This window comes from Thalia democratica, chromosome 1 (assembly GCF_965202585.1).
Source record: "Thalia democratica chromosome 1, ktThaDemo2.hap1.1, whole genome shotgun sequence".
In the NCBI taxonomy this organism is placed as follows: Eukaryota; Metazoa; Chordata; class Thaliacea; order Salpida; family Salpidae; genus Thalia; species Thalia democratica.
Window position 1 is genome coordinate 48,312,745 of NC_139165.1, and position 67,448 is coordinate 48,380,192.

The 67,448-nt window shown below is 25.9% G+C and overlaps 1 protein-coding gene and 1 non-coding gene across 4 annotated transcripts; both read left to right on the forward strand.

The window, feature by feature from the left end:
• The first annotated feature begins 28,313 nt into the window (after positions 1-28,313).
• Positions 28,314-53,596, forward strand: LOC145840575 (uncharacterized). 3 transcript variants are annotated; one of them, XM_082947917.1, is made up of 21 exons: positions 28,314-28,371; positions 29,917-30,047; positions 30,864-30,952; positions 31,485-31,684; positions 33,277-33,432; positions 35,831-35,990; positions 39,550-39,767; positions 40,399-40,474; positions 41,635-41,817; positions 42,185-42,360; positions 42,866-43,426; positions 43,668-43,773; positions 44,440-44,486; positions 45,145-45,228; positions 46,557-46,694; positions 48,371-48,450; positions 48,530-48,701; positions 49,424-49,594; positions 51,923-52,027; positions 52,405-52,470; positions 52,590-53,596. In XM_082947917.1, exons 1-21 carry the CDS (start codon positions 28,327-28,329, stop codon positions 52,674-52,676), a joined length of 3,051 nt encoding a protein of 1,016 aa, XP_082804043.1. In that variant the 5' UTR covers positions 28,314-28,326; the 3' UTR covers positions 52,677-53,596. The 3 variants fall into 3 exon arrangements, with proteins under 3 accessions (XP_082804043.1, XP_082804119.1, XP_082804191.1); XM_082947993.1 differs by having other exon boundaries at positions 46,557-46,682; XM_082948065.1 differs by lacking the exons at positions 48,371-48,450; positions 48,530-48,701; positions 49,424-49,594; ... (1 more) ...; positions 52,405-52,470; positions 52,590-53,596 and adding an exon at positions 47,208-47,365 and having other exon boundaries at positions 46,557-46,682.
• Positions 44,168-44,253, forward strand: Trnay-gua (transfer RNA tyrosine (anticodon GUA)). Its single transcript is given in 2 exon segments — positions 44,168-44,204; positions 44,218-44,253. It is a non-coding gene; the product is annotated as a tRNA-Tyr (tRNA).
• Positions 53,597-67,448: the final 13,852 nt, after the last annotated feature.

Sequence of the window (67,448 nt, forward strand, 5' to 3'; positions counted from 1 at the left end):
AACTTAGCTTTTATACAACTCTATCAGTAGGTACTTTACACCTACAATCAAGTAAATAAAATCTAAAACATAACATTGAGTTAAAGTTACGTTTAAGTGGAGTTGTCTGACTCTACATAATTAAAGTTTAAAACATATGACATGCAATTTCATGCAGCTTTTCATCACATCAATTTAAATTGCCACTTTATAAATTTAATTCTTTAAGTGTTTGCATCATTAAAGTATCCTTAGAAATTAGTTTAAGTTAAATGCTAAAAGAAACAAAACTTTTAATTGTTACTATATTGATGTTTGTTCTAGTAGTTGAAATGACATAGTCAGTTTTTGTTAAACATAAGAACAGGGTTGCCACTTTACCTTGAAACCTGGAAAAACCTGGAATTGGAGAAGTTTTGAAAAAACATGGAAAAACCTGAAATTTTAAACAAAAAAACCAGAAAAAAAAACAGGAATTTTAACAATTTTCAGATGTTCAGTAGCAAAAAAACGATTTGACCCAAAAAATCTATCACATAAATAAATGTTTTTGTCATAATTAAAATTTTTTTATTAAAAAACATAATAAAAGTAGCTTTATATTATCTTTTCAATGTTTTTATACTATATAACACAGTTTCTTACCTTAGACTTAACTTTGAACCAAAAATAGACCCAAAAATGTGTACTTTTAAAAAGCTGGAATAAATTTGGATACCTGGAAAAATTTTTGAAAAACAAGTGGCATCCCTGTAAGAATCAAACAAAAAAACTTTAAAACAGAAGTATCATGCTAAACATATACGGTAGTCTGTTTTTAAACACTCAAAGTTTCAATAGCTAAATATAAAAATTAAATAGAAATTCTATACACAAGCACTTATTGTTTTTAAGTAATTAAGTTTAGTTTAGTTATTATTTTGTGTTTTTAACTAAATCGCAAGATCGTTTCCAAAATTATTAATTAGAATAATCAAATTTTGTTAAGACTAGAATTTTAAACTGAACACGTTCAATTTAGAGTTGCCACTCTACCTGGAAAATCCTTAAGTTTGACAATATAGGGAAAAAAACATGAAAAACCTGGAATTTAAGAAATTTTGAAAAAAAAACTTTAACTTTAAACTAAAGACCTGGAAAATCCTGGAATTTTTAAAGTTTGAGTTTTTATTAATTTTTATAAGATAGATAATATTAAATTTTTTCTAGTTTTTGAGACTTATGAATCTGTAGTTTTAGCTAACTTTGTTGTTATGGAAACAATAATGTTTTAAAATTATTTTTTTTGCCATTGTTAGTGAGAGGAAGTCATTAAGATAACTTACCTTTTACTTGTAATAAAAATGTTACTAATTTTTTACAGAAAAGTATCAATTGAACACAATTTTTTTTAACAAAAAATATAGTAAACTACCAATGCACATTTTGTATGTTGTCATTCTTCTATTTTAGCACATGATGAATTTAATATACTTCATTCTTAAGTATCTTCTTATAGGATTTAAACTGTTTTCAAAAAATACTTTTAGATTTAAGAAATTTATTTTTTTTTAAAGTAAGTGTTGTTTTTTTTTTATGTTTTCTTTACCTACGACTTAGGTTCTGTTGATTATTTTTTCATACATTTAATAAATAATATCAAGACTCTGTAAATTAAAAATTGTTTAGTCATAGATGAAAAGATAAATAGTTGTATTTACAACATTTTTTTTTGCTTTTAAAGGAATAAAATATTTAATGAGACTGTCAGCTTTTTGAAGGACAGTAAATAATTAAAAATACTTAACAATTTTTGTGAGACAATATTATTTTTTATAATTTACAACTTATAATTGTTTTATAATATTTGTTTAGCTTTCTACATAGTAAAATTTTTTCTAAAGAATTATATGGTTAAGTAAAGTAGTTAAAGTTTATCAATTACAATGCCAAATAACCAATTAAAATTTAATAATTAAAATTAGTAATTTTCAAAACTAGTTACAGTAGTATTTAGAAGCGCACAGCACAATTGTGAAAATTATATTTTAGTTTACACAAATTTAACATTTTATTTAAGAGTTTGATCGTTTGTATTCTTGCATTGTTTTTGTGTATCATAAATTTTTAAGACCACTGAAAGTACTAGCAAATCTACTTAAATAATTAAAACTTAATGATAAAAAATATTTTAATTTAATACTTTATTAGTTGCACACTCTCCAGGAAAGAAGTCTAAAAACTTGGTTTTATATTGTCAAATTTTTTTTATAAATGATTATCAGTTCTAAAATAGTCAGAATTAATAAACTAAATCAGAATTTGACAGGTGAGGCTAGTTGTTTGTTAAACTGAACTAATAAAATACAAATTACAATATACTATTTATTTAAAATCTTTTTACGTCATTAACATTTTTATGACTTCAAATACTTGGTGTTACAATGTTATTTTTTTTTAATGAACTAAAATAAGATAATTATATTTAAATCTAAAACTTTATAGTACAGCAATTAATGAAATCAGAAATAGGTCGACATAAGTTTTAATTTAGCTGGTTTCCATGCACAGCTATTTTTTAGTTTGAGTTATTGAGATGCATACATACTGGAGCCGATCATTTCTAACCCGTTCACTTCTAACCCTATCAGTTCTAACCCGATCATTTCTAACTCGATCACTTCTAATCCGATCACTTCTAACCCGATCACTTCTAACCCAATCATTTCTAACCCGATCGTTTCTAACCCGAGCACTTTTAAGCCGAAATGAAACCACTATACTAATTACAATTACTAAATTTAATTAACTGTATTATTTTAAGTTTTATATATATTGATATTAATATTCTTAGAAAGTTCTATTTCATTTAAATTTGTCCTAAATTTGAATTCAACTTGTCAATCTTGTTAGCATACTTAAAAAAATGTATATTAACCATATAGAATCTCTTCAAAGAAAAAGTACGGAGTAGTCTTTAACGGCTGCAATACTCATTATATTTTTTACATTGACGACTATCAAAACTTACTATTTAATCTTTAGCATTCAAAAGACTTATACTTTTCCTAATGCTTTTCAAAACTAATTAGCTATAATTAATTTATAATCCATTTTTGAACCTTAGTACAATAGTTAATTACGACGAAAAAAAATCGAAAAATTCATACAGTCATAATTATCAGTTTAAACGTGAAATTAGCTTTCAAACAAAACTAATTTTAGCAAAAAAAAATTGAACAACTTTGATTTAAGTTTACTTAATTAAGATAAGATATTTTATACCAGAATTTATCCGTAATTTAACAAGTTTTCAAACTTATAAACTGTTGATTTAATATTTAGAATTTGGTTTATTCTATAGTTAGATTCTACTAGGAGCACCTTTCCTCTGTAAATAATTAACCTTTTGTCAATTTTTTCGATGAATATTTATTTGACCTGTATTCTTAATGTGCTTGGGACTTTAAATTTTAAATTTAGTGGTTAGTCAATACACTTAAATTTTTGATTTTTTTTACAACTGTCTGTACCTTAATTCTAATAATGTTTATTTTAATTGTATCGATTGTGCTTTTGCAAAGCGACAAAAATAATTGAAAAAAAAAAACAATGAAGTACCAAACAGTGACACAAGTGCACAGAACCTAACTCTAAAATTCAGGATGTGTATATCCGGTTGATGTTTGAACAAGAATAAATTTCATAAAGAACTTTTGTAGTATGTTGGAATTCTGACATTCTAGTATGTTCTAAATGATTTTTTATTAAAGTAATCATGAACCTTATTTTAATGAAGAAGTGCGTGATTTAGACTATTTTGCTGATTGCTGCACTAAAATCATTGATTTGATTTACTAAATCTTCTCAATAAGTGTTGCTGAATTTTAAAGAGAAAGTTTTTTGTTGAAAAAAAATCGGAACTTAGTTTTAAATTTAAAGATTGTGCAGCTGTGTTTGGTTTGATTGGAACTCACTGATCGATGAAAGAATTGATGTTAAACTTGCTTTTTATGAATTTAAAACCAAATTTGTTAAAAACCTGCTCCTTCAAATCACAAACAAGTCAATTAGTTTTATACTAAAGTATTGTTTTTTTTGCTGTTAATCTATGAATATTAGATAAAACTGTAGTTTTTAGTTTTAAGGTATATAAATTTTCGTCTCTTTCTTAAGTGTCATTCATTTTAAGTGGCCCAGATTTTGATGCCTGGGTCTAGCGTAGGATAACAGACTTCCAATAACAATAAATATCAAAGATAAAATTTTAACAAAAGCTATCTGAACAGTAAATTTTTATCAAAACAAAACAATGATCGAATTAGAAGTGATCGGGATAGAAATGATCGGGTTAGAATTGATAGCGAGTTAGAAATGATAGTAAACCCTACGTACAGTATGTAGCTGTTGGTATGTTTAGACATCAGTTTTGCTTCATTAAATAATATTTTTTTTAGTTTCACAGCTTTATAAGAATACAGTAACTTATGCTAAAAAACGTTGTTACAACTCTGTACAATAAACTTTTTTATTTTACTTCTATTAAATGAATAAATTTTGCTTTATTATTTTTCTCGACCATTCAAAAAATTAGGAAAGTTAAAACAAAATTTTAATACTGAGTCGAAAATTAAAATTTCTGACAAAATTAAAGTATTTTTTCAAATATTGTTATAGTTATGATTTTTAATTTGCATTTAAAAATGCTACTTATGTGTAATATTTAATTAACTTATAAATTCATGCAAAATTGTATAATTATAACATTCTTATGAATTTTATGGCTTTTATCTTTTCTAGACAGTTTAAATTCTCAATAGTATTTACTTATTACACTTAAACAAAAAGCAATTATTAACATAAAATATATTTAAACATTTAAAAAAATTCTTCTGTGCTTTTTCTTGTATGTTCTATATTATGTTTCTAATTTTTCATGAACTGATAAAGTTAAACTATGTTTGTACTTAGAATGTTCTTTGATAACAATTTTGTGTATATTTTCAGAAAAATACTTCAGTCTCTTAAATATTTAATTATAGCAATGAATGAAATAGTTGAAATTATAGTTTTAGCTGTATTAGCACTAATTTGTATCTTTTTGTTACTTATTCTACAAAAGGGTAAACATCAAAAAAGTATTTTAGATGTTTACACAAACGCTAAGTTTGATGTTGATGACGTTACAGAACTTAACTTTATTCAAGGATTTATAGGAAATTGCGTAATGATTGCTTCAATGGCGTCATTGGTTAACAATCGTGAACTTTTTGAAAAAGTGGTACCTGTGAATCAGAACTTCAATAAAAAGCCAACGGAGTTTGTGTTTAATCTTTATAAAAATGGCAAACCTCATTGCGTTGTTGTAAATGAACACTTATTTTTCAGAAACCACAGTTGTTTAAGTTTTATTTTCGGCTTAAAATTACTGTGTTACAGTCGAAGCCACAGTAACAACTTCGTAGGTCCATTACTAGAAAAAGCATTGGTAAAACTCCATTTTGACGAAGATTATGAATCATCAGTAGGTGTTCCGCCAAGCATTGTCTTGTCAAGTTTTTCAAACAGTTTTTTTGAAGAATTTTCGAAAGCTCATTTAAGCAGTTTAGGTTACAACCTTGAAAGCCTTATCACTCACGGTAGAAAAAACAATTGTTTAATGGTATTAAGTTTTAACAATAATAATTTCAGCTTGAAATCAAATCATGCCTACAGTATAGTTGGTTGCAAAAAAGATAAGGTTAACCTGTACAACCCCCATGGTGAATACGTAAAAATACCAATAAACTGTCTCATTGAAAGCTTAAAGTTTTTTTCCATTTTATACACAGGTGACAAAGTTTTTGAAATGGCAAATGTGAAAGTAGTACAGGAATTCTATGACTGTTGGAAGGAAGTGAGTGCCGAAAAAACATTTTCGTGTGCTGATTACCTTTTAACAGTGGAGGAAGACGGCACAGAAGTTCTTATCAACTTCATAAGTTCCGATTACCCTGACGTAGGCAGATGCATTGTTTTTCATCGCGTCAACGAAAGTTTCAAACCGGAGGAAAGGAATCTCATCAAAGGAGACATTACCGACGTACCGACATTGCGGAAGAAGTTGAAGAGCGGAAATTACCAAATAAAATTTTTGCAAATTTTTTTAAAACCAAAAGACATTATTAAAAGTAGAAGAGATATTAAAAGAAAATATATGGATTGCTCAACAATCGACAAAAACGATTTTTGCTTCCGTATTGCCGCTTCAAAAAAATGTACCTCGAAAAAAATTAGTACCAGAGAAAATATAAAGTTTACTTATAGTTCGTAAAAAATAAATTATAAAGTACTTTTTCTCTAGTAGTCTTTACTGAGCGCATTGTTTGTAAACAATTTTAAACACAAAAAAAAATAATGACAAAAGTAGTTTTAGTGATATTGAAATGAAACAATTTTTTTGATAAAAGGTTTTACTTTTTTTATTTTGCTGTCATAAATTAAAATAAAACTAAATGAATCGTTAAGTGATGTTAGAGAATCAATAAGCAGATTAAAAAATTGGTATATTTAAAAAAAAATTATTTAAAAATCATCATTTTAAAACCTTATTACTTAAATAAATTGCTTCTAATTTCCTTTTTTTTAAGTAACTAAGTCACGAATTTAAATATGAAGTATGAAATAAAGTAAAAATATTTTTTTTGTTTAAATTTTGTTTTTAAGAACAACTTTTCGGCTATCCAGAATGAAGTAAACAGAATATTTGCTCCAGAAGCAAACTTTTACCATTTTAAGAATTATTTATAAAAGAAAAGGATCTAGAATGAAATTGTTTATAAACTCGACTTTTGGACTATCGAAGCGAAAATAAAAAAAATTTCACGTCGATGTCCAACAAATCTACATTTTATTTTTAACTAAATGGCTGTAACTTATATATTTTATATATACTTAAGTTACCTTTTAATATGTTTTTTAATTATCTGCAGGGTTGCCAAGAAACAAAAAATCCTTGAGTTTTGAACAAAAATCATTAAAAAACCTGCAATTTTTTCATGTTAAGTAGAAAAATTTTGATTTAAAACAAAAAGTCTACAATATACATAAAAAAGTTTGTCATCATCAAAAACTTATTCTATTAAAAAACACATTTGAAGTAGCTTTACAGTATCTTTTCAATGTTTTTATAAAATTCAACACAGTTTTTTACCTTAAACTTAACTTTAAACTAAATATAGACCCACAATTGTGTACATTTAAAACCTGGAGGAATTTTTCCAAAAACATTTAGCAAACCTGTATTTCGTATGAAAATATTAATCTGAATCAAGAAGAGTTGTATGTAACAAAGCTTGAAGCAACTTACTTTTTTTTTTAATTATTTAATTATATACTGAAAACTAATAAATTAACCAAATTTTAAATTAAAAAATGTAAATATCTTTTTAGTAATTGATAACTTATAAAAGTTCTATTTAATTAATTTGTAATACAGTTTTAACTCTATTAAAACTTTAATTAATTGAAAGTATGTCCAAGTTATATTAAATCAAATTACTATATTTTTTTCAGTGGTTATCTGTTTAATATAATCTAAATTTAAAGATAGATGTCTATGTTCCAAGCTTTATAAATGCTTCATATTTTATTGTTGCTATGTATTAAGTAGTTTTAGAGTTTAGATCATATAAGTTTTTACTTTCTACCAATCAAATTGTTTAAATTTATCCACCATCGTAAAATAATCTCTTACTTTTTATTCCAACTAGTAATCTAGTACTCGATCAAGCATATAGTTAAAAGTTTCAATAACTTATTAGGATCGCCAAAAATCTTAGATAATCCTTGTTTAAAAACATTTAAAGCAAATAAAAACTGGAGTTTTAATCACTTTAACATTAAAAGTAACGAATTGTTGATTAGATACATAAAGTCTAACATACAAAATATTTTTTGAGAAATTTTAAAAAACACCTAGAAAAACTTTGAGTTTTGAACAATAATCACTAAAAACTTGGAATTTTAAACAATTTCTACATGTTAAGTAAAAAAATTTTGGTCTGACACAAAAAAATCTAGCTAAAATTAATATTTTTTCTTTATATACTTGTAAGTTTCAAAAATGCAATGATTGATATTTATTAAATATTATTTTACACCTGAATCTTATATGATTAGAAACTGCACGCAGCACAACTTAAACACAGTTTCAATTATTTTATTTCATTTATCCATTAAAAATGAATAGAAACACTTTGTAGTTTTTAAAAACTACAAAGAAAACGGCACAGAAATATCAAAATACATATGGAAACTCAAAAATAACAACATTGATTATAAAATAGACTGGGAAATAATCCACCATATTGGCAAAGCCAAAAACCCATAAAGCAATTGCAGTACTTGCATACTAGAAAAGGTCGCGATCGCCAAAGCCGACAGAAGGGATAACTTAAATAAACGGTACGAGCTCTTTTATTCCTGCCCGCACTTCAGAAAACTCCACTTCAAAACTAAAGTCTTAACTTGTTCGTTATACAGGTTTTATGCATGCTCTTAAGAAGTTTTTGTTTTTTGTGTAGCTAATATTTTCTTGAAACTAAAAGTTTTCATAAAAATCATTCAAGCAAAATTTCAAATTTTCGTAGCTATTACAAGTACAAAGTTATGCAAATTTTCAAAAGTTAAGTCACAATTAAAATTAGCTTTATTAAAATGCATCTCAACTAGAGCCCACTTAGTACTATTAACTACATTTTTATTTAAGCAATGTTTACTTTGAAAATCAACTAGAAGAAAAAGAAAGGCCGCATACAGATTTTTTTAAAATTATTATTTGTGTTGATTTTTGATTTTAAAACTTAAGTAAAATTTAAATTTAACCATACATTCAATCTTAATATCAAAATTAAACTTGTTTTGTTTTTAAGTAAGAACCTTTTTTTAACTAATTTCTTTTATAAAAAGCATTCGGTCGGGATTTCAAATTTTCATAGCTATTACAAGTACTAGATTGTTTAAATTTTCAATCGTTACGTCACCATTAAAACAAGCTACGTTGAAATGCATCTCAATTTTAAGCTCACTTAGTACTATTAGCTACATTTAAACTTAAGCAATGTTTACTTTGAAAATTAACTATAAGAAAAAAAAGCTACATAGAGCTTTTAGTTATTATTGTTGTTATATTGGTTTCAAAACTTAACTAAAATATAACTCTACCATAAATTCAATCTTGATATTAAAATTTAATTTGTTTAGTTTTTAAGTTAAAATTTGTTTTTATTTATTTGTTTAAATGCTTTTTTTTTATTACTGTTACATACATTTTTAGATTTATTTAAGCATTGACGAGGTCTTTGAACGAAACTTAGTTTGTAAAATAAAGTCTTGAAAGAATAAATTCATTACTTCTCCACTATTAGTTGATTTCTCTTTATTTTTTTCTCAAAACCAAATCATATAATGAATAGATACATTCAAAATTAAAAACACAGAGCAACAAAATAACAATAAAACTAAAGTTAAGTAGTTATTTCAAGTCAAAAAAACGTTGTTAAAGTTGTTGATAAAAAAAAACATAATTAGATACTTTGTTTCTGTTTTTTATTATTTTTTACTTATAATTTTTTGAAAGTATCTACTTTTAGAGACGCTAAGTTATTTCATTTTTATTAGGATAGCATATTTAATCTATAAAAACGAAAACAAATAATAATTTTTGATAAAGTTTTTTATAAAAAAGTAATATTTTAGATTTCAAAAATGTGGATTTAAGAAGTTTAAAAAGTGTATTGACTTGAAACTTATTTAACAGCGTGCTATATTATTTATTTTAGATGTAGAATTTATTTTCATACTATTCATGTTTTAATACATGTATGAATATGAATATATACTTCATGCTACATCTGTCTTAATGTTGAACAAATAAATATTATGCTAAAAGTTACAGTGTTTATTAGATATTAGCAACAGTTTGTGGATCATTTTTATCAGAAGAGACATATTATTGATCAGACTTATACAAAGAATTTTGCGGGCTACGTAATGTTGGAAAAGCGTAATTTAATATTAAACTTTATAAACTTATTTAAAAGTACTGAAGTGATTATTTAACAAACACAGCCGGGACTAAAAAACAAGTTAATAGCAAGTTTAATAACGTTTATAAAACTCAATTTTTTGCTCACGCCTACCAAATAAAGTATAAAAATGTATCTTTTTGTTTACTATTCTTGCAAAATTTAAATAAAAAATTCTGTTTTGAACTAGATATTACCTAGCCTGATTGAAAACATTTAGTTAAAATCAATTTATTTTTAAAAGCAGATTATTTAATTTTTGAGTTTGCATAATCCAATAGTTAAATTTAAGTACAAATTTTTATTAAAGTTATCTTTTGAGAATCAATATTAATAACTCACTATGTTTCCAAACAAGGCTACTGTTGAGATAAAGTAATGTTTTAATATCTTACTGTCTGCAAATAATAAAATTTTACTCTTTAGGAAACAAAATCTAACTAGATCTAGTTTTAAGTCAAGTAAAGAAGTACTTTAAGTAATTTAATAGAAGTACTTTTCATTATAAATAGATTTATAACAAGAACTGAAAAAGTTTAGTTTTTTAATATCTTATTTTATTACAATAGAAAGATAAGGTTTATTTGGTTTCATAGTTTTTTTTACAAACAAAACTTATTATTTAATCTGTTGAAAAATTGTAAAAAAACAAGTTTGTTTTTCATTTTTATATGTAAAATACTTCATTAAAGTTCTATAAACTAATTATAAAGGTTTTAGAAACTTAGTGCCAACAGTTATATTGCATATGCTTAAAATTTGATCAAGTTTTGCTTCCTTTTTCAAAGAACGGAAACTCAATTTTCAGTACAGGTCTTCTAAAAAATACTTTATCTTAGTTCCGTAACACCTTTTTTAGTTTAAACTAGACAAATTCGAAATTTTTCAGGCTTTTGTAAAAAAAGTTAACACATTTGTATGAGTTAAAGTTTCATAGATGCTTTGTACTATTTTTTTTTTTGATAAAATTTAAAATACGTAACCTATTTAAATAACAATCTAATATAACTAAAAAGCATGGCTAAACATTGTTTTATAATTTTTTTTTTTTGATAGTAAATTTGTTTTTAAAAACTTTTCAGATTAATAATTTTTTTTAATATTTATTTAAACTATATGAGCTACTAATTATTTTTTCAGAACTTTTTTAGCTAAAAGTTCTAAAAAAACATAAGAAGTAAACCAAAAATGCAATCAATATCAAGAAGATTTAGGGAGTTTTATAAAAGTTATCTGAAGTATAAAAGTTATCCAAAGTACAAAACCTTTCTTAATGATCATATAACAAAAAAACAAGAAATAATTAAAATTGAATTGGTTTGTAAATAAAAAAGCTGATTGAAAAAGCCAATAAGTTATATACGCACGATACTTATAACTTTAAGAAATCTTTAGACCACAATTTCAAATACAAAACTGAAATAATGAAAACAGATGATTATGATTTTAAACTTTTGCACAGCGCTTTTGGACTTTTTAGCGATGGCCTAAAAGCAGAGAGTTATTTTGAATTAAGGTTTGATAAATCTGACCGAACGAAACTTTTAAGAATGTACAGAATCAATTCAACTGACAACTTTTCTACAGGGTCCAGTGACACGATTCCTCGCTAGTTCTTTTGCTATAAAAATCTAATGCTTAACAAGTAGAAAAAGTTTTGAAAAATGTCTATAATTTTCCAAACCCTTCGAGATTTCTACTTGGTGTATAACTTTATGATAACGATAAGATAATGTTTCAACATAGTTATGCTCAAGAACTAGGTATTGTAAACAAATTTAGATACGTCTTAGTAAACCAAGTTAAGTATACTGGCCAACAGGAAGCATTCAAACAAAGAGGATATAATAAGAAACATAAAAAGAACCAGCGGTTCGTTTTTTAAGAATAGACCACTAAAATTGAAGTCCAATTTTGGCTTTTCCGAAAAAAAAAGATATGATAGTAAAAATAACAAAATTTTTGAAGGTACATTTAATAAGCATCATTTTGAATCAAGCTTTGCAGTGGCGCACCACAAATTAGTGACTCCTTCTTATCTGACAGAAAATGAAGAGAAACCATGTTTAAAATAAGTTGTTAAAGAGGCATTATGGTCGGCGTTACTTGCTAAGGACTCTAAAACTTTATTTGATTATTTTTTGATGACACATCAACCACGTGCAAATAACAAACATCAGAAAGCACTAATGAACTAACATTAGAGAAGTTAACTGAAGAATTAAGAAAAAAAAAGCTTCTCGCATAGTCCCACAAAAGAAAAATATTTTATTAAAACGTGATAATGATACACACTTAATGATAAAACAGCTTCCACTAAATATAGACAGTTTTTTAAAAACAAAATGCCAGAAAAATATGAAATACAAAACTGAAGTTTTGCAACAAGAAGATGATGATTACAAATTTATTATGCGTTGGATATCTGATAAAACATTTAGAAACAAGCCGCTAATTCTGCACATTTTAAAGGTCAAGCCTGTTGACAAAAATGAGGTGTCTATGTCGCAAAATAAAACACTGCGTTTGTATGGAATAAAATCCAATAATATCAATAAGGTTTTAACTTATGGTTATCATAACAAAGCAAGCGATTGACAATCAACTACTGTTTCAACTTTCTACGAGAAAGAGCTTGCTGAAGGATTAAGCTACTGTGAAGTAGGAGGAGCAGTTGAGAAATTGTCGTTTGTGCTTGTGGCAAGTTCGAATAACGGTGAACACAAAACTTGGGTCAAACTTTGTGACAGGGACAGCAAAGACAACTTGTTTGCAGGTGACACAGCTATTGAGAAACTGATCCCGGAGTACTTGATAGTTTTCAAAGTAGAGTAGAATGTTAGTTTCGAAGCGTTTAGTGCACTTTTTTTCGTTAAAAATGTTTCCTAGAACCTAATAAAAGAACAATTTTAACATTTTTTTTATAGTTATCAAACGAATTTTTAAATGCTTATAAATTATATAAGGATTACTTTGAAAGATACTTCAAAAAGATAAAGAATTTAAGCGTTGTCTTTAATTAAATATTAAATTAATAAAATAATAAATTTTAAGTGCAAACAATTTATAAACATTATGGGCATAGGGGGGAGGGGCACCTCGATTTTTACAAATTGATCTTATTTTATGGTATTTTATCTGAGCTATCAGATATTTTTAACCGCTACAAAAACCCTTAAAGTAATTTTTGAAATAAAAGCGATCAAAGTCGGCGACCTTAATAGGTTACTAATGGAAGGTGGAAACCAAAAGAAGGCGAAAAAAGACTTTTTTGTTAGAAATCTATCTTCTCCTTTATCTATTAACCTATTTTTTTAAAATCTCCTCAGAAAGTCTAATATTAAGTTTAGAAAAGATTTAACAGAGAAGTTTTTATGGTTTTAAAAAATAAAGTTTTATTTTTGAAACCACCTATTTTTTTGTTTTTTAATATTATTAAAATCGAAACACAGCAAGTCTTTTTAACTATAAAAGAATCATTTCTTAAAAGTTTGATGTCTCTAGCTCAAAAAATGAAGCAGAAGATAGATTATTAGAGTTTTTTTAATTTTCTGGAAAAATTGACCCAAAAGTTTATTATCATATGGAAACGGGTCAAAACTGCTCGAAGAAAAAATCGCATGAGGGCATCAAATTTCACAAAAAAAAATTTTCATATGGGGACAGAACTGCACGAAGTAACAAAAATACTTGAGGACAATTTTGCACTAAGGGTCAATTTTGCACAAGTTACAGTTTTGCACGAGAGTAATAAAAACAAATAAACTAAATAAAAAACTAAAAAATAAATTTTTAAAAAACAAAAATAAAAAAAATACTGACCGAGGGTAAGGGTTAGGGGTAACAGTGATAGTAAAAGTATAAAAATACTAACAAAAATTGTTAAAAAAAAAAAAGAAGAACAATAATATATATAAAAAAATTAATCAAAAAAAAAAAGTTACCGACCGAGGGTAAGGGTTAGAGGTAAAGTTTATAGTAAAAATAAATAAATAAAAAATCTAAAATAAAAATTAATAAAAAAATAAAAAATTCAACCCGTGTAAAATGTCTCCGTGCAAAAGTGTCTTCGTGCAAAAGTGACCTTTTATGCAATTTTGTCTTCGTGCAAATGTATCTTCGTACAACTTTGTGCCCTCGTGCAATTTTGTACGCTCGTGCGAATTTGACAGCTACCCTTATCATATTCATTAGAGATGTATCCATCTCAATACATGGGTCTATACATTTGTATTTTAAACTTTTTACATAAACTAAATTTTTTAAAACTAAATTAAATAAGACTTTTTAATTTTATAAAAACTGGCTTGTATTTGTGCTAAAAGCTTTCACAAAAGAGCCAATGTTATTTCTAGTGAAAAGAAAGTTGGATCCACCCTATGCCCTATTTAAAGTGCCTATTTGTTTGTTATATTTTATTTTGTAATTATTTTTGTCTTAGTAAAGGCTTATTAATTACTATTTTTTTTTTCTTTACAAACTACTCTGCTTAAAATTAATAAATTTGTATTTTTAAAGGAATTTTTTTTTAAGTTATTAGTACTTACATCACTGTGCTTAAAAGAATCAACAGCCGTTATGTATGCCTTAAAAAAGGAAGGTTGTTTAAATAAGAGGAGCAAATTCATATCGTCTTGACGACATATGAAAAAGATCCTCTTAAAATACAGTAAGTTTTGAAGTATTTTAAAGTCACTTAACTGTATACTTTGTGAATTTTAGTTGTTTTGTCGCTATCCGGGATTCTATTTATACACTTTAGGGGCCTGGTTTATAACGCAACGTGCACATTTACTTGTAAATTAGATGCCCCAAGATAACGCTTAAATTATAGTTGACTTAAATAAACTAATATGACTTACTTACTATTTACTAAAGGTTTAATAAATCAGTTACTTATACTAATTTAAACTTAGTTCGAATCTGTGATAATGATTATATTTACAATGAATTTGCAAAACGAAAAGATGATAAAATACTGCACAACATTACACTAATAAATCAAATTATCAATTCTTTTAAAAGACGACAATACTCGAATCAAAGAAACTAAAAACTAAACGTTTAAACCAAAAAACTCAAAAAGTGTTCTAAAATCGAAATCAACTCGACAACAAGATTGAAACCATTAAAACTTAAGTGCAGCGAAAAGCTGAAATGACTTCAGTTTGCCGCAACGCAGTAGAAACTAAAATCCCCTCAATTACGCGCGATATTCTTAATTTATACTCGCTTGAGAGAAAAGAAGAAAATAAAAAAGAGACAATTACCGCGTAAGCGGCACAGTTTGATTAGTTAGATGAAAGATCGATTTTTGTACTGAATTTTTGTAATGCACAATATTACGTCATACTGTTTTTTGTTTTTTTGCATAACTTTTGCATCTTTGTTTTGTACAGTGCTTTTTATTTTGAATTTAACTGGCTGATGATTAAAGCTTTATGAAACATATGTACCAGTATTTTTAAAATCGTACTTTTACAATAAATTATTGAAAAGCCCTTCAAGTGGGCTCTGTAGAAGGTGTTCAAGTTTGAACAATAACCTTACTTTATATGATTATTATTATATAAATTTTATATATATGATATATATAAACGAATTTTTAATTTAACATTATGTCCTGGACATAACGTTAAACTGTTTTCATGTATGACTCGGTAACCGAAAGGTTTTTTCGTGCACCAGGTCCTTGGACCAAACTTTTTGAGTCTTTTTTTATCGTTCAATAAACAATTATAATATATATTAAATTGTAATATATATGTTATTTTTAATAGATAGTAATTTTTTGTGCACTAAACATAAACATGGCAGAGAAAATTTCTTTAAAAAAAACTGCTTATATATATTAGGAAACTAATTTTTGACTCCTAAATTTGTATCATTTTTATACGATAACTTGAAAGGAATATTTTAAACTTGTTGTGTACTTAAAACAGTGTTTACTTTATTTTATATAAACTAAATGGGTAGCTGTCAAATTTGCACAAGCGTACAAAACTGCACGTTGGGACAAAATTGCACGAATATACTTTTGCACGGAGACATTTTTGCACGAGTTAATTTTTTTTTAATTAATTTTATATTTATATATATATATCTTTTTTTACTATCACTGTTACCCCTAACCCTTACCCTCGGTCGGTGCCTTTTTTTTTAACTAACTTTGTATTGTTTTATTAATTTTTATTAGTAATTTTTTAATTTCTATTTTCACTATCACTGTTACCCCTAACCCTTACCCTCGGTCAGTAACTTTTTTTTCTTTTGTTTTTTATTAAATTATATTTTATTTTATTTTTTTTTGTTAATTTTTAATTTTTTACTGTATTTTTTTACTCCCGTGCAAAAATGTAATTCGTGCAAATTTGGCTTCGTGCAATTTTGTGCACTTATGCAATTTTGTAATCGTGCAATTTAGTAATCTTGTGCAATTTTGTCTTCGTGCAATTTAGACTCGTTCCGAAACTACATACATAGTGCAAAGTATGAACTAAGAGCAACACGATAAGAACTTAACTTTGAATAGTTATATAACAACTATTTAGCCAGTTGTGATAATAAAACTTAGAAGTATATAACTAAATAACAGAACTGAAAATGGTACAAGTAAAGACTTTGAAGCAAGAACTTTCAAAGGCACTAGATTAGCAGAAAATATTAAGTTCAAGTTGTTTTTTGTTCTAGTTGTAATTTTTTTAAGTATTAGAATAGTCGCCTAACATTAAATAAATAAAAAAGTTTAAAAACAATTTTTTTAGTCAAGTGTGACTTAAGTATTGGTTTAAGTATAAAAATAATATCAGTCGGATTAGCGTATTAGAACTATCTAAAATATTTTTGTAAAATTTGTTTAAGGCTCACCATTATTGGTTAAAAAATATTGAAAGAGCGTTGATTATAAGATTAAAATTTTATATTTTCGCATAAGCGCAATTTCAATAAAATGTGTAAAACAAAAAGCAAATCAGTTTTTTAAACAACGTTATTTTCGTTTAAAAACAAATATTACAAATAGACTTTATGTATGCCATGGTTAAAAATATTTTTTTAGTAGTTTTTGTTTTTCTTATAAACTAAGTGAATAAGTGTTAATAATATTTAAGGTACAAAAAAGTTAAAAAAGAGTTTTTAAATAAGTTTTTACAGTTGTTGGGCACAATAAAACGTTTTGAAAATGTTCGTGTAATAAAATGAAAAGAGTAACCTCTACTTACTTAGTTGCAAATGGTATACAAAAATTAAATAAAGCTATAGCATTTAAAAAATTTGCCCATCATAAGAACATATAAATAAGTAAGTCCTACTAGTCAAAACTATCAGCTTTTGTAATTTTAGACATATGTCTAAGAATTTTATTATAACAATATGAATTGCAAAAAATAAAAACATAAAAATGATCTTTTTGAATAGAAAATATTTTTCTTTTACATAAATTTAGCTAGCAAAAGTCTTAAAAAAACATATCATTAACAAACCCGTCAACCAATATGCTTTTTCCTTTGCTAGTATTTTGTTTACTATTAACTCATAAGTTTTTTTATAGTATTGAATGAATTTAAGTTTTACTTAAATTCAAATATCTGTACAATTTTATAAGTGTTGATAAGTACTATAGTAATTTATTAAAAAAATTGTTCGGGTAATAATGTTTTACAAAGCTGACTTGTACCAATTTAAATGTTTATGTTTTTAATTGTAAATTAAATGTACTTATAACTGAATCTAATTTTAGAAAAATATTTTTGTTGGGCTAAAAAATTATTCCTTACAGTTTTGACCAGGGTTTCCCGAACTTTTTTCTCAAAGTTTAAAAAAAGGCCTCTTTAAAAGAATTAAAAAAACTATGGTCCCTATTCTCCTTCCAAAAAGATTTCTCGAAAAACTAACATTAAAAACGCTTAATACCTTTTTTATGGTTCTTCATTTTTAACTCCATAATATCTAGTGTAAGATTCAAATCATGGCCTTTTGGCTCCCCCTTTTACGGTTTGTGACCCCGTAAATTTCCTATATTTTTCCATAACATCTAGTATAAGTTTCAAAACTATCATTAAAAACGCATAAGACCTTTTTTTTTTTTCTTCATCTTCAACTCCAGGATATTTAGTGTAAATTTAAAATTATGACCTCATTGCCCCCAAGCGGAGCCACTTGGCCCATTTTGGGAAACCCTGGTTTACACTAACTACTGCATCAATTTGTTACATAAACTATAATTAAACTTTAATTCAAGTTTTATTTATTTCCCTGAATATCTGTACAAGTACAAATTATCAATTCATGTATGCTTTTATTATTTTTCTAGTGTCCACTAGGGGCGTAGCGTGGGGAGGGAAACTGGTGCATGCATACCTCCTAAAACAAAAATAATAAAACATAAATTATTATCTCTTTTCTTTAATCATTTAATTTCTGTGCTTAATTTGTTTTTTTTTAACTATGTTTATGTAGTATTCGAAAAGTTAAACTATTTTTAATTTAAATGCAGTAACAACCAACTTTAAAGTAAAAAACCACTTTGTCCTAATATTCTGTTTTGTTTAAACTTAGTTTACTTAGTTAACTTAAATTACCCTGAGAAAAATGTATTATTTTGAATATATATCTTTGACAATCTACCATGTCAATGGAATTTATAAACATTGGACGAGTCAAAATTTTAGTTTTTCCCGAATAAATAATGAGTTGTTTATATAAATATTGAGAAAATTATGTTTTTTACTATCTTCCAACAAGGAATTGACAACTATTTTCAGACAAGCTGCTTAACTATACAAATTTCACAAAGTTAAAGAAAAGTTTTAAGATGCGTTTGGGGCCTAAAATCAAAATTTGGCAACTTTTAAAAATGAAAGAAGTATATAAAGTTTTTACTCAGTTTTACAATAGAGATTGGTTCTCAGATTTTGCAATTATGGTAAATTTGTTTAGGCATATGAACGAACTGCATACCAAACAATGGGTCAGGGTACTTTTGCTCCTAAAATATACTCTGTTTTTAGAGCATAAAGGTTAAAGTATTAACTATTTTATCTACATATCTGTAAGAATAACTTGACGCATTTCGCAACACTTGCAAATACAGAACAATCAGTAATATCAACGGAAAACTACATTAATATCACAGTTTTAGTTGACAACTAATTTGGTGTAACGATGAGGTTCAGTAAAACAATGTCATTATATAAAAAATAAAAAGTGAAGTTAATAAAAACGATTATGATACACTTAACCAGTTAGAGTTTGTGTCGAGTAAATTTTAGTAACTATATTATTGAATTTATAAAACTATTGTTAATTCTACTCATGGATATACTAAATTTGAAATCTAAATACATGACAAATATTTACTTAAATTTTCATATTGAGAAACTTTTGTAAAGTAAATGGATAGGAAATAATGGTCAACCTGATCCATAAAATTTTTATCCGGCCGGATGCAGATAATAGTTTCTAATTAAAATCCGGCCTTATCCGGATATAAAAAGGGACTAGCTTACCGGACCCGTATACTGAATCCGGTAGATTACAAATTCGAAATGCTCCAGTCCGCCAACGACTAAATTTTTTCTGAACCGGCTCGCCAATTAAAAACGTTACCCATCCCTAGTTTAGTTAAGTTTTTTACATAAAAATGAACTTTCTTATTGCTTACTTTTAGTTTTATCTTCAACTTCTATCTTGTCATCAGCTTTAATAATGACAATTACTACTTTAAAAAATTGTAAGTGAAGTGTTTGAAACGAACTGTTTAATTTAAACAAACAATAATATTTGTAATAACCAAACTACATATTACTATTTTATTAAACAGAAAAGGAAATCAAAACTCAAAAATATAGTTAAAAAACCTGGTATTTAAAAAGACTTTTTAGCTATCAAGTTTCAACCCACAATGTAACGTATTAAACGGGGTCCTAATGTAACACTAAGGTGTTTCCCCTAATAATTGATGCGTCAGCATTTTTTTTAAAGCTTTTTTAATTTTTTTTTATATATAACCTTATCACCTTACCCAAACATATAAAAAGTTTATCAAAAAACTAAGTTTTAATAACTAGAATTTTAAAAAACAAGAAAAAAGGCTTCTTTTTTTTGCTTATTTAGCAAATATTAGGGGAAACACCTAGGCGTATTGAGTTTTTTCTCTCATTACAGCAACGAAACGTGCTTGTATGCGATATTATTATTCTTTATTTAACGATAAAAAAAGCACTCAAAAAGTTTGGTCTAAGGACCTGGCGTACAAAGGAACCTTTCGGTTATCGAGTCGTACACCACATACCAGGGACGTAGCTAGCTCGAAAAAGTTACGAATCTAAAAAAATTAAACATCTGAAATGACGGCAGATAACGTCCTAGCGGGAACACAGCAACTTAGATTACCTCTAATGTTATTGAATTGAATCTGAAACTATGCAGTTATGTTAATACATCAAAAATGGAATGTTGAAGTACGAGTGATAACTGTATACAAGGCAATTTATTTTGCTCCACACCCCCTATGACTATTTATGTCATGCCACTTATATAACCCAGGAAACATTCATTAAAATTAAGTTTAAAAAATCATAATTTAACTCAAAAACATTTAAAAATTAAACATTAACGTAGTCAAGAGTAACAACAAGTTATGCAAATTTTTGTAACATAAAATTGTATGATTTTGATTTTGGAAGCTACAGCTTCCATTAACATCAATTTTGCAATGCATTTTTTTGAAAAATTAAAGCTTTAACGCGCTAGATGTTACAATTTTGATGTATTTAATTCGTTTAATTTTTACGACACTAAAAGTGCTAGAGAATACATACATGTCGAAATTATCTCTCAGGAGTGCATAACTAAGTTTAAATGAATACTTTAAGCTAAGAAAGCAGAGTCTTTTTAAGCTGAAAAAAAGCAAGTTTTTTCGCATATAAGTATACGTTTCTGTAGATTTGCAGAAACGTACCAAGTCACGTACCTGCCACATACTTATAAAGTTTCTTACGAGCTATTACACACAAATTTTTTTAACGTTTAAATATTTAAATCTTTAGTAATAAAACAATCAGTTAAACGAAAAGAAAAATGAAAGAAATTAAAACTAAACGAAAATTAACTGAATTTTGTGTCTAATAATGAACTATGAATCTTGTTTAGTACTACTAGTTACTAAAAATTATATATAGCTGTAAATAAAACTTTAAAAGAAGATAAACAACGCTAATAACAAACGTGTGAGTACTTAAATTATAGGTTACAACTTCTTTAAAAAAAGTAAAATGTAATACGCTGAAAAATTTTTACGAATTATTTTTTATAAGTTTTTTGTGCTAAAAATGTGATTTTTATTATAATTAGTAATTTAACTTGTACAGGAAAAACTATTTTACATTTAAATGGTTAAATAAACTATTTAGATTTTTTAAACAATTTCAAAGAAGTGATTTTTACAATAGCTGAACTTAACTTTTAAAAATTAAATTATGAAGATAAGTACATAAAATTTATGCTTTTAATAAGAAAAAACAATAATAATTTTAACAATAATGATATTAACAACAAAAAATTTCCTTCTGTTTTAAAATATACTTTTTTTTTGAATACTTGTCCAAGTCTAAAACTGTAATAATAGAAAGCAATCAACATTTGCAAACAAAAAAAATAAGATTTTTTTCTTTGATTTCCTTAAAAAAAAAAGGAGATTTTTTAATTAGTATGCTTGAAACAGTTATCTTAGCTTACTATTTAAATACTTTATTTTCTGCTAAAGTAAAAACATCTATAGCTATTTTTTTTTACATTTGCATGCTAAAAATAAAAGTTTGTAAACATGACAAAAAAATAATTTGTAAATATTCTGAACTTAATTCAAAATAGTATCTTAAAGAATAATCTTAAAAAATAGCTAGATAGAAAATGCTAAAACCTAGACTAAACCAATGTTACTGTAACCAAACAAATCAACTTAAAAAAAAATTTATATATAAAAATAAATAAAATTTTTGATCTTAAATTATAAATACTATTAACTCCTTTAACAAAAGTAAATAGACGAGTAGGAATGATCACTAATGACCTTGAGAATCACTATTTAAAAGAAAACTTTTAAGTTCATCCTTGAACTTTCCAAAATGACTTATATTTTTTAAACGTAATGGTAGCTTAGTCCAAAACTTACTACCTTGGAAGGATAGTGATTTGTGACCTATTTTGCTGTTGAATCTAGGTAGAAAAAAATTTGTTTCTGAAGACCTCGTATGATAATTATGGACATTTTTTACACTTTTATAGTAATTTTTAAAATTATCTGGTAACAAATTATTGTTAAACTTAAACATATACAGACCTAATTCATATAGATACAGACTTTCAAAATCTAATGTTTTTTTCTGAGTTTTTGATTTTCTTACACTATCATTCTATTTCTTATAATGTATGCATCTAAGTGCTCTGTTTATAAGAAAACTGATATTATTTGTACATTTTTTATTTGCTCTTTTCTTGCACAACAAGCCATATCTAACATTGCTCATAATCAAAGAACTAAAGATCAAATTTAATGCTTTTTTATTTAAAAAGTGTCTGGTTTTATATAATATACCCAATGTTTTTTTGTAATTTTGTTATTATATTTTTTTTATGTGTTCTGACCATTTAAAAATTCTGTCTATAACTATTCCCAAATATTTATAGCTATCTGTGTTTGTTATAACTGTTTTACCTATTTCTACATTAGGATCTTTATTTTTCCAAAAACGGTTTTTTATTTAATTTATAATCATGCTTTGAGTTTTATTAAAATTTAAATTTGAGTTTGTTACAAGAGGTATGCATCTTGTAGGGTTATACATCCTAGATAAACTCAAAAGTATTTTTGATAATTGCGGGTTGTATAGAGATGATGGACTCGGTGTCATTGATCTTTCAAAACCTCTTGTTTACGAAAAAATTAAAACGTCAACGTTTAGATTGATGTCTGATATCGGTTTTATAATAACTTTAGAAATAGGAGCGCAAATAACGAATTTTTTAGATGTTACTTTAAATTTATCTAATAATACTTACCGTCCGTACCGTAAACCGAATTCTTTATTAAACTTTATTAATATTAATTCTGACCACCCTTATCATGTAAAAAAATGCCTCCCGGTAATGACACAAAAACGTTTAAGTACCCTCTCTTCGAATGAAAAGACATTTAACGAAGTCAAAGCACCGTACGAAAATGAATTAAAAAATCGAGGATTTAAATGTAAGTTAAAGTATGAAAAATTAGATGTAGATAAAAAACGCAAAAAACCGCGTAACCGACATATAATGTGGTATAATCCTCCATATTGCTCTTCAGTTAATATAAACTTAGGTAAAGAATTTTTAAAGCTAGTCGATAAAAACTTCCCCGAAAGCCACTTTTATAACAAAATTTTTAATAGAAAGACAGTTAAAATTTCTTATAGTTGCATGAGTAATGTTAAAACTTTAATACAATCGCACAACAAAACAGTAATTTCAAACTTTAAAAATAGACATATCAAAGCTAATACAAATAATAATTCTAGTAATAAAGTTAATAATAACGTAGATATGTACAATATTTCTAATTATACTAATCATATTAATAATAACAGTATTAATAAAAATAGTAATCTTAATAATAGTAATAATAACAGGAATAATAATGATAATCCTAATAGTAAAAATTTTAATTATAGTAACAATAATGTAAAACATATTAAAACTTAATATTAAAGATATAAGCTGTAATAATAACTTTAATATTAATGATAATGAAAATATCCATATCAATAGTACTAATAATAGTGTAGATTATAATAATCAACGTTTAATTAGAAGTATTTCTAAAATGATAAAATAAAATTTAGAACAAGTTAGTGATAATAGCGCTAAAAGCATAAGCAAAATGCATAACAATAAAACTATAAATAAATATTCAAAACCAGCTAACCCTAATAGTTTAAGTTAAGTAATATGCCTAAAATATGTAATTGCCGTAAATTAAACAAAGATAACTGCCCGTTAAAAGGTAATTGTTTATTTAAAAATGTAATTTATAAAGTTAAAGTTGAAAGTAAAGGCCTAGATAAAATTTATATCGGAAGTACAGCAGGTAGTTTCAAGGATAGATATGCTAACCATAAACATACTTTTAAAAATATAAATAAAAAACAAAGCACGCGTTTATCGGATTATGTCTGGAGCTTTTTTCACAGGTACGGTAAAAGGCCAAACATGGAGTGGAGTATTGTTTCAAAGATCAAACATGCATCCAACGGAGTAAGTAGAATTTGCCCAAAAAGAGTAGTAATTGCATCAGAAGATAAAGACCTACTTCTGAATAAGCGGCAAGATTTATCGAATATTTGTCCCCACAACCGACGATTCTACTTTAAATAACTATGTCTACTTATGTACTAATTTATTTCACAACACTCACATTACAATTACATACACTTGCAAGCTTAATACTTTATTTTTTTAAGCTGTATAAATTATTGACAAGTTTGTTAAATTTATTATGACGTAACATTTCTGCACAACTCAATTTAATTTTCATTTTAAAAACTTGCCTATTCTTAGAGCTTTTTGAGGTTAGTGCCTACTTTTATTAAGTTTGTATTTTTTGTAGACAATTTTTTAATTTAATGTTTTTATCCCAAAACTTTGTTTTTAAACCATAAAGTTCATTTATAGTTACTACCTACATAAACACTATACATAATTATACATGCTTTTTCTGCTTTTTTTCTAATGTGTGTTAATATTTTATAGACTCCGTAGATCTATTCTTTTATTTATTTGAAAGCAGTGAAACGCCGTTAGTTGAAATAAAGTTTTAGCACAAGAACATCTGTGGTATTTATTCCGATAAGCTTAGCTTATCAGGATCTCCAGGATTTAACGCCTTTTAACGTTACATCTTATAACTGTAAGATTATATAAACTACGTTTAAAACAAAAATATCAAATACATTTAGCGAGTGTTACGCGCATTAAAGTAGAATAAAGTTATTATTTCCGACCCACCATTAAAAATATTAAAAAAAAGCAGTAAGAATAGTATTTGAATGATAAACTTCAAAAAAAGTTTTGACCAGCAATAGAAACAAAAATTAATAAATCAGAGTTTAGTGTTATCCTACACACAACTATCTGCACTTTTGACAATTTTTGCAAATTTTAAATACCTGACATAAAAAAATAATATCTAACACAAAAATTGTGCCTATGCGGTAGATGTCAGTCTTTTTTAACCGATTTTATTGTCTACAAAACATTTATTAAATGAAAAACTGTTATTATCAGACACTTAAATTAAGGTAAGGAAGACATGGGTAATATAGGCTCTAACGTCTTTTTTACAATTATTATGCCACACTTTAAATTAAAAGTATGTGCTTTAGAAAGTTGTAGAGTTATTGTAGCAAACAGTCGTGTGCTCCAAATTTAGAATAATTTTAAATACTTTCAAAAAATAATCAATTTTTTATAAATTAAAAAATAATAGTTTTCAATATTCTTAGTATACAATACAAGCTACCAGATACTAGATGTTTTATCAAGATAATTTTGTATTTTGTTGACTAGAATATGCATAAACTAAGCAGTAAGACAAAATATTTATCGATTTACCAGAGAATTAGCCTTTTATATTCTAATATCAAAAATTTTAACTTAAGATTTGTCGAAAAATTTCTTTTTTTATAGCGTATTGTTTTTCTTAATTTTAGAAGCTAGTATGTATTCTTATTTAACACTTGGTTATCATTGTACATTCTATTACGATCACAAACTACTAAAAAATTTTAGTCATTTAAATAAATAAAAATTTTTGTCGTGGTTTTAATTTAAAACTACTTTAAAAATATTTTATAACTTTTTAGGTTGTTTGTTTTTTTACGAATAATAACTTTAAAGTATGTTAAAAAAAATTAGTTGAAATTCTAGTTAATGTTTAAGATTAATAAAAAATATACTTTATTGTAAATTTTTATTAATAAACATTCAAACTAAAATAATTATAAAATAAAAAAATTTTTATTTATTTTTTTTAATGTTAAACAATTTATTTTTTATGATAAATAATTTTTATAAATTTGTTCTGACAAAACATCAAAAGATAGCTAAGAATATAGAATATATTTTGAGCGTTTTTTTTATTTTGTCGTTTAATAAACTAATAACTTTATTGGTTAAAACAACGAAAAAACAAGCATCTGTAATATACATCAATAATTAAATCGATTGCCTTTTAAAAACAATGTCAAAGGAAATCAGAAGCAAAGTGACTTATGGATAGCTTTTTTTATGAAAATAGAAGTACTCAGAATTTTATAAAAATCAAATATATGTAAATAAAACCCTAAGACATCAAAGTCATAGTGCAACTAGTCCATGGTTTGCAAAGAAACTATCAGCACAGCACAGTTGTCAGTTTTAGAGATTTTAGTTATATTAACTTACTGAGAAAATAAAATTTCACTTAACATACCAGATAAAATTTGCGGATTGTAGTTCGCCAACCTTGGCTATGTAATATATATCAAGCAAAATAACATGAAATGAAAGCTTCTCTGAATCAAATGGCTTTAGTTCATAAATTTTAATTTACATAAACTACACTTAACAAAAGTTAAAAAATTAAGAAAATAAGAATACTGAAGTGTGAAAGTAAATGTAATATGCAAATGTTTAAAGTGCAATATTTAAAAAAGCTTTTATTAATAGCAACTCTGGTTAATTTTTGTACTTACAATTGTAGAGAAAGAGATCACCTATGCAGACAAAGCTATACGCACTCAAGCGTATCAAGCTTTTTCATGGGAAACATATTCAAATACAATTTTTAAAAGCTGTTAAATTATTGTAAACTGTTGAACTTTTATATTTTTCGAAAATTTCATATTTTAAAGGTTGAAAAATTAGTTAAACCAATAATAAAAGGAAAAAATTAAAATTTATTTGTTTTAACTTATTTATTTTCGAATAAATTATAATTTAAGCTAATTAGAAAATTCTGGAAGTTATTTTTTATTAAAAACAGTAGTTATAATAATTACCTAGTTATTAATAATATCAATGTTTATTACAAATTATCGAGCAGTAACAATTTATTTGTTCCAACTTTTAATAAAAATTTTATTTTATGTTTTAAACTGTTTTTATAGCAGTCATTTAGTGAAATTTCTTAACTTTTATTAAAAGTGTAAAAGTATTTTTGTTACTACCAAGGAATATTAAGATGATAAAAAATAATTTATGTGCATATGTCTTGATTTAAATACTAATGAACTGTTTTTGAGTTTATAACATACATCTTGTTAAACTTGTAGTTCAATAAGTAAAATTTAGTACTTGTTTTATTTTGTGTACTTTTTACTTTAAAGGTTGCAATCAAAGTTCTCGACTTAAATAAAAGGAGATAATCAATGGTAAATTTTAAAAATTCTATTACAATACAATGTTTCACTTGTTTAAAAAACGAGATCTTCAGTTGTTTAAAATCTGTAAAAGTTTATGTAACAACAAGTGGGAAGACATTAGGCTAAACTTGAAATATAAGAAGTTAAAAAGAAAAAGGTATAATAAAAAACTGAGTAGTTTTTTGTAATAAAAAAAGTATAACTTGTTTTATTTTAACAAATTGAAAATATAGAAATGTTATCTATGATAAACTAAAAAAATGTTTTAAGTTGATTAAATTGAAAATAATGTTAATGTAACACAACTGTTTTCAGTTTTATTTTTTTTTATAGAATGTTAGCATAATAAGTTAATGTTTTATACTAATTAAAATTGATTATCAATTTTTTAATGTTAATTTACTACTTATGGTGATCCATAACAAATTTAACTGGTAAAGACAGTTTACTTTATATTGTACTTTATTAGAAAAAACTGCTTTTATTTTCAAACAATGTTTTTATACAATTAGGTTTTAACTTATTATTAACACATGCTATATAAAAAATATTACTACATCATTGTTCTGCTTGTAGTGTAGTGAAATGCCAGTATTTAAATTCTTAATATTCTAATAAACTCTCTAAAATAGTAGTTATATCTAAAAGGATAATTAATGATTATTTTCTGTACCTACTAATCTTAAATTAGAATACGTAATTAAAAGTGTAGTTAAATTTATTAGGTTAATAAATATCTCTTGTAACTTTTAAATTTTATTGCCTTCAACTTGGTTTTTAATAAATTGTATTTATTTTATTCAACTAAGCATAAATATTTGTTCTTAAACTTTTTACTATAAATTGTAGCATATTTATTTTTAATAATGAAAGGCATAAAAGACTTCTTAGGAAGAAAGCCACCAAATAAAGTAAGTTTCACATTTATGTGCTACTTTGTTATGAGTTTTTATTTACTTTTTTGTTCCAACTAAGCTAAAGATAATCTTAAAATAGAATTAAAAGTTTTTGAATTGCAGTTACAAGTTATGGTTGAAAAACTTATAATCTATCTTATAAGTACTTATAAAAGTACTTATATTCTATCAAAGTAACTGTTAAAACCTTACTATAAATTGTTATAAGTAAAATTTTTGAATTCTTAGCATAAAAATTCATAAAATATCTCAACTCATAATAAAAATTACTTGAATAAATTTATAAATTAATCATTAAGGGCATAGGGGGAGGGGTAAACACCATTTTTTTGTTTTTAATCTTATTTTATATAGTTTTTACTAAACTACAAAATGATTTTTACAGATTTAAAAAAATTAAATTAATTTTTGAGATATAGGCGGTCAAAGTCGGAGGCAAAAATAGGTTCCTTATGGGAGGCGCAAACTAAAACAGCATAAATAGACTATTTCACTAAAAATCTATCTTCTCCTACGTTTTTTGAGATAACTACCTCAAACTTTTAGGAAATGTTCCTTGATATATTTAAAAAATTCTGTGGGAAAGAATTTTTAAAAAATAAAAAAATAAAAATTTTACATAAAAAAAAAACAAAAAAAAAAAACAGTTTTTTTTAGTTTTTTTGTTATAAAATTTTAATTTTTTTTAATTCTGTTTCGACAGAATTTTTTAAATATTGCAAGGAACATTTCCTAAAAATTTGAAGTAGTTATTTAAAAAACGTAGCAGGAGATAGATTTTTAGTGATTTCTAGTTATTTGCTGTTTTAGTTTGCGCCTCCCATAAGGATTCTATTGTTGCCTCTGACTTTGACCAGCTATATCTCAAAAATTATTATGAATTTTTTAAATCTGTAAAAAGCATCTTGTAGCTTAGTAAAAACTTTATAAAATAAAATCAAAAACCAAAAAAGGGTGTTGACCCCCCCTTAGGCCTTGACTTTTTCTGACTTGCTCTTGACTATATAATAATCATTAATCATGCTTTTGTATGTACACAATGTAATGCAATGAAAGTCAGCTTGTTTTGTTAATTGATTACAAAAAACTTTAAGGCTTTCCTAGTAACAGGTATCCATGTTTGAAACTATAATTGAGTTTGTTACACAATTTTTGTTTTTTCTAACACATTATATAAAAAAAAATAGTACAATAGCTATTGAAAATGCATAACAAGAAAAAATTCTAGTTCTATAAAGACTTTTTATATATAAAAGTTTAGCTAGTATTTTTATCAGACATGACAAAATTTGTTGTATACAATTGTATATACCAAGGCCTGGTTTAATAAATAGAACTCTTTATTTTTTACAATTCTTTCAGTTTTTTCTGTTTTTTTATTAATATACTTTTTTAGGTCTTTGGAACTATGATATAAAGTTGTTAGTTCTAAAATATATTTAACAATTTAAGTAATAATATTTTATGTTTTTTATTTAAGCTGTATTTTTAACAAATGGGTATATATTGAAAATTTCCTAGCACATTTATATTTTATAGGATGATTGGACAAAATTAGATCAGCGCGTTTGGCATGCTGTTGCAATGGACCAGCCAGCTAAACTTGCTACAAAATTAAACAAGCATGATGTAAATATAAACAAGTTATGTCCTAGTGTTGGTTATTCAATGTTAGTAAAAGTATTCTTTTCTAGTTTCTCAACAAAAATAATGGCGAAAGTTTGCAGAGCAGAAGCCTGGACTTTCGTTAGCAGTGAGACAAGCTCAAGTTTAACATAGGATTGTCATGCCAACTCGGTCATCAGACCATAAGCTTTCGGTAGACTGCTATCGTTTGTAGATTTACAACTGCAGGTTTTTTGGTTGTGATTGACTGATGAGTCATAATAAGGACGAAACAGGTTTCAGTCTACCGAAAGCTTGTGGTCTGATGATCAAATTGGCATGATCAACCCTGTGTTATCTAGTTTCTGTGATAAATGTTTTGGATAAATTAAAAACACAGTATTTGGTTCAAATAAATTGTAAATTGTTTTCTTTTTTGTATAGTAAATAAAGCTGTAACTTGTATTTTTTGCAGATTATGAAGATATTTTTTTTTAAGTTTTATAAAACAGAAGACAAACACAAATAATAATATAATTTAAATTAATTAATAAACATTGATAATTAAATTTAAATCTAAGCGCTATAGGTACTTTTTCTACATACTATTGAAATATGTTTTTGATTTTTTTAAAGAATCAACACACAAGTTTTTTTGTTAACCTAAATACTTATTGAAAACACTTTTAACGTCTAGCAATTTTACATAGACATTAAATTTTATTTTTCTGGTTGTTATGCACTGACAAAAAAGCTTTATATATAAATTTAAAAACTTATTTTAGTGATCAAAAAACATAATCTTGTTTATTAAAATAAAGTGATTGCTTTTCTAACAAATCTATTTTTATTTTCAAAAACTTAAAGCAAAATATTTTCAGTGTTCATTATGCAGCCTCAAAAGGGTTAGATGATTGCTTAAATGTTCTTCTAGCAAATAATGCAGACATAAGTACAAAAGACATAACAGGTTGGTGTTTATAACTAATTAACTAAATTTATTATTTAAAAAACTATTTATGCTAAAATGTTTTATTTGGAATGTTAAAGTAATGTAGACTTGCGTGTTTAAAGTTGATTTTTTGTACTACAAGTAGTTAAAAGGGGTGATTATTTACATTATTATTTCTCTGTGTTTTTCTTGTTTACTTACAAAGTTTGTGTTAATTTTCTTTTACAGTTGAAACATAAAACTGGCAAATTTTTTTATAATCTGTTAAAATCCTATTAAAATAACTGATACAACAATTTAAAGAAAGCTAAAATGAAATTTGTATATATGTAAAAAAAAATTTAAACAAAAAATAGTTAACCTGGAGTTTTAAAAATTTAAGAAATTATTGGGTATAAAAGTGATAAAAAAAAATGTTTTTTTAAAACAAACATTTAAACTTTATACTAAAGTAGATAAATCTTATCAGATTAAAATTATTATTGAATTTATTCCAAAAGTTTATGAACAGTTCTATGTAGTTCAGACAATTTTACAATGGTCATAACAGGAGCAACTCCACTGCATGTGAGCTCAAGGTACGGTCACAAGGGAACGACAACTAAACTGCTGGCATCGAGCACGGTTGACGTGAACGCTCGAGACAACAACCACTACACCGCTCTCCACTTCGCCTCCTTCCAGGGCCATCTCGACTGCGTGGAGCTCATTGCCAACCACAAGGAAGCTGACATAAACTGCATTAACAAGGTAAATTTTCTTGTCCACTTGTTTTGTTTAAGAGTTTTTATTCTTTTATAGTTGAACGTTTGCAGTGAACTAAAGTTTTCAAGCGAATAGTTAACCCTAAAGTTTTGTGAAAGTCTTTTTTAGTCAAAGTTCAGTCAATGTAAAGTTCTGAGAATACTTAAATATTTACATTAGACTAAAATAATTAAAATAATTTTTGTTTTATTCGTTGGTAATAAAAAAAATTGTTGACCTTTATAACCCAAATTTAGGTGTAAATATTTGTTTATATTGATGAATTAAAGTTTATGAAAAAAGCTTTACTTGATTGAAGTTAAATAATAATAGCTCTCAGCTAGTTAAACTTATTATCTTTTTAAACTATCTTGTTAAAATGAGATATCAAATATTACATATATTTTTTCTTCCTGTAGTTCTAAGTAAATAGTTCTAATGGCTTTTTACGAGTTTCATTTACCTTTTGATTTTTAAAAAAGAGCGGATTATGAATTAAAAAACTGTTAGACATTAGGTATAACAAATCAAGTGTAATTTATCTATAAACCTGATTTATGTAGTCTGTTAGTATGTCTTGCAAATTTTGAGTTATAGTATGTAATTTTCAAAGATGAAATACAATAAAATATAATATTAAACACTTTAAGCTCATCTTAAGATAGGCTTTATAAAAAATGTATTACGAATTGTATAGATCACACTATCAAAGTTTGTTTGTAATTATTAGAAGCATGACCCGATGTTTTGGTAGGTTTAAGTTAAAAAAATTATTTCTTGCTTCAGAAATGTGTAAAAAAAGGCAAAATAAAATGTTTAGATCAAAGCACACTTATGAACATAAACAACAATTACATGAAATCGATTATTGACTTTTATTTGCAACAAGTGTTATTGAAGTTGATTGTTCTAAAAGCACTCAGTATTTAATACGTTATTTTATGAATTACTTTATTAGAAAAATTGGTATCAGTTCGTAATGATCTTTGTTTATGATATTGAAAATATTATGATTATATATCTAATTTCGTTTTTGCGTAATTACTTTGAAATTATTTTTCTACGATTAGGTGTCTTAAGAAATTGACCTTTTTCGAAACACTAATTAAGTATTTTTTCAAGTTTGTTTGTTATACTTAAAAAAATTTAAAACACATGAAGCTTACTTATGTGATAAATTTATATGACACTAATTTATTTTGTGAAATTTTAAACAAAAGTTTTTTTATGAAAAAATAAAAGTTTTAACCAATTTAAAGATTCTGCTCAAAGTTTTTGATCGTTGGTCTACTGTCTTAAAGTATCTAAGACAGTTTACAGAATGTAAAAACCATGTTTTTAAAGAAAAGTCATTAAGTGTATTATCGTGCTGTACTTTAATATTCCTGATTTTATGTATATTTCGGATAACAATATGAATTTCCTAGTGTTGCAAGTATAGTTTTTTTAAATACTCTTTGTTTAAACTCTGGGCTTTGATTTTTTAAGTTGTAGCTTTGTGGTATAAATGATAAAATTTTACTTTACTCGTACCAAAATTCTCAATTAGTTTTTTTTTTTAATATACAAAAAAGAAAAATACACCATACTTATTTTAGGACGGGAGGACGGCGCTGATGGTGGCGGCGGCGATGGGGATGAAGCAGGTGTGCCAGGAGCTGATGCAGAGGGGGATCGACGCGAACTGGAGGGACACCTCCGAGCTGAGGCACTCCGCGCTCACCCTGGCCGCGGAAGCAGGTCACGCGGAAGTGGTTAGTTTCAAGCTTGAAGTTGGAAAGTTCATGAAAAATATGTCTAAGATTCCCTCAGTTAAAATTTATAGTCTTTGAGTAATAGTTTGGTTTTGCAAAGATTTTGTTTGTCAAATACACTAATATTTTTGAAACGTTTAACCATAATCTTTTTAGTTTAATTCAGCTAGAATATTTTGTACAAAGCAGTTATATAGAGTACATTGTACAAAAAAAATAATAATTTTTTTAAATTAAGCTATAAGTTTTTATTTTTTACATTATTTAATTCTTATCTTAAAAGTTTTTTGAAATTTGAAATGTTTTTTATCTATTCAGTTTTGCTCTTTTTTTTTGAACTAACACAAATAACTAATAAAGCCACCATTAAAAAAAGTTATAAGAAATCTGTAAGATGACATAATTTCATGAAGTATTCACTTGTACGTACAACTTTAATTCCCCTGTATAATCGTACAGCTTAAATTTAGCTTAATTCACCGTATAAATTTAATAAAGTTTACCTTTAAAAATGTTCAAGAGCTCAAAACGTTGTAAAATGCAGACATACAACTTTCAACATGCTTGGTATAGTTCTTTGTGGTTCTAACGATAATTGATTTAAAACATGTTTGTAAAGAAAACAATGTTTAGAAGTACGTTTAATGAAAATTATTTTGGAATTTATTTTGCTGTAGAATATTTTAAATAACAAATGTTTATCGCAAAATGCATTTAGATAAAAGCAAGTTTTTATTATAAACCTTAAATTTGTTTTTTTTTTGTGTTTATGTTGTGTTTAAACGTATTATGTTTTGTTTTGACTTTAACTCCAAAATACCTTATAAGTATGTATTTAAAGGTAAAGTAATTAGTTAAGTACAAAGTTTAAATAAAATTTGCAATCTTTGGTTTTTAGTAAAGTAACCTTCTTAAAGCTTAAACAAAAAACAAGTAAAGTTCAGACAAAAACATATTTTTTTGAAGCCTCTTTTTTAACAACCGTATAAGTACGAGTTTATTTGATCAACTTGCAGTGGCAATACTGAAAAAGAACTAGAACACGGCATATTTTTATACTTAAGTGAAAGTGCACTTGATATCAGACAGCAACTTATTTTTTCTGCCAGTTTACATGTATACTGCACTCACTGACACCGTATGCAAACAAAAACGAAATTCTTGTCATATTTACCTTGAGAGCACACAGCTTCGTATGTGAGGTGCGCTAGAAAGCTTATAAATAATCCACCGAGCATGTTTATTAATAAATGCGAAAGTCGGAAAGCTTTGTTTTCGCTTTCTTTGTGTTTTTTTTTTTGCTAGACGTCGTGTTTTTTGTTATTTTCTCAGTGTTGTTGTTTTTGATGATTTATCTGCTATAAGCCTTTTGTTATAAAACCTTGTTTCATAAATGCTTTGTTCACCAATAAAAAGTAGACTAGATTCTATTTTCAAAGTTTTTCATCTTTTATATAATTTGATTTTTATTTTTTGGCTTGCATAACTACTGCTATTGTTTCAGTCTTATGATCACCTAAGGCAATATAAAAGTTTTAAAATGAAATAATTATGAAAAATTTAATACGACTTATGTAAGCAAGATTTAATTTAGATGTTTTTATAAAGTTGTCGTTTTTATGAGAAGTTTATTAATAAACATGTACTGTCTTTTCTTCAAAATTAAATGATTTTTATAAGTCACACTTTCTATTACAGTATGTTTTTCCTTTTTTTGGTTTATTTAGATACTTATGTTTTAAATATCGTATTATTTGTAATACCTATTAACGCAGACTTTGTAAAGTAATCAAAATATAAGATTTGTCCAATTTTTTACTATCATTGCTTTTATATAAGATTTTGTGTTTGTAAATTTATGATGGTTTATTTGTTCAGCACAATAGTAATAATATACATTGTTCAACCACTATAAGAATTTAAATTTAGTGCTTGAGGCAAAATATAATGCTTCTGAATACAATGCATAAGACAGTTGCATAATGTAATATGTATATAAATTTGAGTGAAGTCAGTATTTAAAAGTTAATAGTATAGTTGTTGCCCATATAAGGGTAAAAACTGTTTTCTTTAACGTGTATATTATAAAGTTTGATGTCGTATTTGTGCACTGATAAGACTGTTTGTTTTAATACCAATTTGTTTTTTGCTCAAAGTCCTATACCGTAATTGTTTACCAAAATGTCACTTTAATATCTTTTGATTAAGAGATGATAAGCATAACAACTTTTTACTGGTGATGAATAGTAAAGGTATAAATAAAAAAAAAGCTTTTTAAAACATACTATAAAAAAAAAATATTTCTTAATTCAGGACTAACCTATTAGTTTTCTTGGTTTTTAGACAAAACAAAAAATAATTTTATAAATATAGATTATTGTAACCAATTTTAAAATAGGTGCGGTTGCTCTGTGAAAACGGTGCCGATTATTCGGCCAAGCTGACGGATAATCGGGACGCGTTGGACGTGGCTCGCGGCAAATCGAGGCGTGCGGTTATCGACGTTCTGCACGTGATTCAGCTTGCGGCTGCTGTCAAAATCAGCGATCCTAAGAGTGGTTAGTTGGTTTTTATAATTGTGTTTTGATTAATTTATACGAGTTATGTAAATAATCAACTAATTGGTAGTTTAAAGGTCTATGCAGAACAAAAGTAATGATTGTATAAAAAAGAATTTTTTTTAGTGCGGTTTTAAAATCTAATTTATCTTGCTTAAACATTGCTGCTACAACGTTATAGTTTTATTTGAAATTTTTGAAAGGCTGTATGCAGAATTGACACTTGTAAGTTTTGATTATGTTTGTGTAATACAGTTGTGTTTGTAAAGAAACACATAGTTTTTTAATACATTTCAATAGAAGAATATCGTTTTTTTAATTACTATATTAAATGTAGGTTTTGTATGATTAAGTGTTATAATATATAAAGTTAAAAGTAGGCTTTTAAAACAAAACACCTTTTTTTACAGGTATCCTATGAACTACATTAAAAACTAAAAAAATACATATAAAATAAATACGGTTTAGATTTTTGCTTCTGTAGTTATTTTGCAAAGTAAATTAGTTTTTATATAAAAATTGTTAAACATAGACCATACGTTTCTTATAGTGGCGTTTGTAGCGTTCTTGTATAAACAAAGTTGTGGAAAACAAACAAACAAACAATTGGGCGTTGCACACCGGTGCTTTACAAGTGCTTGATTATTTTGGTAACAAAAACATATTAAAAATAAAAAAAATATTTTCAACCAGAAGTTTAGTTTTTTAAGTAACTCGCATATTAAGTATGTTAAAGTTGGTAGAATTATAGATGAATAACATCTCTCAACAGCACAGCGTAGCGGATAAATTTGTTATTAAAATTTACTTTCACCAAACAATATTAGTAAAGCTTTAGTTGTTATATTAAAATATCCACATCTTTTCAAAACTACGTTTAAATCAAAATTTGGTAAGAAAAATATTGAAGCTTAATTTTAAAATGTACTTTAATGCAAGTTTAAATCTCAGTTCAAATTTTATACTGTGCAAATATGACTTTTTTCAGTTCTACAATAGATGAAATAAATACTTAAAAAGAATTAATCAGAGCTTTATATTTACTACATAAAGAATATAAACTTTGTTTTATAACTAGCTAGATTGAATTTAAATATATATTTTTGTAGGTACTGTATTTATAGAATCTCATATATAGATTGTAGTTATGCCATGATTAGCTGCAGTTAAGTCTAAAATAAACAATAAGTTATGAACTTAATAAATTCAAAATAAAACATACTTCCAAACTTTATCAATATAGCGTTAGTTTGAATAAAAGGTTGTAAAAACTTATTTATAAAAGCCTACTTGAATAAATACAAACTTTTGAATAAAAATATAATACATGTCTAAACAACACAAGAAATAAAAAAAACATTTATCTAAAGCTATGCAAAAGTAATATTTAAAAAAGACGAATTAAACTAATAAAACAACATAATAGTTTACAACACAAAGCAGAGTTGCGTATTTATTTAATTAAATGTTATCATACATTTGTATCAGTAAGACGTCAAACCTACTTCCACATACATTTTCGTTCATACACTGTTTGTGACATAATAATTAGTTTATACGTCAGTGACGCATTAAATTTGTTTTTTATGTTTTGTACCTTACTTTCTATCGCTATTTCGTTGACGCTTTGGTAGTTTTGTTTTAGCTAGAGTAATACAAAAAGTTATAAAATATTATGTGTTTTGTTAAAATTAGAAGACAAAATGTTTTTGAAAGTATAATTTATAGTTTATTTTTCGGTAGTGCTGTTATGTTAAACAAGCAGAACTAAACAAATCTTATTAAATATAACAAAGTTAAGATGTATGCTTAAGTTATCGTATACTACAAATTATTATTATGAAGATCTTTAATAATTGCAATGACTAGTATAAAATATTGTACAAATTTATTAAATTTTTTAAATAGTAATTTTAAAAAAATAAAAGTTTTTTAATCCACACTTTCTAAACTAAATAAAAACAAAGATGCTTGTGTTTACAGTTTTGGCTGAATACTACTATTTTGCTTTATTGTTATGGCAGTTGTCTGAACTTGCTTGCATTTAGATAAACTTTTTATTATTGAAATTCGGTCACTTCACAAAGGCTGTGAAGCAGGGTTTTAATTTTATTATTCTGTATTGACCGAGCACAAGCTTCTTTTATCTTGTAGTATAAATCCTAACTTAATCTATAGTAGTAGTTTTTTTTTCAGGATTAGGTATAAATATTAAAGTTTAGTGTGAAAAAATGTATTAAAAAAAGTTTTTATAAAATTCAAGGTAAAGAACGAGATATATAATAATCTTGTTTAGTAGTTTTTTGCAATACAAACATTTATAATTTATAGCTTCTTTTTTTTGAACTATGATTAAAATTGCTAAAAAAAACGTATGTACTACCAGAACACAAAATAAAATGGCAAAAGTTTTTAGAAGTTTTCTGAAAGTTCAAATTAAGTGTTAGTATTTTGTTTAGTTTTGTAACAATCTCACTACATAAAGTAATTTCATAAAAGTTTCATATAAAATATTATTCAAGCTAAAATAATTTATTTTTGAACTTATTAATTAATGTTTTATAGTGTTGTGCACAAACTATTTGAATATTTACATAAGTTTTTAAGGCCTAATTAATTTATTTACTATACCAATTTTCAAAACATCTTATAGTATGGACTTATTTAATATATTCAAGTAGCTTTTAGAAAATATTACGAGTTAAAGGTAATAAATTAATGATTAACATTTATAAAAATGTTTTGAAGATTTTTGTCTAAGTAGTTTTAACTATCAGAACCTTAATTGTAAATTTAATTTCTTGATCTGTTACATATATGTATTTCTATACTAGTTTAAAATTGTTATTAGATTATAAGTTACGTTTATTAAAGATGTATTTTATTTCCAATTATAGGTATTAAAGTTTATGTTTTCTTTAACCTACTAGTGTTTGTTGTGCATAATTAACAGCATTAAGTTGTGATTAAAAGTAGTGAAAAAGTTGGAAAAATTACCTCGTTTCATATCATTTTGTTACAATCATAACTTCCTACTAAATTCATTAAAAAATAAATTAACATTGAAGTAACAAATAAAAAATATTTTTTAGCCTTAAATTAAAATGATGCTAAATATAAGTTTTTATTAAAAAGCTCTGCCCAATAGAAAAATCACAATAGTTTTTACAGATATTGATTTTTTAATGTGTATTGGCGCAAACTTTTACAACGAGACTTAATAATATGTATAAACAAATTTGTGTTAGAAATTTAAGTTTTTTTTTGTTGACCAAAACTGTATATTCTATGATAAAAGTTATTTATTGTTATATTCTAGTTATCTACTCTTTTAATTGCTAAAAGATGACCTTTTTGTCTAAAAATCACAGTTATCTTAATTATTAAAGTGTTATATATTTCTCATTTTATTTAAAAGTTTTTTTTTTAATTGTACAAGGTCATATATTTATTTTAATGTATTGAAATTAGGGTCTATATAACCAAAAGTGGCATGAACAGTTGGAATGAGAACTAATTTTGCTGAATAAAAGTTGAAAACTTGAAATATTGTTCACAGCAAAAAGGCTCAGCCAATCAACTGTCCTCGAAGACGTCCAACTGCCGAAACCCAACCAAAAAGCCCCTGAACACGTCAACGAGCAGCACAGGGAGTCGGTGACCAGTAGCAACTCGTCGTCATCCAGGCAATCAACCAATCAGAGGAAAGTTCAGGTGATCAAGCACCAGCAGCAGCCGAAACCCGCGGTGAGGAAAAGTGGCAAGCAGAATGACTTGGTAGTTTTATGTTTTGTAACAAATTTATTTTGTACACAAATAAGATTTTGTATTTTGTCAGGCAAACGGAGTTTCGCTGCCCATAAAACAGGTCACGAAATCTGTAAAAGTTATAACGGTCACTTTTATAAAGTCATTTAGATAATATTTTAGCATTTAAAACATGTTTACGGTTTTTGTTATGACTTGTGGCACATACAACATACTTTTCATAAACTTAGGCCGTATCAGGCTAGTTTGATGGCTGCTGACGTTTTTGACTAAAAAACTCAAAATACATATTTGTAAATATAAGTTCGATGATATGTTACTTAAATTCGGTGTTTTAGTTCTATAAGCTTAATAAATAAAGCAGAGCAGAATATTTTAAAAACAGAAACAAAACTGCTTTACATTAAACTTCAAACTTATCTAGAATACTGCTTGTTTTTATTTTGAGTAGATCTATAAATATACAATTTTATTGTTACAAACAGTATACAAAAGTTTAAAGTATAAACATTGTTTATCTAAAGTTAATTTTAGGAACACTTAACTTAAAATTATCAGTTCTAATTAATCAGTAAAATTAGAATAAATAAAAATTTTGAATTTTATCCTATTTTTTCATTTTTTAACAAAATATTTACAGAGGTATCAAGAAACACCACCAAGCAAAAGAACTGAGCTTCTGAAAAACGAAAAAAGTTCGTCTTCCAGTTCAAGCGGTCAGTTTTGCTTTTATTTACATTTCACTGAATAAACAACGTGCACTTTTCTGCATTTTTACACTTTTCCTTCAGCGTGTAAAACGCAAATGATTTTGCTATATTTAGTTTATGCTCGCGTGACGCTTTCCCAAGGGAAAAAAATATTCTCCGAAAAATAAAAAAGTCCATTTTGAAGTTTATTAGCGTTAATTTAAAACAAACACATGCGCGGTGTTTCTCAATCGTGCAGGGCTTTGTCATGAATTTTTATTTTCTTTTTGCTTATTGTCATCTAGCCTTGTGTAACTCTCATACAAACTTATACAAAGTCGCAGCCGTTTGTTACAATTAATGTTTAGCTCGCTGCTGTTAGCACGATGTTTGGAGAGTCTGACAGTTTGTATGCTTTGAAATTATTTGTGAGAAGTGTTTGTCTTATTATTAGACTGGTGTTTTTTCCATTTGTTCTTTTAAGTGAGTCTTTTCGTATTTTTTACAAATTAACTGTAGTTTTGATAACTTAAAAAGATAAAGAAGTTTAAATAATAATAACATAATTATTTGTATGTTTGTGTTATGACTGTTAGTTTTTTTATATACTTGAATTATTTTAAATACTTTTACAACTTATTATATTTTTTATTTTTGTTTTAATATATAATTTAAACCTTTTTATTTTGATTTTAAAATTAGTTAAATCTTAAAAGTATAAATATTAAAGTTTTCTTATAGTTTAAGTAAATTTTTTTAAAGTTATATTAAGTACAAATAATAGGTAACTTCACATTTAAAGTTGTTAATTTCTTGGTTCAAACTAGTTTGGTATTTATAAGCATGTACAAACGTGAGGAAAAAGTCGTTGCTAACTTTTAATGTTTAAGAAAATAATAACCAGTAATAACTTTGATACATCTATAAAAAGTAGTTTATTATTGAACTTTTTTTTTTATTGACCTTATTCTTCTTTATAAGCTAAAAGTTTAATCAAGTATCAAAATATTGTAAGCTTATATAAGATAGATAACTTTATAAACTTATAAAAAACATAATTAAACTAGGATAAGTTAATTTAATGTTCTATCAACCTTTTTTAGCCTGTCATTTTTTAAGAACTACTCCTGGTTATATGTTAAAAGTTGAACATCTAAACAGTACTCTGCAAATTAAAATGTGTACAGGCAAGTCGAAGGAAACAGTGAAAGGAACAGCTACGCAAGCGATATACAACGACTCCAAGTTGATAGACAAGTGTTACAGGGAAGGCGATCAGGCGGCCCATGAAAGCTCCATATACGGTAGCAAGAGCACATTGGCTTCAGTGTCGTCAATTGACACCTCCCTAGATCCCAACTCCACACCCGGTAACAACTTGTTTCCTGCTTTTTTATAACTTTCTTGTGTTTAGTAAAATCAAAATTAATTGTTTAACACTTAAACATATTTTTGTAAAGTTTATACATGAGTATTGAGAATTAAGGAATTTGCGAAGCACACACATATAAAGTAAAGTTATAATTTATTTCATATTATTAATAAGAACTACTTATTTAAAATTATTGTTATGAGTTATATTGATCAAAACTTTATTTTAAATTGGGCTTGTCTAACTAAACATGAACTATTTTAGCTCTGATTATTTTGGCCAAGTTTTTCTATTATAAAAGTAGTTGTAGAAAAAGAACATTTTAATTTTTTGTAACTGTAAATTTATTTAGTATCTTATTTAAGGATTAAATTCAAGAATAGAATATTCAAAGCAAAAGTTTTCCAAGCTAGCCGACGAGCTGGCCCAGTATAAAGAACAAAATTCATCATTGAGGTTGAGATTGAAAAAACTGGAAGAAAATAGTTTGGATGTTGAAACAATTAAAAACGAATACAAAAAACAGAGACACTCAATGCAGGTATACTATAGCTTTAATTAAATATTTTAAATACTTGTTTTTCAGCTCAACTTTCTTGTAATTAGTTAAGCTTTCGACTGTTTTGATTTATAAATACACTATGTTTTACTTAGATATAAAAAACCTCGAATTAAAAACTAAATAATAATAATTCTCAACTGTTGTTACTAGAACTGGCTATAAAGGCTCACCTGTTTGCAACATAATTAATCGGATAAGCTTGCCCAGCGGGGTACTTCACTTATGATTAAATCTTATTCAGTTTAATTTTACAACTGAAGAACCCTACTGGACAAAACTTTATGATATAATAACATCTGATTGAATAAAACCTTAGTATTGAATTTTAATTTAAATATTTCAATTTATATCTTTATATTAAACTAGTTAAATTTTTTAAACAACTTTTCAATTATTATTTAATCCACATTTTACTTGAAAAAAAAATCACTCTACCTGTATACAACCCCAACTTCAAGTAACGTTTCTACCAAAACTACTGCAGGTGCTGGAGAAGGACAACATCACTCTAGCCAGCAAGTGCAAGCAGCTGCGGGAAAACTACGAGCAGCTCACGTGCGAGTACAACGACCAGCAGTCGGAGCTGGCAAGTTCAGAGAAGAACAACCTGCTGCTGGTCGGCAAAGCGGACCAGATGCGGCAGGAGAGAGACAAGGCGGCCCAGGCAGACAAGATGCTCAGGACGGAGCTGGAGAAGCTGCACGTTGAAAACGAGAAGCTGGCGGCGCAGGAGCAGGACTTTGAGAGGAGAGCGGAGCAGGCGCGGGAAGAGAACGCGCGCCTGAAGGAGCAGCTGGCTGCAGGGGGAGTCGCGGAAGGGTTGAGAGAAGAACTGGAAGGCTCGAGGGAGGAAAACGCGAGCTTGAAGGCGCAGCACAACAAGATGCTAGCCAGGCTGGACAGGGAACAGGAAGAACTGATGCAGCAGCTTCAGGTGAGCAGGGAGGAACTGAGAGTGGCGAGGATGGAAGCGGGAAAGGAGAAGGATGATCTTCAGCAGAAGTGCTTGGAATCGGAGAAGGAGAAATATGTGCTCGATAAAAAGGTGTTTAAATTTTGTTCGGAAATAATTTAAATTTGCTGAAAGTGTTTATCTTTTATTTCGTGTGTAGTTTTTCTAAAACTTAGCATACAGTTTATTGAATTATAACCTGAAACATTTAATATAAAAATAATTTGTGCAATCATGAAAAAGTATAACTCAATGAATTAAGTTACGCTTTTTCTTTTGTAATAATTCGTAAAACTTATTTTCCTAAATACTTTTAAGATATTTAAAATTTTAGATTGAAGCTTTAGAAAACAATTTAAAAAATGAAGTGCGATCAAGTGAGAAAACTTCTCAAGATTTGAAATCATTAGTGAAAATATATAATGACGACTCAATTCAAGGTTATTTTTAAATTAACTTACTATGAAATATCTATAGACTTGTAGTAACTTAAAGATGTACATTATTACTCGATTATAGTAAACTTTATAAGTTGTAATATAAAGTATTTGAAAATTTTGAATATTCAAAAGCACGATTGATGAAAGCACGCTTACTGTCTTTTTTTTCACAAGAATAACAAAGTATGTTTAAAACCAATTCAATATTAAATTTATACTTTAGACTCATGCAGTTTTAGTGTTAAAAACTTCTCAAAGTTCTACTAACAAAAATTTTGTTTATGAACTTAAATTAAACAGCTGCGCTGTGCTAAACATTATAATTGGAACATTACCGAATTTATTTTCTCGTCAAAATAGATTTATATACCAAATATTCGCTAGCTTATCGTAGCCTTCGATAGCTCAGTTGGTAGAGCGGTGGACTGTAGCGTGTTGTTAGAAATCCATAGGTCGCTGGTTCGACTCCGGCTCGAAGGACATTTTTTCAAAATTATATTTTTAAGTTCTGTTAACTTATTTGATAAATTTAAATAAATAACCACATTATATTAATTTTTATATATGCAACAAACTTTAAAGTTATTGTTTTTAAATAGTAACACTGAAAATTACTATTTTTTGTTTACTCAACATTATCTGTTAATAAAAAGTAAAAATATTTAGGAGAAAACGATATCGATTCAATAAAGAAACTTTTAGAAGATCGACTGGTAAGTTAAAAATAAACTGTAATATAATTTTAAATAATAAACCTGAAATAAGTCGGTCATTATAATACATACATTAGTATATATAAACATTACGAAGCATATCAACTAAAATTTGTTTTGAAAAACTCGTGAATTATTCAAAGTATGTGCTAAAAAGCAATGAACTGTAAATAAATTTGGAAGATTTTTTTAAATACATCTATTTAAACTGTGAGTCGCTTAGATTCTTATTAGATCGAGCTTAATTTGAAACTATATAGGTTTTATGTTTTTTTTTTCATTAAAATATATGTTTAAAATTTTTAACATAACAATCTCTCAATAGTCAAATTTACATTAAAAAAAAAATTAGATTCACAATTTTTTTTAATTTACATAAAGTTGATTTTATTCTACAAAAACTCAGTTCTTTATGACGTCTAAAATTTAATTAAATAGCTGAAAAAAGCGAATCTGTTTAATTTTTTACTTGTTTGTTTGCGATGTATGTTTGTAAGTAAATTAGAAAACAACTTTTGTTTTAATTATTCGGTACACTCAAGAATGTTGCATCGTTTGTCAAACAAACGTTTTAACAAATTAGTTATTCTTGTTTAATTGACATCTATTTGACCACTGAGTCATGCCGTTCGGTTTGTTTAAAAAGCCTTCTGTTCAGGACCTGAGCAAGATACGAGAGGATGAAATTAGAATGGCGAAGGCGTCGCTTCAGAACTCATTTGATGAAGTTGAACTTTTGAGGGTTCGTTGCAGTTTTTTAATAATTAAAAGTTTGCTTTATTTGTTGGCTGCTTTGCGCTGCTTTTTATAATTTCAAGTAAACTTATTACTGAATATTGTTTTTAAACTGAAACTTTTGTATTCGGTTAGTTTTTTTATTATGAATTTTATCTTACTTGTAGTGTTAAATTAAATATATATGTAAACTACTAGGTTGCAATTAATGAAAAGTAAATAATGTTATTAATAACTATAGTAATCTTATTTTAAATTGATATGCCCATAAAAAACTTTGTAAGCACATTCTGAAAACTACTTTTAAACTGAACTATTTTATAAGCTAAAAAATAATACGAAAATACCAGTTTTCAATGGTTAAGCTTATTTTGAATTCAGGCTTATTACAAACATGTTTTTTACTCTACAAAATTTTCATGAGTGTGCTCGTATTCACACTTTAAAAATAATAAAACAAATTACACAGTACTTCTTTTATTATAACGACATATGTTTCTGTGTGTTAACGGATTAACACACTTCAACTGGGTTCTGTAAAAAAATAAATACTGTAAGGAAATAATAGAGGCTAGAGTAGGTGTATATATGTGTTCATTTAAATAAAAATAATTTCTATAGATTTTTAGAGGTTAATGGTTAATAGTAGGTAAAATACTTAATGTCAAATCCGACTGTTATAAAACTATATAATATTTGTAATTATTAAGTCTAAATAAAGTAATGTAAATTAAAATGCACAATAAAATAACAAATCACAATATAAACCACTTACATGAATGAAAGAAAGAAAACTTTAAAAATACTGCTTTAAACCTTAATTGTATCTTATTTCGAACTGAAAATATTAGTGATTATGATAAGTAGTAAAAAATTATAATTTGCGGATTTTGCAGTTTTTTAAATGAATATAACATAGGATGAAAGTTGATACTTTAATTTTCAGATGTTTTTTATAAATATTAGTCATTAAAATTAAAACAAAATATGCAATTTAACAGTTTTTGATGAAACATAATTTTATGTTATCTCTGATTTATTTATAAATCTTTTTGAAACTGGATAGTAACAAAACTGTTTATTTATTTTAGAACTTATAGTAAAACAAAATTTAAAGTTGCTTAACGTTAAACAAACAATAAAAGGGTTCTTATTGTTAAAACTAACATTTTATTTCATATTAAATATAACACAGTTTGGTAAAAATTTATTTTGATAAGATTTTAAAAATAGGGATTCTTTTGAGTGTTTATGTATCTAATGACAGTTTAAAAATCACAAATACTTAGTAAAAACTAAACAATTTAAGTTGTAATGTTTTTGTTATAAAAACAGTCGAAGCTAGAGGAACAAGAAAAAGAAATTATTCTGTTGACAACGAATCTGTCGAGCACTGAGCAAGAACTATCGGTGGCAAATAATGAGAACAAGAACCTCACCAAAGCGCTTGTCAAGGCAAAAGTAAATTCGAAAGTAATTGCATGTTGCTTGTAGTATTTCTAACTTGTAGTTCTTTGTAGATCAAATCATAAAGCAAAAATTTTTCCATTTTAAAGTTTTTTCGGCTTATTTGACGTTTTTCTAATAAATGAATGATTTAATTACCTTTTTAAGTTTTTTGTTATTTTTGATAGTTTCTAATTCTATAAAATCTTTAGATTTGATCAGTTGCTACCTATGCTTATTTATTTTCGTCAGATAGATATAGTATAAAGCTTTGAGAGCTTCTTAAATTAAATGATTTGCTCTAAAGTATTGATAGTTTAATTTGACACTAAAAATATATTAAACTAGTTTTTTATTTACAACTGTGTAGCTTTAAACATAGCAAGCGATTATTAGTTTAAATTGAAGTTCAATTGTTTTTTTTTTTATTATGCAAGTTTTCAGCAAAGTTGTATAATTTTTATATATTTGTTTAATGTAAATATATGTAACAACTGTCTTTGAAACTTTTTAACTTAAAATACTGCAATAACATCACAGTGGACCAGAATCGCGCTGGACTTGACACATGGAGTGAAATTTTGTTTAAAATCACTAATTGTAAGTCTTTTCAAAAATATTTTTTAATGAAGCCCAAAGTATATCAATTGAATTTTACACACTAAGTTAAAAAATCTAAAGTTTGTCAGACTTGAAGTAGTAGCTTATTAATTTTATTTTTAATTAATGTTTTTTTTGAAAGAATATTTGATTTAGACTTTGGGAAGAGGCTAGTAAATTAGTTCATTTTAATATTTTGTATGTTGTAACATCTTATAAAAGTTTAGTAGACGTTAAGTATAAGTTTCAATGTTTAGGAGATGTTTTGATAATGAATAAGAAAATTTTTTACTCAAGTTAGTCAATTAAGCTTTAAAAAATAAAATATATAGAGTTTTTTAGAGAATACTTCGGCTAGAACTTTCTAAAAAAAATAAAATAACGTTCTGCGTAATATTTTGATAACTTTAATAAAATCTAATAGATATAGATAGAATATAGTTTAACTTATAGATTTAAAATATATATACTTATACATCCCTGGTTGTATGGAAAGTACCTTAATCTTACAAGATTTACTAAAATAATGACAAAAAAAGGAAAAATATGTTATTTTGTTATTTCTTTGAAATTCTTGAAAAATTCTGATAAAACTACTAATCAAACAACACTTTAAAATACTTTTTTTTAACCATGAAAAAAAAACTGTTAAATTAAATTAGTTTTTTAAACATTTTTTTCTTTGATGGTTGATTTTTATTTCTGATAAACGTTAAAATAAATCATCACCATTTGTCAAGTTGCAAGTCCACTGTGTACATGATATTTGTTGTTATTTCTATAATCTAGATTATTTAAATAGTTTTAGAAGTTATTATGCATGGCTACCTAACTAAACGTTAATCATAAAAATACCATTGTTTTATAAAAATTAAAGCTGCATTACGTATATTAAATGAAGTAAATACTGGTATTTAAGTACGCATCTACATATTAAATCTTGTTATTTAAAGTTTAAAAACATTTGTATAGCTTTCAGTTAACAAAATTTACAAAATATTAGATTAACCATTAAAAGTTATTTTGTAAATAATTTCAAAAAAATAAAACATTTTTGGTTTCAATTTAAAAAAAAAACGTCAAACTTTGATCGTTTCCCACAGTTCGACTTCGACGAGTTGAGTTCGAGCGTCGACCTGCAGACCACAGACTTGGACAAATCTCAGCAAGATGAAAACATCGCGTTAGTTCATTTTATTTTCTACTCATTCATACATAAAAATAAAAACATCATTCGTAAATAAAGCATTCTATTTTTTCAGTGAGATACAGTCGGAATTGTCTAAGGTCATGAAGATCAACGACAAGCTGGAAAAGAAACTAAGGGAAGAAAAAAATAAAAATGAGAAGATTGTAACTTCGCTACAAAGTGAAGTGAAATCGCTGAAGGATAAATGCTCCGACATGGAGAAACTTCATCTTAAGCAAGATAAAGTTTGTGTTTTTTTTTTGCAGATATATAAGAATAGTTCAGAAATGCCAAAAAACTTAAAATCCTGGAGAAATAAATTGACAATTAAGGCAAATAAGAAGCTGTAAAAATCTTGAATTTTAAACTATTTTACATGAAAAGTAACAAAATTTCGATAAGATACAAAAAATCTATCATAAAAACAAAAAGTATCACTAGTTTTTTTTTCATTAAAAAACACATTTTAATTAGCTTTACAGTATCTTTTCAGTGTTGTTTTACTAATTTTTAAGACATTTTTTTACCTGGAAGAAATTTACAAAAAAAAATTGGCAACCCTGATAATTTTTGTTAAAAAGATAAAGTTTTTATAGTTTTTCAACAGTAAAAATTTGATACCTCTTTAAAATAGAATAAATTAGTAGACTTCATATATATTTTTTCCTTTAGGTTACACGATTTATTATCTATGCACAATAAATTTGTTATCATTATTTTAAATTTTATTTTGTAACACATCTATTTTAATGAAATTGTATAGACACTTTATTATCTACTAAAAAATAAACTTATAAACCAAAATGTAACTTTTAAATATACTGTTTAATTTGTCTATTTCTCTCAAATCAAATCAATTTTGTTCTTTTAAAATTATAAAATTAATTTTTAATCTATTAAAACAACTGTTTTTAAAAACATTTACTTTAGTTTAAGTTTTGTTTTTTTATTAAAAAATAATTTCCAGCAAATAAGCGAGCTGACGATGGAGAGGAACCAGCGGGAGGCGAAGGTGCAGGAGGTGGAGCGGAAGATGAGGAGGATGGAGGCGAGGTGCAAGGAGTGCGAGGTGGACGGCAACCGGATCAGGCAGTACCTCGCCATGGCAACCAGCAAGAACCAGCAGCTGACCAATCAGGTTGGCCAATCGTGGATCAATAAATTCAATTTGTGACTGTAAAAGAGTGTTTTGTTTGTAGTGCAGTGGTCGGGATTTTGTTTAATATGTAACCTTGACTGTTTAGAGCAGTTTATTTTTAGTTTGTAAAAGTTACTATATTACTAGATTAAAGTTTACATAAAGGCTTCTTTTTTGAAGAATAGTCAATACATTTTACACTAAATTCAAGTATTTTTTCAATAAGTCAGGATAGGCTATAAGTGTTTACATCATGTATTGGTAGATTAATAAGTATTAAAAATACATGCTGTAACTTTTGATGTAGCAAACCTAACCTTTTAGTTAGCCTAATCTAATTTTTTAAGTTAGTTTAGTTTGTTGAGCATCGTAACCTGCACACTGATTTATATCAAAGTATACAGGATGACTAATTGCGTAATTAAGATTTATTTTACAAAAGTTGCTAATACACAATTGAATATGGAATTAAACTCGAAGTCAACCAAAAGTTTAACCATTAGTTTATTGGCATGTATTTATTTGATTCAAGGAATGAAACTATTTTCATATAATCTACAACATCCCTCTTTATTGTAAACAAATAGAAAATTAATAAGTTGCTAGTTTTAAGTACTTTAACTGATAGAAATGATTTAAAATCTAAAATTACTTCGTTCATTTTATGATATATTTCTTAACGGAAACAATATAGAAATTATATTTCTTTTCCTAACGTAGTTTTTGATTAAATTTTCTCATTATTAATTTAGTTATCAATATATAATAGTTTAAAATCTTTCACCTCAGTAACTTAAGTCTAAATGTTTTTGCTTTGAAAACTATACAGAAATTGTTCAAACTTTATACATGATCCTTCTTGCATTAGAATTCTGATTGTAGTTTAAGAGTTAAAAATAAATGGAATTTTTGATGCAAAACAAAATTTTTATGAAAAATTAAATTGTTTGAGTTCTAAAAAGTTTTATTTTAATAAAATTGAATGTGAAAGCATGTCAATTATTTAAAAAAAAATTACAATGTTTAACATGTTTGTGATGAATAATTAAGTATTAAACATTAGTTTTTAGTCTAGTTTAAGAGCAAATGACATACATCAAAGTTGCACGACTACTAAGTTTAGAACCATTTTAGAATTTAATTATTTATAATACTATTTTTAAACTTGTTGCTATTATTTAAAGCAATGTTGTTGTAAAAAACTTATTTTAGTTGTTAACTTAGTTTTTTTTCCAACATTTCACACTGTTTAAATTAGTTTGACACGGTTGTAATTCATACAGGCTATTTTGAAATGTTAGAAAAATAAACGAGGCTGTTTTAGATTTGTTCTTAATTAAAAAAAAAACAAGTTTTTTTTTGTATATGTCAAGTAGCCTTATTTTTATTTAAACTTAAGTTTTTTTTTAAGTTTAGTTATGGTTTCAGATTAACTGAATTTATAGTTTTTTATAAGTCTTATGGCATTATGTATTAAATTTAATTTATAGGTTAAATTTTTCACCTTGCGGTTACCAAAATTCAAGTAATTAGATTTTATTCATTAAATAAATTGTTTAAAGTCATTTTTTTAGCTTACTCAAATGACATAAGTTGTAAAAACCATAGCTAGAAACCCTTACGTCTAAACTTTAAATCTTCTTAACAGACAAGTCTCAGGTAAAGTATCTACGAAAGTATACATATCGATTGTGCTGTTAAATTAAAATGACAAATGAACATATTTGACCTGAAAGTCAACATTAACATAGCCTAAAATCATTCAGTTAATACCCTTGGTTTTATATTAATTTAGCTTCAGCTCTTTTGTTTTGATTAAAAAATACACATTCTAAATCAGAGTTTCCAAAAGTTTTTTTTCATATCTAACCTTTTAGGAAATAAAAAAAGCTATGGCCTCCGACAAGATTTATCAAAAAACTACCGTTAAACACGCCTAAAATTTTTTTTTTTGCTTTTCACCTTCAAGTCAAGAATATCTAGTATAAGTTTCAAACTACGGCCTCATGGTCTCCCTTTGGTCGCTTGCTGCTTATGGCTCACTTTTGGAAACCCTGTTCAAAATGTTATTACTTTTAAATTTAATTGACACTAAAATATAAAGTTTGCTAGCTGATCTTAAAGTTATCAAATATTTGATAGAAAATCATAAAAGGTTGTGATTGAAACATACAATTTAAATTGTAAAAAGTTTCATTTGGACTGTTTAAATGATAATAAAAGTTATATGAATTAATATTTCGTTTCCACTTAACCTACATTTAACTTTACCTACACTTTATTTCAATATTTTAATTTCATTATAAAGTTAAAACATATAATTAACAGTTTGTGAAGTCACGTAAGGAAAATGAGCAGATGAAGAAAGTGTTCAGTATGAAAACAGTTGACAACCTGCAATCGAAACTTGATGAACTAGATAGTGCTATGAAGGTTAACTTTTATTTGGATTTAAACTCTTATAAAGAAAAGTTGAACAAACTTTAATTTCATAACAAATTTTAATTTAAATTTGTTGAAATTTTATTATAAGTCTTATTTTATCCACTTTTTGTACTTATTTTAGGTGATACAAAACTGTTGCAGTATGTTTGAAGTGAATATAGTTTTTTTTTTACTTTCAAATGTAAATAAGTTTACAAAAAAAAATATTTTTTACCAATTTTTGTAAGTAAAATTTTAAAAATGATAAATATAATATAAAATGATTATTAGAAAAATCTTTAGAGTTTATCTGAACAGTGTAAGTTCCATATAGTGCAAATTAATTGTAACTTTCAGTTTGGCTATAAACAACTTAATTATTTCAGGAAAAAGAAATAGACCACAAAAAAACAATAAACATTTACCGACAACATTTGTACAATGCTTACCAGGTATTATATAATTTTATTATTGCATTTCACTTCTTATAACTTTGCTTACAATTTAAATAACAAATTTGTGTATTTATAAACAAAGATTGCTTATTGTTATGTTCAAAATTGCTCTTTAGGGAACGCTGAATCCTGAAGTCATTTCTGTCCTTGAGGAAATTAAAGAGATCAAAATAAAAGAAGAAAAGGAAATAAAAGCGACGTGACAAATTTAAACTCCTTAATTTATAAGCAAATTAAAGCCATGATGCCTAACTTACATCATTCTTTTATTTTTTGATTGTATTTTATTTTCATCATATCCTTTCTGTTTCAAAAATCAAATTATTTTCATTTGAGAACTAATTAAGCAAACCATTTTGAAAATTATGATTAATTTTTCAATTATTTTGATGAAAATAAAACAGGCCATTAGGTACAAGCTATGTCCACTAGAATCACCTAGCAAAAAAATATCAAACTTACAAAAAACATTTTGTCAGTTTAAGTGTACTGTTATTCTACAAAAATTTTATTGAACAAGAACAAAGTAGTAAAAAAAGACTCATGTGTTGTTTTATTCAAAAAAAGTTTTAAGTTTTTAAAACGCCTTATAACATCTCTTTTTCTTTTTTTTTTCTTTGCACTTAACTAATATTTTACTGTGGGCTTGTAGATCGTAAAAGTAGGTAGTGAACTACATTTTTTATACAACTTTTCTTATGTACTTTTTTTGATAAAAAAGATTTAAACTACTCATTTAAATGTAACATAGTGTTATGCACGGTACTAATATGCTCTTATTTTATAAAACCGTCTTAATCCGCTTGCCTTTTAGTTAAATCTATTTATTTTTAATTGTGAAAATCTCTAATCATTGACATCCATTTTATTATTTTAAAATACTACTTGTTTGTTTTATCTATAACAAAAATTGTGATTTGTTGGATTTTTAAGTTGTTTGTAAATGAAATCAGTTATACTTTTTATATTTTTTTTTAGTAAAACTTCTTTTAGCTAATATCTTTATATTTCATTAAAATCAAAAGTTTTAAATGGCATTATATACTTTAAAAAATTTCAAGTTATACTTCTTTTTTTAAATTCTTAACGTTTTCTTTTTTTTAACACAATAAAGTTGGTAAAAACATAACCGTCTTCTCATCGAAGAAAATTATTTTTTTCAATATTAGTATAACACAATACTTTTTTTATAACTCCAAAATTAACTATAAGTTAGTTATTTTGTTAGATACTTACAGTATATTAGTAAAGATTACGATTTGAATAAAGCTTTTTGCGTTGAAAATTTTAAAAATGGTAATAAATCGATGATCCTAACTTGTTTTGATTTGCTACGCTTACAGCAATTCTGGTTTGATACCAGTTATTAATTAGTATATAGAAATTTAAGAACAGTCGTTTAGTTATCAAAAACATAGAAGAATACTTACTATAACTTTATTTAAGTATACACCACAGTATTTATTTTGCAAAACAAAAAGTATATGCTTCCCTCTGTTAGACATCGGCTGTTTATTTGTTATTACTCATTAGTTTAAAGTCCTCTTACTAGTTTTTCTCCCTGATAACTAAAATAAAACCAATAACGCTTACGTTAAAAAACCCTGGTTTAAGCTCTTACAAAAATAATTTGAAACAATTTTATTTACACTAAGACTAGTAACAACACTGATCTATATCATACTTTTGTTTCTATTTATCTCTTAGTTCTTATAACTAATGGTACTTTTTGTATAAAGTTATCAAATAACTTTTTATTTGAAAACGCTATTAATTTATTATGCATTAAAATACTCCATCATTTCTTAAAGTTTTCCAAAATATCTAAAACTTTTTAGATCATTAAAACGAATAATAGTTATAAGGTATCAATTTGTGATTTAAGTTTAGAACAAAATGTAACATCAAAAGTTATCAGTTAACCAATTAAGAAAAATAGTGTTAATAAAGATTAAATGACAAACTAAGCAAAATTGGTAAAATGTAGTTAAATCTTAAAAAAAAATATTGTACGGATGTAAAATAGTTTAAAAAAAAATAAACTACGGTAACAAAACAACGATACAGTTATTAAGAGTCGAAAAATTATTGCGGTAACAGTTAACATGAATTAGTTTGTTTTTTTAAGAAAAGCTTATGCATCAAACCTATTGCGGAATAAGAATATTTTAATGTAAAATTATTCGAGTTAGTTCCTGTTTTTCTCAACAAGCGTGTGAAATACTAATTTAGATCGCAGGTAGGTGGTGATTTTTTTCTAATGTAATGCACGACCTGAATTTATAATATTCTGTGTTTCAAAAAGGAATTTTAGAAAGTAAGTTTATTGAAGACCTAAAAGAAGTGGAAATACTTGTTCAAAGGTCCTGGTTTATAAAAAGGTCGTTTGTCAAGCTCCAAGCAACTTTTTTACTTAAGCTGTTATGAGTTATATTTTTTAAAATGATTGGCAACAGTTCAGAAAAGTTCAAGGAAAGAAAAATCATACAACTTAAAAAAAATACAATGCTTAACTTGATAATTACTTTACATCTTAAATATTTGTAGATAAAACATGCTAAAGGTATAAAAGTTGAAAATTTTTTGATTTAAACAAAATGACTTCTAAATAAGTAAAATAAATCATTTTACTAACAATCTAACATATGATAAAATTATGATAAAAAAAAATTACTATTATTTCCCATATTTGTTATCGCATCTTGAAAAATTAGGTTGTTTTTGAAGACCTTGTTAAATGATATTGTACTTTAACTAAACCAGCGATTCTTAACCTGGTGTGTTTTTATCCCTGGAGGTAAGTTTCCTTGTTTTAGTGGGATAAATTTTTATGATTGCAAGCTATTAAATGAAAGTTTATTAATATTCCTTTTTATTTATAAGTCATTGTTACACTGTTTTAAGTAAAAATTTAGTTATAGTTTTTCTGAGTTAAATAAATTTTTATCTGTTTACTGTTTTATATTTAAAAAGCTTAAAGTTCAAAAAATCGGTATACTTACAACTCCCACCCGCGCTCAATTACAATCTAAAATATTTTCCTGCTTTCATTTTACTTACATATTTCATGCTTTTTTCTATTGTCTTTTATTCATTTTTTACTATCACTGTTACTCCTAACCCTTACCCTTGTTAGGTAAGCGGTTCTTGGATTTGATCGGGTAGAAGTTGATCGCGGCTTGGAACTGAATGGTTCTTAAAATAATCTAAAGTTTTTTCTGAAAAATCTTCAGAAAACTTTTTTTAAACTTTTAAATAAGTAGGTCCTATTTTGTATATTGGGGTAAGATATTCAAATAATTTTGAGAACCGCTGATCTATACTTTTCAAATAACAAACAGAGTTTAGCGTTAAAAAATTGCTTTTAAATTTTATATAAAGATACCTAGCTCATAATGTTACAATTTTGATACTGTTTTATTATTTTTTTAGGCTTCTTACACAATCATCATACCTTTTGTAATGATTATATATAAATTATTTTAAGAGATAAATGCTCTTTTAATAAAAATTTCAACTTGATAAATTATAATCTTTTTCTTCTTAAAATTGTCTCTAATGTGATTCATAAACAACTATTAAAGATTTAATAGAGAGATTTATCATTAGAAGTACTTTATCTACATAAAACACCACTTGTTTTCAATAGTATAAATATTGCAGTTTATACAATATATTCAAGCGCTTCCTTAAGTGCTTTAAGGTTACCGCTTGATCAGTTTTAACAAAGTTGTACCTTTTGTAAGCGGTAGTTTTGTATAGGTGGTACATGATCTTTGTATCTGATAATTTCGGGTAGGTGTCTAAATTGCGCGAGCGTACAAAATTGCACGAGGGGACAAAATTGCACGAAAACACAAAATTGCACGAAGATACTTTTGCACGAAGACTAATTTGCACGAGAGCACAAAATTGCACGAAGAAAAATTGCACGTAGACAAAATTGCACGAAGGCTCACTTTTGCACGAAGACACTTTTGCACGAGGGTATATTTTTGCACGAGCAGACAATTTTGCACGCAGACACTTTCGCACGAAGGGTCATTTTTGCACGAGTGACAATTTAGCACGGAGGGTCAATTTTGCACGGGTTTTGTTTCCTTCCCAGGGACGGGTCAAAATTGCGCGTAGACATTTTTGCACGAGGGGACAAAATTGCACGAGAAGACTACTTTGCACGAATTTTATTATAATATTTAAAAAAAAAGAAAAATCAGAATTAAGAAATTTATAACAAAATAATGAAAATACGAAACAAAATTATATAAAACTCAAAAAAATAATAAAATCTGAATTATAAAATCTAATAGCTAAATAACGAAAAATAAAAAAATCAGAATTAAAAAATTTATAACTTAATAATAAAAAATACGAAACAAAATTATAAAATATTGAAAAAAAAAAAAAAATCTTAATTATAAAATTTAATAACTAAATAACAAAAAAAACAAATAAAAAATAACAAATCAATAAAAAATAAAAATATGAATAAATAAATATTAAGTAAAAAATAAAAAAAAATCAAATAATGAAAAAAGTAAGTAAATAAAAAAATACATATATGGTAAGTAAAAAAAAAATATTTCAAGTATAAAAAAATTAAATGTTAATTATATTTCAATAAATAATAAAAAAGTCAGAATATAAAAAATCAATTAACTACATAATAAATATTTTTTTAAAAATCAACAAATAATTAAGATTTATAAAAATTAAAAATTAATAAATTAAACAATAAATACATTAAATAAAAGTCCAAAACAAAAATTGATAAAATTAATAAAAAAAAGTCTCAATAAATGAAATAAATAATTAAAAAAAATTAAAAGAAATAATAATAATTATAAAATTCAAAATGAACAATTTAAATAATAAACAAAAATCAATCAAAAAAAATATATAAATAAAATCAAAAACTAGATTATAAAATTAAACCCTAACCATCATCAAAATATAATTACCAAAAAATGTTTTGTTTATATTATTTTTTTTTTGTTAAAAATAGAAATTAACTAATTGTAGCTGTTGTATTATTTTGTTTGTTTCATTTTAGTCAAAAGCTTATATCTCCTTTTTCTTCTAAAAAAGTAAGAAGAAAATTGCTTCTGACGGTGCTTTTTCGCTAGTCTGGGTTAGATAAAGAGAAAATACAGAGCAGGAGAAACTTAAGAGCTAATTAGAGTAAAACGCGTGCAAATAGTAATGCAACTAAGATAAAGTTTAGACAAATAGAAAATCATGATATATAAATTAGGTTTAAAACTTTTATATAACACAAAAAAAAACAATTTTAAGTATAATTTATGGAAGTACAAAGCCGTAACAGAACTTTCTGTACAATGCACAATAAAAGTTTCATAAGACGGGTTTTCTCCTTTCTAAATTTATTTAATTGTTTCACTATTTCGCATGCTCGTTTTTTTCTGTGCAAAAGTATCTTCGTGCAATTTTGTCCCCTCGTGCAATTTTGTACGCTCGCGCAATTTTAACACCTACCCATGTAAAATTTTATTTATTTTTTTTTAATCTCGAATTATTTCATATTTAAGTTTAGTATAATTATAAAATAATTTAAGTTTACATCAATACATGTCTATTTTTAATTAAGGATTATTTTAAGTATAATAAAATTCTAGTTTTATTTTTATTAAAAATTTTTTTTAACTTATATTAGTTTTTAAACACATTAATTTAATTTTAATTAAAAAAAGGCTATATATCAAAAAAAAAATTAAATAAAATTTATTCAAACCTAATTAAATTAAAACGAACTACACTAGCACATGCTAATTATTATTTTTTTATAAAACATAAAAGTTTTAACATATTTTTTATTTAGTTATTTTAAGCTGATATTTTTTGTGCAAAATTGACCCTCCGTGCAAAACTGTCTGTCGTGCAAAATTGACCTTCCGTGCAAAATTGTAACTCGTGCAAAATTGACCTTCCGTGCAAAATAGTCTTCGTGCAATTTTGTCCCCTCGTGCAATTTTGTGCCCGCGTGCAAATTAGTCTTCGTGCAAAAGTATCTTCGTGCAATTTTGTACACTCGTGCAATTTTGTTCTCGTGCAATTTAGTCCCCGCGTGCAATTTAGTAACCTCGTGCAATTTTGTCTTCGCGCAATTTAGACCCGTTCCCGATAATTTCAGATGTTACTTTTACATTACTACTTTTATCTACTCTATCAAATGCACAGTTTACTTTTTTCTGAATCTATATTCGTTATCCTTGTTCCACACAGTTTTGAGTAGCAAATAAGAGCCAAATTTAGTAGTTGTTTATGACTAAACCTTTTTAACTCAATGAAGATGTATTATCAAGCTCAAAAACTTTAGAGTACAAACAATATGTCTTACATATCAAAACTGTACAGTTTTTTTTTTCTTTTTTTTTATTTGTAGCTCGTTATAATTTTGATAGAGTTGGGTATGCAGCTCGATGACCGAAAGCTCTTTTTGCGTATCCAGGTCCTTGAACTAAAAAATTTTGAGCAATTTTTTTTTGTTCAATAAACCACTAATATAATATTTTTGTTAAGACCCTATATGTATGGAAGTTTGTTTTTTCCCATCTTTTCCTTGATCTACCACCTGGATACAAACATAACATATGTAATATTTCTAATCGTTTGACTTTTCAAAATCAGTTTTCGTAAAAATCAAGCTACTAATTGTTTTATTGTTTGGACAGTCATTACTTTGACATTGAATCCATTTCAGACACGTTCAATATTATTAAAACATTTTAAAGGTAGCACTCAGTGTTCAGTTAATGAAATTGAGTAACTGACATTGTTTTATGTATTTATTTTTATTTCAAGCAAAGCACATTACTTTTAACTTAAAATATTAGAATCTGTATTTATTAAATTCTTTCAAAAAATTTTAAAGCAGACCCAGTTTCGGCCAAAGACCTCTTCAGTGCTTATCTAAAAAAATATTATTCAAATAGAATCTTTTTTAAATAAGCACTGAAGAGGTTTTTGACTGAAACTGAGTCTGCTTTAAAATATCTTGAAATAATTTAATAAATATAAATTCTCTTCTAGAAGTTGAGATCTTTTTATCAGTTTTCGAAAAATCAAAACATATAATATATTAGAATCTGTCTTAAATATGTCGCACACTTGAAAAGTAACTAAATTTTGCTCTTTCCATTAATTAACTAAAGCAACTAAAATAAATAAATTGAAATGTTTTCTGTTTTTTCTTTCTTAAGTGCAGTTTATTATTATTTTGTTTCTCATATTAATTGCGTTTTTCTATTTAGAAGATTAAATAAAATTTCAATAAAAATTACACCAACAAACTTTAAACATTTTAGTTTATTTTTCTTATAATCATACTTCTAAATAAAATTGTAGTACAATATACATAGTCAATATAATATCAAATTTGGGTAAAACAAGATTTGATCTCATTATAATAGAAAGTTATTGCCCTGAAAATATAAAAAGGTAAAACAACAAAAAATTAACTTTAAAATTAATTTGATTAACAAAAATACTCAGCAGTAAACTTTAAGCATAAATGCCAGAATTTGAGTATGGCTCAAAACTAGCGGTTGTAAATGTATTAGTTTCATATTAAAGTTTTAAAAATGAAAACTAGAACGAAATTTTTAATAATCTTACGGCTGAGTGCTAACTGCTGACTCTATTTTTTTTGTAGTTTTAAAAAAAACATAAATATATAACATACAAAAAAAAATTGCTTAAAAATAAGAACAATTTTTTAAATTTACGATTGGTTGGATTTAAAATATTTAAAACTATAAAAACACAATATTTCAGTATTTGATCACTAAATTCTGATTTTCTCCGTTGAAAAAAATCAAAAGTTGTTGAAGCTAAGTCTTTTTTCTTTCTTGAGCCATACTCAAATTCTGGCATTTATGCTTAAAGTTTACTGCTGAGTATTTTTGTTAATCAAATTGATCAAAAATATCAAACCTGGTCAGCAGTAATTATGCACTATTTTTGCATTCACCGAAACTTTGTAAAAAAAAGTTATTAAAGTTGCTTGTTATTGTACTGTATACCTTTCAAATATTTTTTACATATTTTTACTAAGTATTTTAAATCACAACTTAATAGTGCCAGTATAATTTTGAAAAAAGGGTCACTATAACTTTTATTCTTGTACTTATACCACTCTAACTTCTACGATTTTAGTTATCATTTTTCTCACTTTCTTAAGTTCTAACTTGTTGGGCTACGATTATAAAATGTGTAGTTTAATTCTTTTTCTTTTGTAGTAAAATTTATAATAAATTTTAATTACTGTGTTGGTTAGTTTGTTTTATTTATTTAGCTGTATCAACTATTACACTTAAAGTTTTAAAATAGTATAATTTAACGTTTTGTTAAAAATAAAAATTTAACTTACAAATTAAAGTATGAAATCACTAAAAGCACTTTATATCTCTAATTTTTTATCGTGTTATCACAGCTTTGAATAAACTATAAGATTTGAACTTTAATTTTTCTAATAAGTATGACAGCTTTAATTATCACTAAACTCTCAGTTTTTAATGGAAAGCAGTTCTATGAACACTTGGCAACTTAGTACTTAAGAAAAGATTTTCTAGCTGTCTTTTTTATTGCAAAAACAGACTTTTAACTTTATATAGAATTTGTTTACACAGATTTCCGAATAAACATCATCAAAATTTTTGTACCATAAGTACGTGAAAAAATTCTTGTTAGAACCAAAAATAAACTTAAAATAACCTTACAACAGAATGAAAACACTTATTTAAATTTAATAAAATTTTTGCTAGCATATTATTCAAATGATACTTAAGAAATTAACTTCTAACAAATGTGTTAATTCATTCACTAATAGATTTTTTATGAGCTTAAAATTTTTTTGGTTCATCAAGCATTAATGACAATCGAGGAGTCTTCTCGATTGAGTTTTATCATCTTTAGATCATTACTCCATTAAACTGTTTGTAGAAAAAAAGTTTCATTAAGACTATTTATCAAAAATTGTTTTACCTTAAACAAAATTCAAGCAATATGCTAGCGTTATTAAAATATAAAAAAGCGTTATTAGAGTAAAATATTTTGAATGTAAGTAAAAAAGGTATGTGGGACACTAAATAAAAATATCTAAAATCAGGTCAACATTAACTTGCACAAAAAAAAGTTTCGTATTATATTTTTTTAATCCTTAACTTTTGGTGAATAACATGATAATTATATGCACACTACTGAGCACTTTAAAAAAAGTGATCTGTTTCATTTTGAATAAGAAACTCCAAAACGCTAAACAAAGTTTTATGATTATAAGCTTTAAGGTTTAAAATGCATTGCAGTTTAAAAATAAATAAGGTTTCATACAACTTAACAATACCTCTATTGATTTTATTTTGATTAGTATTAATTTTCAAAGCTTCTTTTGGTTACAGATAGAAAAACATCAGTCTCACTCTTCCATCTACACTACTACGAATAACTTTTTTTGAATGATAAGTTAAACTAAATGTGATTTCACCTGCATCTTTTAAAATTAACGTGAAAATTCCAAAAAATAAAGTAACAGCTAAAATATAAATTTCAACATTTTTTTACTTAATTAGACCAACAATTATAATTGTTATCATTAACAACATTCCTTCCCTCATTTAATTGTTTGTCAGCATACGAATATTTTACCTCTTAGTTTTCCTGAACCTTTCGGGCCACCCACAAACTTATCAACTCTTATTTTAGAAATAGGGGTAGATACAGAAATAGTATTGACAATTATCACAAACTGTACTATGTTTTCTTTATTACCTTGTCCAAATGTCTAAAATAAAGACTGAGCATTAAACTAATAAACTATTTAAATAAAAAAGTAAAAGTTTTTGTCTAACTGAATAGCGAGTTTAACCATGACGTTTTCATAGTTAACTGACATAATAATGCCTATTAGTTGTTTGGCTTTCAGTTTTTTTTTACGTAAGATTTTAATAGCAGCATGACGAAAGGGAGCCGATCATTTCCAAAACCCTATCATTTCTAACCCGATCGTTTCTAACTCGATCATACCTAACCCAATCGTTTCTAACCCAATCAGTAAAAATATGTTGTTTTTCTTTAGTTCGGGATTTAATTCGAAAACAAACTAGTCTCACAAAGTTGTTAATATACTAAAGTATTTTTAATTTTTATTTTAAAACATAAAGATTTTACTGTGTTACTTATAATATAATTTTGCATTAAGTAATATAAACTAGAATAGTTTTAATTGTTATTATTATTTTTTTTTTAATCAATCTTCTTTAATAGACATTATTATTTAACTACATACAATTTACTAAATCGGATTTTTCTTAGTATTTGACAGTATTTTGAACTCTTCTTAGTAGGATTCTTAAAGTAAGCAGTTATAGCTATATTTAAGTTGGATCTTATTGTAACTTACGTAGCTAGAATAATTTAAAAAAAAGTAAATTTTAAAAAGTAAACCTTTACACGGTGGTGTACGACTCGATAACCGAAAGGTTCCTTTGTACACCAGGTCCTTAGACCAAACTTTTTGAGCGCTTTTTTTATCGTTCAATAAACAATATTTACAAATGTAATTTTGAGATACAAAAATAGTAATATTACGATCTGTAAACTACATTGTAAGTCTTGCGTAAAAGTTGTATTATTGTTGAGTAATCTTTTACTGTTAAATAGTCGGTTAGTTTTCAGTTACATCTTAAAAACTTATACAAATTGTTCTACAACTTCCATAGGCCTACTAAGATAATGTAATTTAAACAAACATTAGGAGAATTTAAATAACTTTGTTATATAAATGAAATAAGCATAATATTTAGACATAAACTAGCTAATAAAATAGTTATGTCATGTAACAAACCGCAAAAGTATGTTACGTCAGTTGACCGTCTTTAATCTAATTAATAAGCTCCTACTTAGACCTAGAGCAAAAAAAGATCACTAAAACTTAAACAGACTTGTTGATTTGTATAACAAGTCCGAGGGTAATTAAATCTCGTTTAGATAATCTTCTTTAAAACTTTTCTTAAGCTTATATAATAACCGAAATGTTTTAATTACGACTTAAACTAGTACTTTAGCTGACAAACTTTTTTTTTAAATTCTACTTTAGTAAGAATAATCGAAAAAACGTAAGTAAAAACGAAATAAGAACTAAAAAAAAACATTTTATAAATAAATCTAGTTGAATTGATAGTTTAAGCAGAAGCTCATAAAAACTCCATTGAAGTTTTATGCATCTAATTTGTAAGCATATCAAAAAAGCTTTCGAATCTATTTTTTATTTTTAGTTCATTAAAACTTTTTTTCAATACAAAGTTTATAATAGTCTAGTAAGTTGGTTCAAAGAATTTCTTCATGATAAAAACCAAAAATTAGTTTTCGGCAACACATTATTAGAAATTTTACCTATTGTAGTGGTGTGCCTAAAGGAGCTGTTTTTGGCCACTCTTATTTATAGTTTTTTCAAATAAAATGATCATAAATGAAGTTGATGTTAGTAGCAAAATTAATCTCTTTGTAGACAACACTGAAGTTTTAGCCATTCTAATTCAATTTTAAAAAAACTTAGTTATAACTTACCATTGGCTAAGTGAAATAAAATTAAATTTAAGTCATAGTAAATGAAAAGCTCTAAATATTCAATATATACGTCTACCTCTACTTTTGACTTTCTATTTTCTACTTTGACAGTATAAGCTTTTGTTTTAAGATCATAGAAGTTTAGTGACAAAAATTTAAAATGAAACCACCATACTAATTAAGTTTTCCAAATTTTACCAACTATATAGTTTAAAGTTTCCTATCTACTGATATCATCATTCTTAAGAATTTTTTTTTCGTACGCATTCGTACAAAGTTAGAATACAAAAAGTCAATCTGGTCTCCCTACTTAAATTTTATATATTAACTATCTAGAACCTCTTCAAAAAAAACCGTTGCAATATTTCTTGTATTTCTAACATTGAAGACTAACAAAACTTAAGATTTATTCTTTAGAATAAAAAGACATATACTTTTCTTAATTCTTTTTAAAACTAATTATCTACTCTTAATTTATAATCAATTTTAACCTTGTCAAAATAATTAATTACTAAGAAATAAAAACAAAAAATGCATGCAGTTATTAATACAATGATGTTAGGCAATTAATTGTTGTTTTATTGTTCAGTTTAAATGTGGAGTTAGCTTTCAAACAAAACTAATCTTTGCAAAAATTGAACAATTTTGATTAAAGTTAACTTGATTAAAATAAAATTTGCATTAGAAGAAATAATCAGTACTTTAACCAGTTTTTTACTTATAGACACTTGATTTAATATTTAGGATTTTGTTCATTCTATAGTTAGTAGTGTTTTTCCTCCGTAAATAATAAATCATTCTTAATGTTTTTGATAAATATATTTATTTGGTCTGTATTGTTAATGTGCTTTGGACTTTAGGTTTTAAAATATGTGGTTAGTCAATGCATTTAAATTTTTTATGTTTTTTTTTTACATTTGTCTGTACTTTAGTTTTGATAATATTCATTTTAATTGTATCAATTATGCTTTGGCAAAGCTTAAAAACAAATGAAATACCAAACAGTTGCACAAATAAACAGAACCCAACTCTAAAACTGAAGATGTGTATATTTAGTTTATGTTTGCACGAGAAGAATATTCATAAATAAATTTTGTTGTTGGTATTAATTCTGGAATTATAGTATGTTCTAAATAGATTTAATGAAAGTGACCAAGAACCCTAACTTGATGTAAAAGTGCGTGACTCAGACTATTTTGCTGATTTTTGCATTAAAATCATTGATAAAATTACTAAATTCTCTCAGATGTTTAGCTGAACTTTGCAAAGAAGATTTTTGTTGGTTAGAAGCTGCAAGTTGATTCTAAAATAAATCTACTCTAATTATAATCTGATTCTAATTAAAAGGTTGGGCAACTGTGTTTAGCGTAGGACAGCAAACTTCCAACAACAATAAAAATTAAAAATTATCTAAACATTAAGTTTCGTTTTAGACAAAGTTAACTAAATTTCTTAAAAAGAACAGATTTGTTAAAATTAGTTAAGTCTTTTTTTTAACAATCAAGAACATAACTAATTTAATTTTGAGATTTAGCTTAGTCCATAGTTCAATTTTTAAAGTAGCGCCTTTCCTCTATTAATTATTAATGATGAGTCTTGTTTCAATATGTTAAATGATTACTTATCTTGCAGTCTATTTTTAATGTGCTTTGGGCTTTAGGTTTTTTTGTTTGTTTGTCAATTCATTTAAATGTTTTATGATTGATCGTTCTACATCAAAGCGTAAATAAGTTTAGGTTTGTGGTTAAAAAAATTGCTTTTATGTTAATATATAAATTTATAAGATGTAACGTTAAAATGCGTTAAATCCTAGAGACCCTGATAAGCTAAGCTTATCGGAATATATATCACAGATGTTTTTGTGTCAAAACTTTATTCCGACTAATGGCGTCTCACTGCTCTCAAATAAATTTAAGAACAGATATACGGAGTTTCAAAAAAGCTCTAAGAATAATAGGTATTCTTAGAGCTTTTTTGAGACTCCGTAGATCTGTTCTTAAATTTATTTGACAGCAGTGAAACGCCGTTAGTTGGAATAAAGCTTTGACACAAAAACATCTGTGATATATAAATTTATATGTATATTTTATTAAAATACGTTTTTATCTTTGTTTTAAACAATGAACTTTTTGTGTTATTTTTATTCTTGATTTATTTCGTAATGTGTCTTTCTGTTTAAGTGGCCTAGTTCCATCATATGGACAATAAACTTGCAATAAATAAAAAACTAATATATGTATAGATCGAGTTAAAATGATCGAGTTAGAAGTAATCGGCTTAGAAATAATCAGGTTAAAATTGATTGGGTTAGAAATGATTGGGTAACGGGTTAAAAATGATCAGGCAATAAATAATCGGGTTAGAAATGAACAAGTTATAAATAATTGTGTTTGATATGATCAAGCTAGATATGATCGGATTAAAAGTGATCGAATTAGAAGTGATCGGCTTAGAAATAATCGAGTTAGAAATGATCGCGGATTAGAAATGATAGTAAACCATGACGAACACTGTTTCATTAAAAATACATTGAAATTAATTCAAACATATGTTCTCATTTTTACGACTTTCTACATACAAACTCATATTTTACAACTTCATTTCATATGTAAGATTATTTGGAAATACTGCAACATTAAACATACATACCATATAACGTATTTGTTAACGCAAGCAGGCATCACCAAAAAAAGATTTCATATGAATCTCCGTAGTAGAATAAGTTAACTTTAAAGTTATAAAAATTTCTAATGTTATAACTTTTTAGTAGCGATCTACCAGATGCATCATTTCTCGATCCGGACAAACCAAATTTCATAAATAAGTTCGGAGCCGGCTGGATCTTAATTTCGTGCAGTAAGTTATTAATTTTGGCAAATGAATCCAAAAAGTATTTGAAATATACACTTGGTATAATGGGGTTTGTGATGAAAAACAAAAAAAGTCTAAGAAATTTTTTTCAGGGAGTTTTGAAACTCACACCAGTAGATATTTCGGCAAATTTATGAAATTTAAACTAGATATTCCAGAAAAACTAAAAGTAAATGAAGGAATCGGATACTAATTTAATAATTGAATCCGGACATCTATTTTGTGAATCTGGTAGATCGCAACTCTTTAGTAAGCAAATGTTAGATTTTTATTATTTTAAGACTTTTAAATGTAATTTTTTAACCAAATAAAAATGCTGCAAATGATTAGATAAGCTAATTAATTTATTAGTATAACACATACTAAAAAACTACTTTAGGCGAATTATGTATACTGTTAAAATAACAAAAAAAAAAGTGAACATTATAATAGTTAAAGTATTTATATCCAGTTAGTATTAAGCTTTTGAAACTAACTACATATAAGTAGTGCGTAAAACCAATTGTACTAAAGTGTTTAGT

What these genes read in the sequence shown, in the direction of transcription:
- LOC145840575 (XM_082947917.1), top strand. Translation starts at nt 28,327, where the DNA reads ATGAAAGGCATAAAAGACTTCTTAGGAAGAAAGCCACCAAATAAA. An exon ending in AAGTACAAAAGACATAACAG is followed by an intron (nt 30,953 to 31,484) that starts GTTGGTGTTTAT and finishes TGGTCATAACAG; the next exon opens with GAGCAACTCCACTGCATGTG. An exon ending in AATATGTGCTCGATAAAAAG is followed by an intron (nt 43,427 to 43,667) that starts GTGTTTAAATTT and finishes TTAAAATTTTAG; the next exon opens with ATTGAAGCTTTAGAAAACAA.